Source organism: Xiphophorus couchianus, chromosome 5, assembly GCF_001444195.1.
Source record: "Xiphophorus couchianus chromosome 5, X_couchianus-1.0, whole genome shotgun sequence".
Classification (NCBI taxonomy): Eukaryota; Metazoa; Chordata; class Actinopteri; order Cyprinodontiformes; family Poeciliidae; genus Xiphophorus; species Xiphophorus couchianus.
The window spans coordinates 27,926,985-27,991,084 of NC_040232.1; the positions used below are offsets into that span (position 1 = coordinate 27,926,985).

At 39.6% G+C, this 64,100-nt stretch overlaps 3 protein-coding genes across 3 annotated transcripts; 2 read left to right on the forward strand and 1 right to left on the reverse strand.

Moving 5' to 3' along the window:
* The first annotated feature begins 21,109 nt into the window (after nt 1–21,109).
* On the forward strand, nt 21,110–22,875 carry LOC114144525 (transcription factor jun-B-like). Its single transcript, XM_028017449.1, has one exon. The coding sequence runs from the start codon at nt 21,713–21,715 to the stop codon at nt 22,703–22,705; it is 993 nt and encodes a 330-aa protein (XP_027873250.1). The 5' UTR covers nt 21,110–21,712; the 3' UTR covers nt 22,706–22,875.
* A 1,615-nt stretch (nt 22,876–24,490) lies between these two features.
* prdx2 (peroxiredoxin 2) lies at nt 24,491–29,092 on the reverse strand. Its single transcript, XM_028017450.1, has 6 exons — nt 28,942–29,092; nt 27,926–28,040; nt 27,617–27,770; nt 26,850–26,972; nt 26,582–26,712; nt 24,491–24,865 (listed from the first exon to the last, which is right to left on the reverse strand). Exons 2-6 carry the CDS (start codon nt 28,026–28,028, stop codon nt 24,783–24,785), a joined length of 594 nt encoding a protein of 197 aa, XP_027873251.1. The 5' UTR covers nt 28,029–28,040; nt 28,942–29,092; the 3' UTR covers nt 24,491–24,782.
* Nucleotides 29,093–29,571: 479 nt separating this feature from the next.
* wiza (WIZ zinc finger a) lies at nt 29,572–36,103 on the forward strand. The gene is made up of 9 exons (XM_028017448.1): nt 29,572–29,653; nt 30,089–30,159; nt 30,677–31,144; nt 31,304–32,122; nt 32,938–33,294; nt 33,635–33,849; nt 34,719–34,851; nt 34,934–35,093; nt 35,173–36,103. Exons 2-9 carry the CDS (start codon nt 30,147–30,149, stop codon nt 35,330–35,332), a joined length of 2,325 nt encoding a protein of 774 aa, XP_027873249.1. The 5' UTR covers nt 29,572–29,653; nt 30,089–30,146; the 3' UTR covers nt 35,333–36,103.
* The last annotated feature ends 27,997 nt before the right edge of the window (nt 36,104–64,100 follow it).

The following is a 64,100-nucleotide window of genomic DNA, read 5'->3' on the forward strand; positions in this document are numbered from 1 at the left end:
TGTGATCTTTTCTCAGGAAGAATACAATATTTATTCAACTAAGGTAGGATTAGCTCTGTTTAGCGTGGCAGAAAACTAAGGCTGATTTAAAGATAAAAGCAAATCAACGACTGAACTGTCTTATCTCGATTTACTTGAAGGGCAGAAAAAGGATGAAGCAAGCCAACCTCTCAACAGGAAATGATTCACTCCTAATTTACACTACACGCTCATGCTCAATGAGATATAATCGAGAAATATTAATAACTAGCACATTTCCTCACCTGTAGCTTCCCTTTCCAAGTATTTACATGTATATATAAACACTGAAACAAGGTTATGTCGCTGTGCTTACAGACAATGCTGTGGTAATGTAGCACTGATGGTGTGTTTTCTGAGTTGTCCACAATCGTATTTTCCACTTTGGGCTAAATGCTCTATAAAATTAAGTATGACTCAGTCCAGCGGTAAAGGTCTAAGAGGAGGAAGGAATCTCTGAGATGGTGTTTTAATATTCTCCCTGTGTCGACGTGGGATCCCTCTGGGTACTCCGGCTTCCTCCCACAATCCAAATACATGACCCTGAGGTTAACTGGTCTCTTCAAATCGCCCTACTGTGTTAGTGTGTGCATGGCTGTTTACCTGTGATGGAATGACCACCTGTCCAGGATGGACTTCGCGTCTCAACCAGTGACCACTGGAGGCAGGACCCAGCACTCCCCATAAACCTGCAACAATAACTGGGTATTTGATTATAGGAAGTGGATAGATGAAGGTCCAAGTTCAAATCTGCTGTGGTTAATTTGTAATTTGAAACTTTATTTACAAATCACGAGAGTTTGAACATAAATGCACAGACAGACAGTATGATAACATACTGTCCGTTTATAACATGATGATTGGTGATATTATGCTTCAGAAGGAGGATTTTTAAATACAGTTAACATTAATTTTCTAACACCAATAACTATAGAGTAAACAGTGTCTGTGTGAGGTGTCAAATATACTGAGACATGGCTTCTGAAGATCTTCTGGTGAGCCAAGTGTCACCTGACAAGGTTTAGAGAACAGGAAGAACATGTCAGATAAAAATAAAGCACACGCACTCACACACACACACCCACATACACACAGAATAGTAGCTACTCCTTATAGGAAAGGACAGCGAGTTACATTGAGTTAATGTAAGCAGCGTTTATTTTAGTTGATTTGTCCAGGAAAGACAGAACATCCACTTTCTACCGAACATCCACTTTCTACCGAGAAGAAAGTGAAACATTTCAATATTAACAGCAGCAATAACTACACATAATCATACTTTATTTTATTTTCTAAGAGAAACTTTCCAAACCAACCAGGTCCGTTCCCTTATCATCAATAACTGGAGCATAAAGTGCTTTTGATAACTGGTTATGATTCTTTTACATTGCTGTGTCAGTTTTTAACCTTCTATTGTAATTCAGTCACGCTGAACTGCATTCAAGCATAAACTGTCTATTCAAAGTGACGCTGCAACATCTCAACAAGATTCAAGTCCAGAGTTTGACCAGGACTCTATTTTCAGCCGTTGCTGGCGTGCGTTGAACAATATTCCTGCTGCTGCCTAACCCACCTGAGTGAGTTTCACCTTGGGGTCACAAACTGATGGACAGATATTTTACTTCAGGATTTTTTTTATCATAATTTTAGCTACCTTCATGTTATCAGACAGGTTCTATTGAAACTATTTATTGATTCCACAAGTCAGGCAGTAGTCTGGTCTGTGTGTAACCAGGAACATTGAAATCCACTTTTAAAAAGAACAGCTGGTAATCGCAGTCAATTCTTTATCTGATGGACATGTTGACTTTTCAGCTCCCTGTTTATGTTGCTTTTTATTTTTAATAAATAAAATTATAGCTAAAGATCAGCACCTTCATTTAGGCAGGAGATCCCTTTCTGATATCAACAATTTCTTGATAATCTGAAACATTTCAGAGCATCAATGTAGCTCAGGATAATTTAATTCACTCTATCAAAAAAGAAAGTTTTAATCGCAGGCCTAAAAGGAGACAGAGTGTCTGCTTCACTGGAAAACCGATAAGCCTGAAAACTGAAGCATCTCTCTTACATTTTACTCTTAGAAACCTTGTAAACTGTGTCAAGATCACAGGTTACTTTCTATTAAACATAAAATTGCAAGAAATATTGCACAGTGGGGAGAAGAAAAAAAATGCTGATTTAGAGGGATAATATTTTATTAGGCTCAGAAAACAGAAATAAGCAGAGCAGATGAGAAACGTGCAGTTCTACAGCCAATGAGTGAGAGCAGAAATATAAAACAAATAATGGGAGAAAAGACAAGATGTGCTGTAGGTCAGTGTCACCTGGGTCAAGACTCGCTATAAAATGATCCAACGAGAACACAGAGACTCTGCTGTCTGGCCCAGAAACAGGTGAGGGGGGAAGAGAAGGAGGAGGAGGAGGAGAAGAAAACCGCTTTTACGCCCTTCTTCCATAATCAGAACACGGTCCGTTTTTGGCCCTGGGCTGAATTTTAAATACACTGCTTATGCCAAGAGCTTCTGCTCAAGAAAGGAAAAACATCCGAAGGGCTTTCGCCATGCTCAGCAAAGCACACCTAATGAACACACGCATGTAGGAGGAGGAATATGCTGACAGAAAGAGTGATAAGGACAGGAAAGTATCTGTGGAGGACAAAACAAGGTCGTCCTCCAGTGAAGCAGTCCAGCCCATAGATCTCTGCCTCGTGGCTGCAATCAAGTCAATCTGATTGAGCGATAACACCCTCCACCTCATTTCTGGGCGTCGAACCCCACAGGAGACACTCCACAGCTGGGAGGCAGAGAGAAAGACACACACAGAGAGGGAGAGAAAAGCAAAAGTGCAGTTTAACCGTTTCACTGCCAGGCAGAATTGAGTGTCCTGTGGTCGCCTGACTAAAACTGCTCCCTCTCGGTCTCTGTGTGCTCGTAGTTTCACTCCAGTTAGCATTGATAAAAGTGCTGTGGCCGACCTCTCCCAGTCACGCCTGTCTCCTCCACTACCTGCAGACGTCTGAGCGAGACGAAGCGGCATCTCAAAGCACGACAGGTCTCTATTAATGACTGGGTGTGGCGCGGCGAAAGCTTGTGCCAAACCGAGCAGAGCTGCTGTGGGGTAGAAATGCTAAAATGTGAAGTGTTCGCCGCTTCTGTGATAGCAGAGGGGATATGTATTTGTTTCTTATGACTATGTATGACTCTGCATTTCCCCTTCACCGTCTCTCCCCGTTTCCCCTCGGCTCTCATGAGAATTTAAGGGGGGGGGGGCAAATAAGGAGGACTGAAACTGAAGAAAACCATGCGATAGAAAGCAGATGAGGCCGGTGATTAAATTCGTTAGTGGTTATTGCACTTGAACGTAAAACGCGAGGAAAGTCTTGAGTAGATGTTTGACAGAAAGATGAAAAACGATTAGAATGTAAAAGAATTAACCTTGTGTGTTGCGCAATATCAGAATCAGAGCTCAAATGAATCTAATTTCATTGCATGGAGTTAAATTTAAAGCATGCTTTGATTAAATTTTAGCCCTAACTTTGCTGAAAAACATCTACTGAGGTCACAAGATGATGAAACGGCTCATGAAAGGACTGACGCATCTTGATATTTTTCACGTTTAGTCACTTTTCTTGTTTTGTTTTTTTCTTAGTATTTTATGTGACGGACAAACTCAAAGTAGTTCAGAATTGTAAAGTGGCAAAAAAAGATTCATCTATCCATCTTAAATCAACCTTGACAAGATATCCAGCATCCACTGAAAATTTGCATCCACACAGCATGACATGGCAACGCCATGCTTCACAATGGGGATGATGTCATCAGGATGATGTGCAGCACACACGCACAGCATTTTAAATTATATGTATGGTCTCATCATGGTCTCGTCTGAGCAGAGCTCCTTCTTCTACATTTCTTCTGTGTTCCCTGCATGTCTTTGCTTTCAAGCGGGACAAATCTTAACAATGGCTTCCTCCTTGAACTTGCTCCCCTAAAAACTAGATAACTGCTACTGAGATTAAATCACACACAGGTGAACACTCTTAAGAAACTGGGAAACTTCTGACCGATAGAGAACTTGCAATTAATGCAATTAAGTTTTACTGGTAGCAGTTTGTCACCGTGGAAAATAGCCCAAAGTACAGAGGTTTACAGTTAAATAAGCAGACATAGTTCAAAGTTAATCTGTTGTATAAATTTATATGTTTAAAGGTCAATTAATTGGCTGCACTGGAGATTGTTTACAGTTATTAAAGTAAAGGAGAGTGCGTACAAATGTAAAAGCCACAATTTTTAGATTTGAAAACCACGCATCACTTTGTTCTGATTCAGATTCATGCATTGCTCTGTGGTGATTTATCACATGAAATACTGATAGATCACTTCAAGGTGTGTGGCTGTAATGCGAGAAAATGTGGAAACGTTTAAGCGGTACGAATCGTTTTGCAAGGTACTCTGAGGTGAGCGCCCAGATCACCCAGTGAACTCACTCTCTGGTGACGGTTACACAGCAGCATCTTAACGTGTCACCATAAAACCACCAGTCATACCAAACCCACTGGGGGCTGTGGGAGCTGCCGCTCATTGACCTTCTTTATGCCAAAACCTGATGATCAGTAAAAGTAACTGAACGCTTAGTGAGAGCTTAAGCAAGCAGTTCACATCAATGCAAACCTTAATTTCAAACCAATTTAGTTGATCATCTGAAATTAAATAACATTTAAGATAAGCCAGTTTCAAAGAAGTGTAGAAGGAATTTACCAGTGAGTTGTAAACCGAGCTGGAGAGAAATGAGTGTAGGGGGACTCTGGATTTCACATGAGCGATTTGGTGCTTTGGCAAAGTCAGTATTTTTACTTTTCTTGATGGAAACCTCTGATTTCTGCTGCAGGTGTCACATGCCCAGCATAAGCAGTCATGTGACAAAACATGCCGACGATGTTTTTACTACAGATTTCTGAACAGAATCCATCACCTCAGAGTGTGTTGACATCCTACAATCCTCAGTGAAAGACAGAAATACCCAGGGCCTTTCCAGCTCCTCTTCAGAGCACGTTTCCCTGCTAGAGACATTTCTTTTGGTGTCATTTTGCAAGTTATTTACTCAACAGCCAAAGACCAAACTGAAGAAACAGCACTGAAACATTATTGTCAAAAACACTGGTGATTTGTGATTTGACTGTGTGGGACAAATGGACTGCATCAGCTAATTCATTCTGAAATGTTATCTTGCATATTTATACTGTGCATAAACTGCAGTACGAAAAAATCACAAACAAATCTGCCGAACACAAACATTTCTCTCTAAACAGTTGCTAAACTTGTTATAAAATGTAAGTCAGATGTTACTACAAGCCCTAAAGTAAATTCAACATTTTTGGCTGCAGCATAATTTCACTGTGTCATACGTCCTGTAAAACAATAACAATTTGTAGAACATTTCAACTACAGTGTAGCATGTATTCCTCCTGTTATTTTGGTACACTTCTTAAACCTTATAAATGTTCAACTAAGTTTTTAAGTTGATCTGAATTTTCAGGAACTTAAATTTTTGAGGAAATTAGTAACCCACGACTTTCTGTTTCACTGAGGTAAAAACATAATGTGACACAGAGGCCTATTTCTCTGAGGTACTCTTCAAGGTTGGGAAAAACAAGAAAACCCACCATTCAATGCAGGTTGCATTCACAAGAGAACGGTTATTCACCTAAATATGTGCAGAGGAATAAAAATAAAACTTAAAACAAATAGAGCTGTGATGTACAGAGCTGGACGAAGACTCACAACGAAAAAGAGGGTAAAGAAGGTAAAAACATCTCCAAAGGTCATCACATCGGCACAGAAGATGCACGAGAACCACTTATTTTATTTCATTTCACTTAATTTGACCAAAAAAATAAATAAATAAATAAGTGAAATATGTTTTCTCTTAATAAGGAGGCTCTCCTTTTTTGTGGACATAAAAGATGTAACTTGTGTAACAATTCAGAGTTCAGCTTCACATCGTGTGAGGCAACTATGCGTGGTGTTTACCTGTACTTCGTGGTTCTACCATTTTTTTTTACTTTAGTTCCTTATTAGGAACACTTATCTGATAAGCATCTACAGAAATATGTGCAGAATGTCAAGTGTGAGCACACTGGAAGACGTCAGGAAATCATATATTACAAAGAAAAAGATGCTCGCCCACGTCGTTTTATCTGTGTCATTTATATCAAGAGGGCTGTCACACACTCAAACAGAAAGTAGAAAATAGAGCACAACATGGTTTTCACTTATTTAATATGTATGTCGCATTTGATTTTTATCTTTGTGCAGTTTAGCTTTTCAGTTGTTGGTTTAAGCATCGAGGAACAGAAACAAATAGATGTTTATATTATCTAATAGATAATCATTGCTAAAAATAAAAAAACAAACGCTGCGGGCATGAGTGAGGATTTGGAGGACAATACTCTAGATCAGGGGGGTCGAACTCATTTACATTTTGGGCCGTAGAAAGATCAAGAATATCCTCAAAGGGCCGGTTGCAACAGAATGTATTTACAAAACTAACAGACTGTTAAACTATTAATAAATAGTTGTCTCTGCATTCGATGAGTACTTCTTAAAATGAAATTATACTGAACATATTTTCACATTAAGGTTATTTGGCAAAATTTGTATAAAAACAGTGTTGACTTGATTGATCAAGTATTTAAAAATGCAACTTTTATGTTGAAAGTTATATTTATCTACAGTCAGGAGGACCGCGTAAATAATTTTGGCCGCCAAGACCTTGAGTTGGACACCTATGCTAGTCTAGACACACATGGGTATGTAAAAAAAATGCTAAAACTGATTTATTTTAAGGCAACACCTCAAGCTCACTGCTTGTGTGATATCATGGAAAACATTTTTTAAAACCAGCCAAGACATGAGGAAAATAAATGTGTACGTTCATAAGTCAGGCTCATCGCAACTTTCAGATACCTGAAGGTGCCACATTCATCTGTTCAAACAATTATATGCCAGTTTATACAAGACGGGAAAATCCAGCTACAACTCTGTCCAGGAAGAGGAGAGGAACAGCCTATTTGTGCATCAACCCCAGAACAAAAGCAAGAGAGCGTCATTATCTAGAGGAAAACTATGACTTGGAAATAAATGTGCATAATATTTCCTCAAAACTTGAAGGAAGAAACACAAATAAACTGGACCATCATTAAATCAGGATTTAATGAAGTAAACCAGAGAAACAAACAGGTTTTCAGAGTCAGAAGCTAACCCAATGCATGAAATGCTGCAATGGTTACAACAAATAAAAGAATACTTAATGTTTTGGGGTTTTTTTAAACTGGGAGCCTATTTGTTGAATCTGGTCTCCCCTTCCAATGTTTATCTAGTCAGAAGAAAAACCAAGTCTTGTAAACATTTACTCTGAATTTGAAATAACAGCTCTGAGCAGTTCTTAGAAAGTTATAAAAGCTGTCAGACCACCCTTTCTGCAGGCGGAAGGAACCAGATGAGAAATTACACTTTTTGCACTTTTAATACAACAACAACTGACTAAAAGATCACATAACTTAGTCCTTTTGACCCAAATTCCCCAAACTTGCGTTTTATGTGCATAAACGCGTGACATAACCGTGATCTTTTTTGTTAATATAGGGCATGATGTTCAAAAGTGTGCTAAAACTGGCTTCTAAAGAACCCATCTCCTTCAGCCTGTTGCACAACACCTTTGAACGTTTCTTTGACAAAAAAAATGATTGAAAGCTATACTATCACGCTGACTGAAACATCAGAGGGACTTCAGATAAAAGGATCCAAGAATAAACGAGTGACCAAATTATCACCAACACACACGCACATCGTAAACAGCAAATACAGTAAATGATGCAGCTGCTTGATTGGCTCATTCGAAGACCGAGGCATTCACCTTCATTTCTTTCTGATATATTTATTGCTTCTCATTTAGAGCTTTAGTTAATGACATGACTTATTGTGTAAATACAAAAAAGCAATAACCTCTGACCTCTATTGTGCTCACACGCTTAACTTTCTTAGAATGAGCTCAACTTTGACAGGAAAGTTTGTGTGTGTGTGTGTGTGTCTTGGCGTGCACATGCCGGTCTGTGTGTGTGTGTGTGTGTGTGTGTGTGTGTGTGTGTGTGTGTGTGTGTGTGTGTGTGTGTGTGTGTGTGTGTTTGTGTGTGCGCGTGCAGGCGTGTGCGTGTGTGTGAAAACCCAGTCTGGTGAACCACTTCTGGTAAATAAAATAGAAGTGGGCTTCACTCACTGGAGTCATCTCTGAGCCTTTGAAACAGTAAATACCGAGCCTGGTGACAGTGCAGATGAAATTTTGAAGGACCTGAATGACTAATGAAACAATGAACTAAGCATGTATTATGACTGTAATCCTTTCACTGGAAGGAATTAGATTATGTGATAAGTAGATCTCTAGATACGAGTCTATTTGCAGTATATTTACATTTTAATTTGTGTTGTGCAGATGTTATCAATAAGCTGCTTTGAGTACAGTGTAATTGCTTCATTAAACCAACATGTGGGTGGTAAACCAGTTCTTGGAGATCTCCCGTGCCTCCCCCCCTCCCCTCACAATTTGCTCGCGTTTCACCCAACTTGCACTCTGCCGGTCTCCCTCGAGGCGATGAAGGCGGCCATATCGCAGCATCCACTTCTCTGCATATCTGCTGCCTTTTATTTCCAGGAAGCTTTGGAGAGAAGAAGTGCTGAGTCTCAGTGTTCACCAGTGACGGTGAGAGCGTCGGGTTGCGCCTCGTGTGCCCACACACAGTTTCACCACACTTGCACCATTGATCTCCCAGTAACCACACAATTAGAAAAACTGTCCTTTCCCTGTAACTGCTCTGCACGTCTTGGTAAACATTTCCCATAAAGTACACACTGTGCCGCAGCAGCAAAGCAAGAGGCAACATGCGTGGCTCAGTGCAAGTCAAAGTGAGTTTGTTTTTCAGTTTTTAGGAGGGTAAAAGTGGCAGCAGCTGAAACAGCGCAAGGTTTGTATTGATTTGTCACCTCGATAAGCAAACTAAAATAAGAAAGTAGAGTATGTTGTGGCTGGCACTACCACAGCAAAGACACATATAGGTTTAGGGCTTTATATACCTATAGTGCATTATGTATTACAGTTATTATATATTTATTACATTGGTGGTGTACTTCCTGTGTAAATCTTCTTGTTTGCCAGGGCCTCAGAGGAACCTAAAGGTAACACAGCAAACATGTGAAAAGTTGTTCTAGTCCAATGAAACCAAATAATCACAAGTTAAACCCTTTGACCTACATTCAAAGTTTTATGTTTGGCTAAAAAAAATGTGACTGCCCCTCATCCTGGACATAGAATCCCCATGGTGTGGCATGGTGATGGCAGGATGATGCTGTTGGAACGCTAATCTTCAGCAGCGGCAGGGAAGTTAGCCGCTGGCCGTTTCATACTTTATGTCTTTTGGACCCAGTTTCTTATGGTGCTACATGAGCCTGACTGCAGTTGGATGCTTTTTGTACCGACCAAAGGTAAATCCCCACCCACCGGCAGGATGTTTTGTGCCCACTCTCACTAGTGATGAGTTGGAGGACAAAGGATGCATAGTTAATCAAACTACTCTATCTCTGAGGATAAAGACCAAGACACATTAGCATCCAATCTGACAGAAAATCAGGTGGGATGACCTGGAATCTATCTTGGGGCAATTTGATGGGAATTTCCTGAGTGAGACACAGTGGAAAAGTAAAACACATGCATTTTAGGGGAAAAATACAAACTAACATCTTTTACTCACAAAAAAACCAAAACTGTGCATTTACCTGTGGTTGGAGTTCAGAAGTATAAAAAAAGAAATGGTAATCTTGTTTGAGCAGCAACTGTGGCTTTGAGTTCACTGCTGGACTCTCCTGTGTTTTTGCTGGAGGGATTTCCGGTATGATAGGGATCCTCAAGTCAGTAGAAATCTGAAGAGTCAGACTGAAGTGGTGTCTTGGCTGTTAGCGGTTATGTTACGCCTATAAGTCAAATTATTTAATTTGATCAGGGTCATGATCTGCAGTCATCATGAGAGTCATCTGGCTCTCTTAGAAAAAAACCCCAAATGGTTTTTCACAAAAAGACTTGGAACTAAAATCAACTGAACGTGAGATCATGGATGGATGTGTTTTCCTGATGTGTCTTTTTTATTTTGAGAATCTCTGTGTGTGATTGTTTTCAGTCTGCCGTCTTGTTTTCTGATGTTTCCTGTCTTTACTTTGGTCCAGTAGTACTTGGTATTGAGCTGATTCTCCCATTGCTTTGGTCCCACCTGTTTGGGATTAGTCATCATTCTGTTTGCTTTCTCCCTGCTTTCAGCTGTTGGTTTTTACAGATTGTACTTATACCACTTTGCCACATAGGCAAGCTGTTTCTAATTTCCTTATGAATCTGGTTTGGAGCCTTTTGTTTAGTCCAATTGTGACTAAACTAACTTTCAACTTTTAGTTTACCAACTAAGTTGAGTTTCTGCTGGTTAGATAGTTGGATATCCATGCTAAGTAGTTCTGCTAAATATTATGAATTCCAGTCTAAAATATAACCAGAAAGTAATTTTGGATATCTTTTGTTGCTTAATAACACCAGTTAATGATGTAAAAATCTAAGTCTACGTTCACACTGCAGGCAAAAATAGCTTGAATCTAACTTTTGATTTTTTTTTTCTGAAATCAGATAAAATCAGTCTGAAATGCACAAGTCCAATTTTTTCCCCCACAAAAAATGGGAAAAATTGATTGCACATCTGTATGTAATTGTAATGTTAGGTGTAGGAAAGAAATATAGCACAATAGAACTGACAATCATTTAATATAAAACTTGATTTTAAAACTACAAATGCACTTTTTCAAAGAAGTTTTATATTTATTATTTTAGCTTTTCGGTTTAGTTTTTCACGTCTGATTTGTTTCTTATGTCTATGGTCCAAATTTGAACTTAGGTAATATAACTACTTTTAGCTTTGTCTTTGACATTTATATTGGCAACCTAAACTATAGAGGGAGATTAAGACCACTGAAACAAAACATTTTGAGAAAGTGGCCCTGATCCTCTTCCGTACTCTTCCGTAACCTCAACAGACCAAAAATGGACAAAGGAAAGGAAGTGACACATTCTGTCCGGAAGAACCCAAAGTACAAACTAATTACATCAAGAAGCTACTTTCTGTTTCTGCAGGAGCCAGTTTCCTTCAAGGTAAATCACAATAGTATGTAAGGATATAATCATTGACAAAGAAAAAAAAATTTTCTCCATTCAACAGATACATTGCGTAAAAACGATGGAGTTATGACCAGTTTCAAAGCACACAAACAAACAACTCCTGGTTTTGGTATCTGAGTATGAAAACTCCACACTCGCTTTACCAACTCTGCCTAAAACCTTTGACCCTTTCTTAAATTTTGCCAAATTTCTACTCTTTGTATATTTGCTCTTCTGTTTAACACCTGCTTTGACAAGTAAACGTCACATTTTTAGTTTTAAGCTGCATGTTTTCCAGCGTGTGGCACTTTCATCACACTTTTACTTGTTTTTTTTGTTTATCGTTTAGGGTTAGGCTCCTCACCGCAGTGCTGCGAATTGGAAATTGTTTTCTGTTTTGCACGCAGCCTTCCATGCCCTTTGCAAAACCATAGAGCATTAAGATATGGAACCTCCCACCTTGAAAGCAGAATACTCTGAAAGCATTGCTGGCTGCCATGATAATACGCAGAATTTGTGTTTATCAGCTCAAATATAAAGATTTCCACAACTATGCCAATGTTTTCAGATAACATGCTTCTCACGAGTGGTGAAAATACAAAAGATGAACTAATGAACTGACTGAGACCAAATGAAGTTTGCAGATGAATATGATCTAATAAATATTATTTTTGGACAGATGTTTTTTTTTGTATTATTTAGAAAGTGTGTGTGTGGTTCTCTTATCTATTGTACAAGTGTTTGAATACTATATTTCAGGTTTCCTACAGCAAAAACAAATAGACTTCTTCTTCACCATCTCTATTCTTTAATTCCTGGATGTGTTATTTAGGTTTGAAATCCCTATTAAGGTAACCCAAGTTTTCTTTTTTTAACTTCTATTTTCTATATCAAGAACATATCTAACAATAACTCTCGCCTCTTTGCACTGAAAGATAAACATAGCTACCGTTTCTCATTCAAATTACCTGCTGGGAAATTGTGTAGGCTGAAGTGAGGCTTTGACCTCAAACCAATACCACAGCTTCTCATCTAACATTTCAGGAGTAAACAAGCCAAGTCATTTACCAGCTTCTGTGATTAATGTTACAAATTGAGCTCATGTGAATGGGGTTCATTTTCTCACAGCTCCAGCACATAAACGTCTGATTTGTGGGGGTTATTTTTTTGTATCTTTTTTTCGGGAACGTCGGGATGTGTGGAGGAATTTTACAGACATGCCAAGCAGGAAGAATAAATGCCGAGAAAAAAAATTGTGTTTAATGAAATCCACCGTGGCATCCATACATGCGTCGCTGTAATCCCGATGAGTAATAATGAAAACCACCAGCTTTAAAGGCATTGCAGACATGCACAAGAACGTCTTGTTACAAGACCAAATGCGGTGGTTTGTCTTTATCGCTCGGCGGATGCCCTTTGTGTCACGAAACACATTTTTGCTTTATTTAGAATAATGTGAGCCAAAACCCTCTGCTAAATAATGTCTATTGTGTGTGCTGTTTTTGTGGCCAGTAATACAAAAAAAGACTGTTAATGTTTCCACCTATTTCCCATGTCATCAGAAAGATGTCTTTCAGGTCAGAAAGTTACTTAACAATTCTGTTTATAAATGTATAAATAAAGATTTTTTTTTTTATTTTGCTGGATGGGGAAAAAGAAATTCTTATTTTTTTAAGCTGGCTTTAATTTTGTTTCAATCAAACACAATATGGTACATATCTTATAGAGTTTAAAGAGTTTATTTCCTAACTTGATGAGAATCGATCTGAGAATTGATAAGGATCTGAATCAATGATATTGATAATGGAATTGGCAAAATTCACTTCTTATCAATTCCCATGCTTGATGACAAGAGTAAGAATAAAACAAATGACATTTATTAAAAATAAATATATTACAAAAAAAAACAAAAAAACCTATAGTCGGTTCCTATAATAAGATAACTCTGTATAAGCTGATTTCAGAAACATTGCATTCATGTTTTCTCTCCTTCCCAACACAACAGTCTGCAAACAAAGGCAGTAGCACTTTGAAATGCTCTGTCTCATGCAAACGTTTTACAACAGCATCGGTATGAATCAGAATGAGATTAATGAGAGTGAAGCTGTTTACCAATTATTAAAGTCTGATGTGAAACTGTTTCTCACTCTGACTCATTATTAACTCCAATCTGTGAAGAAATCAAATGTTTTTCTTAAAACGGAAGCTGCTCAGAAAACTGCTTCAGGTAAGCCGCTGACTGTTATTAACCTCTCCACAGAATCCCACCCCAAAACTATCCCTTTATGTTGGTGCTTCTCAACAAGCATGAGGTCAAAAACTTTTTTAACATGAAAATAAAGCTAACTGCTTAAAAAGGGACTATTTCTTTGATAGCATTGCTATTTTAAAGAGGTAAATCTGGCTTTAAAATAAAATAATGTGATTTTATTTAAGACAATCAAAAGGGACTAATTGTTAGTTAGCCTTCATGTACTCTTGTGCGCTCGGTAGGGAATGGGTTTACAGACCTGACTGTATACACTTTGATCCATCTGTTGTGTGATTCCTGAAACTTCTCAAGCCTGCTGTTGCCACACTGACACCACAGCTGGCCAATTAGAGCAACTGAGTAAGGGAAATGAAAATGTGGCGTACCCACATCCTCCACACCCTGGCCTTCTGCCATCTTACATTCACTTCTCCTATTTTCACACAAAGAGGAACTCTTGGCCAGTGTCAGACTCAGGACTCTAACGTCCCCAGCTCAGGGGTCAGAGCTGCTCTGCTCCCTGGTTCTGATGACTGGAACCAACCTAAACCCAGATGTAATCTCTGACCGGAGGAGAGATTTAAGAGAGGATCAATTTGATTCATTTTATATAACGTTTGGTCTCAAAATGACTTTTGCTCATATCCAAGCGTGTTTGCCGAAAATCTGAAACATTACTTATTTTTTTTTTACATTCTAGTTTTGCTTTTAGATCATTAGTGACCATTAAGGAAAAAGTTATTCTTCCCATTTTGTCAGAAGAGTTTAATGTTAGTAGAAAGTACATTTTTGCATAAGGCTAGGTTTACGTAAGTAGATCAAATTTTTGCAACTTTTTTGTTTCTTGTATGAAAAAGTAAATGTGCAGAGTTCAAATAATTTCCCTAACCACTGACAGTGACGGTCTTATATCAGCTAATGTTTGGAAACTGACACCACATTGGTTAAATAAAGTGGAGAAGTCCACGAAAGACATTGTGACATGCTTTCACTCAGCAAAGTGCAAAAACCTTCAATGAGTCATGAAAAGAGTGTCAAAAGCATCTGATGATCCCTTTGGGTAGATTGATCAGGCCCTGAGCTTGTGTTGAAGGATGTGGCTTAAGTTCATTTCACTCATAGTGGGAAGAATGGATTAAAGTAAATCCTAGAAGCAAATATTACACAGTAGAAAAAAAGCAGAAGATAAAAACACAACAGTTCCTGCAGCAGACTCTCAGTGGTAGCCAGAACAAGAACTGACACACCTAGATAATAAAAAACCAGCTTCAGGTTGTTACCCAATACAATAAGGGTCTTATTGTTCAAAGGAATTACTATATAAATCTTTGCTTGTATTGTTTAAGGTGAAAAGATGGGTTAGCATAAACTATACAGTGTGTCAACATAGGATAAACATTTTCCTTTTTCGTCTCATTACAAGACTTGAATGCATCTATGGGTTACATGCAGCACAGTGACTTGAAATGAAAATAATACATGGTTTTGAAAATTACTAGTAAAAAAAGCTGAAATGTGAAGATGGCCTTTGTATTTCAGCTCCCCTGAGTCGATACTTTATCACCTTTCACTGCAATTACAGCAGAAGGTCTTGTGGAGTGCATTTCAAATCTAGAGCAACAAAGCTCCAGCTCACTCATCAACTTTTACATTTTGCTTAGATAATCATTACGATTTAGTTCTGGACTTTCACTGGTTTAGATTGATGCCAATCTAAGACTTTAATTGGAATCAATCTAAACCATTCTGCGGTTTTTACTCTGTCCTTTACAGCTTCTGATTTTCTTCCAGTATTGATCAGTATTTAGCTCCATCTATCTTCCCCTCAACTCTGAAATAAACCCCCACAGCATGATGATGCCACCACTGTTTCCAGATGGGGTTTCCGGATGATGTGGATCATTATTATTTTTTATTTTCCAGAAGGCATTTTTTTTAGTGTCCCAGAATGTAAGTGCAGTAGCTGTGAAGCTATCCATTATTTTTAATTATCTTCCACAATAATCAAATACATTGAGGTTTTAGTCAGTAATTAAAGAAGAAAATACTTCTCCAATGCACTGTTTACCATAAATATCTTTTAATCTGAATCACCAACAGTTCTGATTACTCCATTAGACGTACGTTGTTAGCAAATACTGACCGCAGTTGGTCTAAGCGTCAAACAGGAAATCAGCTTCAGGGACTTCTGAGCTGCAGAAGTTTAAGGATTTCTTCTGATGAACCCATCTGATGTTCATTAATGGGATTTTGCATCATCTACATCAAACCTCAATGATTATCAAACAAATCGGTAGATGTTTCATGTTCCTGAGACAACGCTATGTGCTGGCTTACATAAGCTTTCAATTAGCACCATCACCATCATCATCGTTTTGTCCTTCACTCAAAACAAAGCGGCTGACAAAACAGCCGGCCCTACTAACAAATTAAATGAGCATGTAAAATCAGATAAGCTTTAATTGCCCCACTTCCCACTGCTTTTTAACATTTTTTTTCTTATTACAGAACGGCATGGAGATAAAGCATCTGTGTGGACGGAGGGGAAGTGGGAAGGACAGCTCCATATGCGTTCCGTCAGCCCGAGGGAACAGCTTGGTCCAACTGTCTTTTCCTGCCACGCTCATTTGGCCTCAGCAGTCATCATGTCTTGTGCTAAAGGTCTCTCGTCGCTACGAGGCTGCTTGGCACTATCTGCAAGCTACAGACGGAGAACGCACTGATTAAAAGATGTCTTCATTAAAACGATTAGATGCACAAGGCGGCTCAATTCCCACGGGCGTCCTGCTAACGACGAAGGGGTGGAAGCAGGAGGAGAAGGGACTGATGGGAACACGAGGTTCTCCTCACGTTCTAAAGGTTGCTTCTTATTTAATCGACGCAGTCTTAAAGGACTTTAACGGTGTTTGGGCTTGCATGAGGCAATGAGCTGTCCTCTCCTTAAGGGAACGGCCATCTTTTTGCCCCCGACGAGCGTCTCCTCTACCTGACTCACCACAACTACAGGCCACTTCCAGGTCATCGAGCTTCCAGTGTGGAAGACCTTGCCAAAGACACAGGAGAGACATTACTTCTGGTTCATTTAATGAAGTCGACAAGTGTCTTAGAAGGGGAGGAGAGAGTTAACGTCGGCCCAAACGAACATCGGCAGCTCTGAGGCGTTCTCTGGTTTTGTCCTTTTCTGCTCAAAGTTTTGCAAAGAAGGTGACAGGAGAACGCAGCATCCTCAGCATCCTTGATTTTTGTGTGTGTGTGTATGTGTGTCACAACTGTTTCTTTTCCCCAAACTAAATACAAAACGCAGCTTTCAAATAATGATTTAAGATCTACCTGAACCTGGTAACTGGTTGTGCCATCTTTGGTGGCATCATCTGCCATCAAGCCTCTGCAGTGACTGGAAAGCAGTTTTTTGAGTCACCATGGAAGAATTTGACCCACTTTTCTTTGCAGAATTGGTTTCTTTTCACCACAGGAAAGTCTTTTCAGCATAAATAGACAGTTTTAGGTTCAAACCTTAACTAGGCCACTATAAAACCTCCATTTTTTTTCTTTATGTCACCTTGCTGATGTGCTTCAGATCATCGTTTTCCTGCATAACCCAAGTAGAGTTGACCATAAGGTTACAAACCGATATCCGGGCAATCTCCTTCAGGATTTTCTGGATAACAGCAACCATCACTGCTACTCCTGACGCAGTAGCGAAGCATCACGCTAACACCATTGTTGTCTGTTGTTAAAATGATGTTTTTCTGACTTGTTAGATTTTGTGGCACATACAGCATGACAGAACAGCCTCCAAAATGTTAAATTTTCTCTGTCCAGTCCACGGATTGTTTTCTGAAATAAATGAAATTACTATTTGAAAACACTCAGCTTATCTATCCGTGCTAACAAAATGTGTTTGCTTTTTAAAATATTTAAGTGTGACAGAAAATACATTGGAAAGGGGGAAAATACTTTTTCACAAGACCACTTCTTTAGAAGTCAAGCTGTAGTGGTGGGAAATATTTCACAATTCGACATTTTGACCTTCTCTTCACACATAAGCTACGGACAAGTTGCTTGTAGTTATCTGTTGATGATTCAGAAATTTCTTGGTAAGAAAAAAATGATAATAACAATTGAAAGTATGACTCATGATTAAACCAATGCTGATTTGGAGCTCACATTACAGACTTTCTATTCTTTTAATGATGCATCCATGTAGCAGAAAAGTGATAAAAACAGTTAATTTCCTCTGAGGTGCAGCTTCGGGCTCCTGCCTCACTCGGCTCACCTGCCTTCAGTCTCTCCTCCAGGCTCAGCCAGAGGCCTTTCTGTCTTACCACAATGTGCTAATGGCCATTAAGGAACACAAAAAGTGTCTTTAAAAGACTCAGCCGCAGGCGCTGTCGGCTCCACTGCGCCTGATTGTACCTACACTCTCCTTTGCTACTTTCATGGGTTTTTTTTTCTCTCATTCTGCTGCTTCTTTGTTCTCCGTGGTCTTATCTGTCAATGTGAATCATAGCCGTGTTCAAAGAAAGTGACAGAATTGCTTGTATGAGGTGCTTGCACCCTGCTTCTCTGAATTTTTGCCCATAGCTGTATGTAATTATGCTCAAGTGAACAAAGATAAAAATGGTTTACAGCTGCAGCACCGATTAGGATCTCAGAGAAGAAGTCACGTTTATTCAAATGTTTCATTATTGGATCATTAAAGGAAAAAAATAAAAATAAATCATAATTGATAACGCGATGAGATATTCCTCAAAATGATCATGACTTTTATGACCTTTAGAGATGAGGTCACGCTGAAACTGGAACTGACCAGTGACTTCAGTCCATTTCCCTTAAACGACTTCTGTTTTTCTGTTTCCCCTGGTGCTTATCTTCCCTGACAGGAGAACCATCACATCTGACCGAGGTTTCAATGGGAGGAGGCTGGCCCGAGCTGACCACTGTGTGACTGTTGCCCTAACCTTAGACTCCCGCAGGGAGGGGAAGGATGCTGAAAGCTCTGGCCAAAGTTGCATCAGACATACTTTCACAAAAAAAAAGAAAGAAAAAACGTTGCCTTGCAAAGCTATATGCTGCTTAAGCTTTTCAGCTTTTTTTTTGCCACATTACAACCACAAACTTCAGTGTATTTTATGAAGATATTCTGTGGCAGACCAACACAAAATAGTCCATGTATGCAGAGCAGAAGGGAGAAGTGACTTTTGCAGGTGTTGTTTATCTGCATTAAGACCCGATGACTCCATGCTTTACATCTTTTGTTGCCAATGAAGTTACACGTCTTCTACCTACAGTATGTTTCTACCAGTTTCTACACCTAGAGACAGATTTTTGCCAATTGTTCTTTTCACAATGGCTCGGGCTGAAAGTCACACTCCAAGAGCAGCCACAAATTCTCAATTGGATTTAGGTCTGTACTTTGACTGGGCCACCCTTACTCTTATACGGTGCTCAAAGTGGGACCCAAGGAAGGACAAATATCTTGTGGCAAACATTTGAGGTTTTGGAACTACAATCCTGTTCCTAAAATCAGATTTGTTTAACTGATTATTAGATTGAGTGGGTAAAATAGTAAGAATTAAATAGATTTTTTTTTCTGACCTGCTAGTGCTTTGAAAGATGTTGTCTGCATAAAGAAATATGTTAGAAATTTTGACACATGTGGCAAATAGTCTGGGCACCCATGATGTGAGCCATTCCAGTGTTCACTATTGGTTTGTCCCCTGATTGGTTTATCCTATATCATTTATTACATGATATGATGAAGTGTGAGGTTGGAATAGGACAAAAAGTGGAAAAAGTTAGCGTTACAGTATGAGGTTGAATATTGTTACTGAATCCAGGATATTAGATCAGTGAATAGTTATTGTGTCACCCTAGAGGGAGTGTAAACAATGTAAGGGCTGCATGACAACTAATAATGACAAGGTAGCCTTAAGATGGACTCTGGAGCGTCACAAATCCAATTTTACACATAAAAATTAACGCGCTATTACTCAGCCTGTGACAAAACGACATGTGAAGCTCTGGAGGTGTTGAACGAAATCTGATACAAGCCCAATTATGCCACAGTGATGTCATCACGTTATCTAACGTTTACCTGGAATTTTAGAACTGCTTCCACGCTGCACCATAAGAAACGCAGAGGATCGGGTATTTCTGGAGTTCATCCCATACAAGAAAATAAAAGATTCACATTTTCAGCTTCTGTTGCTCAGTATTGTGACTCATGCTGGCTCTGAGAATTTCTATGAATTTGCATTTGATGGCTGTACCTACAGATAAAAACGAATCCTGTTACACCTGTGATTGAAAGAAAGGGTTAAATACTTTGTCAAACATAGAGATTTACAAAATTAAATTTAAAGCGTTCATTTGCAAATTGAAATTTATTTCCTACATGAAAAAAATATGCTAAGAAACATTTATGTTTATTTCTTGACCAAACTTATGCATATCAGTTTCTGAGACATGAGCCTGAAAAAGACTTGCAGCAGCCATTGTAATAAAATGAAATGACCAAGAGGGGCTGAATATATTTGTTCTATGGATTTGGATGGTTTTTCTTTGTAATACGTCTTTTTCCTTTGCAAATTTCCGCTACTGCATGTAACTTTATTACATCAAATCCAGGCAAAAATAAACTGACGTTTGGAGTTGGGAATGTAAAAGAGTTAATGAATTACGTGTGCTTTTACAAGGCACTGTATGCCGTGTAGTTGTGCTTTGTTATCAGATACCTTAAAAATATAGCTTAAGGTTACAGAACTTCTCTGAAAAACCTGCGGTGTTACTTAAGGGAATTTTGCAATGATTGTCACACAACAAGACACTTCCGACATAAATAAACAAAGCAGAGATGAGAACAGGTTCATTTTGATAGTGTAGTTATGTCATATGTGGGTCCAAAACTTAAGTCATTACCGTCTGTCTGAAACGGCAATAAGAGCTCATTCAAGTTTTGAGAATAGAGTTGGAGCAAGAAATGCAGTCAAATCTATACAGCCTTACAAATATGACATGAATGCTGGAAAAATTGGAAAGTTAAAGGAGTGTGGGTGTGTGGCCCTCTGGGCACTGAATCAGAGTTCATTACCATACAGGCAAGACAAAATGTCTGTCTATCAAACAGGTGTTCAGTTCAGGGAACATGTCTTCCGTCACAAATACCTAAGCAGTTGTGTCATGAGTTCACTAATCCAGGAATGCCTCAAGCTACAATAAAGAAAAACATAAATTTATAAGACACAACCAGATTTCCTCTTTGTTTTGTGTTTTTTTTTTAAACTAGGTAGCCAAAACTCAATAAAACAGGGGCTTTTTAAATACTCTGTCATATACCAAGTCGTTGCCAGATACTTTTGGGCATGTTTGACAGTTACCCATCTTCTCCTTGTCCTCTGGCTGGAAGAGAGCAGAATTACATTCTCCTCCTCCCACAGCGATGTCAGGAGCTGGAAGCGGGCCAGGATGGGATTGACTTCCTGCTCCAGGCAGGGAGGAACTGGTGCTCAGGATACCCAAATATGGAGCGGTCCGTATCAGTTTGGATCGCATGACTCAGCGCCAGACTATATATCCATGGGCTAGAGGAAAACTGGTTGCTTTAGAACAGCTGATCACTTAATGATACATCGGGCTCCATCGCTGACTTTTATTTTTTATTTTAAATCTTGATACTTTCTAAATCACTTTTCTTTAAAAGAAAATACATAAATGTGGATTTAACTCAAGAGTCGTCTGTTTACCTGCACCGAGTTTCCCCTTGTCTTGTTTATGGCCTTGGATTACTGGCAACAACGTCAATGTCAATCTCTCGACGGTAGGCGGGACCTCTAACGCAGCAGCCAATCAGCGGGCTCCTCTTGAGACGCGCTTTAAAAGCAGAGGAGCGCCTCGGCCGCTGCCAGTAATAAGGAAACTGAGGACAAGTTAGGACTTACAGAGAGAAGAAGAGGAATGAAAACATCTGAATAAATCTCTGGACTCCGCTTTGAATTCATCTAAAGGTACAAACCGACGACTTGGTACAGTACAGTTCCCATGTTTTGGAAGTTTTGCTGTTTTTCGTAGCATTAATAAATACAGCGGGACTTTGCGCTGGAGATTGGCACATTTGGGACACAGCAGCATCGTTTGCAGCGCACTCTTGTATTTGACTGTCGTTTTTTTTTTTTTTTTTTTTTAAAGAAAAAAACACACAATATGTCCACAATAATGGAACAGCCTTTTTATGACGACTCGTTTCTCTCTGCTTATGGCCATCCAGGCGCTGCCCTGCCAGACTACAAGCTGCTAAAGCAGAATATGAACTTGAACTTCTCCGATTCATATCGGAACCCGAGCTTCAAGACACAGCACCTGCGCGCAGACAGTGATTTCTACCCGGCGGGCACCGCGGACGTGGGCTCGCTGAAGCTCGCTTCGCCTGAACTCGAGCGGCTCATCATCCAGAGCAGCAACGGGGTCATCACTACGCCGACCCCCGCACAGTACCTCTACAACCGCGGCATCACAGAGGACCAGGAGGTGTTCGCAGAAGGCTTCGTCAAAGCCCTGGACGATCTGCACAAGATGAACCAGATGGCGCCTCCAAACGTCTCCATCGGCACCGGTGGGCTCTCGTGTCCGGCTCCGGGCGCCGTGTTCGCCCACTCTATGCAGACGGAACCGCTGGAGTACACGACCCTGAGCAGCTGCACCACGAACCCCAGCCTGGCCTCCACGGCCAGCTACCCGTCCACAACCATCAGCTACCTGCCGCACCACCAGTACCACCAGCATCCCCAGGCTGTGGCGCACGGGTCGCACCACTTCCAGCACTCTCTGGCCGGAGCCGGCGTCCACTCGCAGCGCTTCGGGGGCTTGAAGGAGGAGCCCCAAACGGTCCCCGACATGCAGAGCAGCGACAACAGCTCCCCGCCGATGTCCCCAATCGACCTGGAGAACCAGGAGAGGATCAAGGCGGAGCGCAAGCGGCTGAGGAACCGGCTGGCAGCTTCCAAGTGTCGGAGGCGCAAACTGGAGCGCATCGCCCGGTTGGAGGACAAGGTGAAGGTGTTGAAAACGGACAACGCCGGACTGTCGAACACGGCCTCTCTGCTGCGGGAACAGGTGGCCCAGCTCAAACAGAAAGTCATGACTCATGTGAGCAGTGGCTGCCAGCTCATGCTAGCGCCGAAAGTGAAGTCTTACTGAAGAAATTATGCACTTTTTAATGAACACTGGACACAAAAACTGCACTGAAAAACATAAGACTTTATACGCTGAGTGGATGAGAACTGAAACGTATGTGGCTTTAAAAAGGCCAGACAAGAAATCCTACAATCAGCCTACAAGAAACACTTAGGGGCATTTTTGAACGCGTTTTTAAAAGTGTCGTCTTGGCTTTTCCCTGTTTACATTTTTTTGTTCGCCCTTTGTGATGCTTTTTAAGTGTATAAGTTATTTGTATTTCTGTTATTTTTTTTCTTTTCTTTTTTACTTGTACGATAATATTTAAGTAAAAGAAAACATGTAATTAAAATACCATGCTGCTTATAAATGTCTGTTTTTTGAAAAACACGGTCGTATTTCTCGTAAATATAACCACACTGTTGTCACTGATCAGAAGTTTACACCAGAAGTTGCCAAAACGTCCCAGCGTAGGACTTTTTCCCCCCTCCCCTCCTTATTGACGTATGTGCGTAAACCCATATATGGCAAATGTTGCGTGCGGACGTCATATCGCGACAAGGTTTCCGGGAACTCCCTCCTACATTGCCAGGCAGAGGCTGCGCTCTCCCCTTCACACCACAGCCGAGAGAGAGGTTTGTCAATGAGTTTATTCTAGTGAAGGGAGTTTCCCCTCATTCTGCTTTTGGTTTCCCAAAACAAGCCTTGTGATCAACAGCTCAGGAAAGAGAAAAAAAGTTCCATGAAAACATGCCGTAATGACGTTCAAGTTAAAAAGTAGTCGGAAAGAAAAGCTGGCGGAAAGACTTGATATGAAAAACGTCAAATTTGAAGGGTATTAATGCTTTTAAAGTGGGCCCTAGCATCATTATTTAAATATGAAAAAAAAACAAACATTTGAAAGCACCAGTATTAAGAAAAAGCAACTAATAATAGGCTAATGCTACATTTATTCAGTTATAAAACTTGCCAGGAAAAAGCTGGTGGAAATAATCGAAAGAAATAAAAGGGGTCAAAATTAAGTCACCTATATTTGGAGGAAAGGCCACTAGATTAAATTTTCCTTTGGAATATATCAATTCAGGCAGCAGATAAACACCCAACAAAAGAATCTTGAATATTTTTCACTTACCGTAATTATTTTAAAACTTTTACAACTTAATTAGTCAAGACATGAGTAAAATAAATGAATGAAATGAGACCAATCCTTACTAGAATAATAACCTTCTCCAAAGGTTAGATTTAACACATTAAAAAAAAAAAACGTAAAGTACTAATGGTACACAACTGAAATGGTTAAATATTTACAGGTTTTCCTTTTAAATAAAATTCAGCATGCATATTTACACACACTTGTTTTGAATGTCCAATTTTCAGTCATTTACCAAAGTGATTATTCAAGATGTTTACTAAGTTGGAGTACTTTTAGACATAATATTATGGTTTCAGTCAAAATGACTAAAATTTAGGATAACATTTCTGCTCAATTTTAAATTAAATATAGACATAAATATATATTCAACTATCCAATCTTTCCTAACAGGAACTGGAGCCATTTGGCAACAGCTGATTGTTGTGCTGAGTCAACCACCACAATAACTCCAATATTAACCAAGACTTGGCAGCTTTGTGACGTACTGTGATCTTCTGCCAGGCAAAGCTGTTCAACTGCCTCAGGTCCAAGAACAGAAGAAAAAGAAAAACAAAAAAACCCTCACAGATTAGAGTCTCAAAGTCGGATTTAGAGTTTTGCTGCCACCTAGAGGTCATTAATGAATTGAGATTCAAAACATTTATTTGCACAGAGCAGACAGTGTTCTTCCACAGTTTTAATAGAGATGGTAGCAAATGACAGCAAGGAAAAATATCACTTTTTTGAAAAACAAAAAAAAAGGGAGCAAAACTAAACTATAGTTTCAGTGCGTGAGACTAAAAGGTTATCCCATCAACTGCAGCCTAAACAGACAAGGATGATACTTGTAGAGGAAGTTGATAAGTTTGTTCTAATAGGTGAGATCTGTAGTAGTTCACAGGGAAACCTCCAATCCAAAAAACAAGTGCTGTACTCATGAACAATCTGCTGGACAGAAGACCTTGGGATTTACTGCTTGGAGAAGAAGGCTTTGCTCTTCTCCACGTCGGGGATGATTGTGTCGCTCCCAGGCTTCCAGCCGGCGGGACAAACTGTGCAGAGATAGAAAAGGGATAAAGTTTACTTCAAGTGTCAGAGGTGGTTGATAAACTATGTTATCTCAGGACAAAGTACACGGGTGAATGTCCAAGAGGATAAGCCAATATCGGTGCTAGTTAAGGTTAAGCTATGAAGGCAGATAGCTACTTCAGTTTCATTACGTTCTTTTTGACAAATATGTGCAGTACATGTTCAGATGCGGTAAATGTTTGTAAAACTTCAGTGTATTATTTGGTTTTGTGCAATAGTCTCCCTTTATTTCCTTACATCTCCAGTCGCTGCTCTTTATAGTGTCAGAGGAGCCTGTGAAAATGATTGGGTAGCAAGTATTTTACCGTTGTGTAAAGTAACTCCAACAAACCCCCGCATGTATCGCAAAGTGGGTCACAGCTTTTGCATCATTATAAAAACATGAATTACATCAGCGAAAACATTTAAACTGGGCAGAATCTACTTTTAGTACTTTTTTAAAATTGCTTCATCAATAAACTTGTTCCCATTTCTTGAATTTTGTCTTACTTTTTGTACATAAACACATGCTCCAAGTTTTCACCTAAAAGGAAAAAAAAAACTTAAAAAGCCAAGCCATTTTTAAATATTTATTTTTTAAGATAACTATTATTTTAAATAATAAAATAAAAACTTTGCTTTACAACTACCAAGATCCCCACCATGCAGTTGGGTAAAGAGCTACAATCTTGCTGGCTGAAAGAAAGATACTACCGCCCTCCCCTCACTCAAATGAAATACAGTTTTATGCTATAAGGAAATATTTCCAGTCAGGAAACTAAAGAATTGCCACCCGTCACTCCCAAAAACGCAGCTCTGCTGTGAACAGCAGGTTTGCATCCTCCTTGTTACCTGAGCTCATCTCTTAATCACCAGCCAAATCTGCTTGTTGCCCAATATAAGGAAAAGATTAAACTATGATATTGTTGCTGAATATTGGGATTATATTTAGAACCCAAATTTTTCTGACCATTTCTCGTCATGTTTGTTTCCCCAATCATCATCTTAGAAAGTACCAGCAACTATAAATCTATATATAGTGTGGATTGTATTAGTTGGAGCAATATCTCAAACATTGATATTGCAATGTCACACTGTTCTACCAGTGTTACTGTTTAAAGAACAGCAAAAATAGTCAAAAAATCTGAACACAGTTATAATATCATTTCAGATCCAAGATTACCAAAAGCTCATATTTAACCCACTTAATGACTTTGGTTAAATATAGCCTTGTCTGCTTCTGTGTTACCCAAGTTCAATGGCTTTTCTCAGAACATATTCAGTAGACTTACTACAGTGACTGACCACAGGTTTCCTGTGTATAAAACCGTATTGTGGTAAATAAGAGCTTGAAGCTTGGCATGGTCAAGGCAACAAGATTAATTTTATGTTAGTTTTAAACTCTAATACAACAGGCAGGCTTGAGGAGCAGAATTAATTTGAGGTTTACTGCTCTGCCTCATGGGCTTTGTGGTTTTGTTGCTGTGCATCATGAAGTCACTGCACCAGATTATTGCACAGAATATGTGATTCCAGTAGTAAAGCATGAATTTGCAGATCTAAAGTTAATTTGATGATCTAGCATGGGAGATCTTCATGCATCTCTCCACATAGAAACCTTTAATAAAATAGCATTTTTCAAAGGTCAGCATTTAGCTTGTGTGTATAATAATTTGGATGAGCAAACTGGATCAACGTACCCTCTCCGTGTTTGTCAGTGTGCTGGAAGGCTTGCACCAGACGCAGGGTCTCATCCACAGAGCGACCCACAGGCAAGTCGTTGATGGTGATCTGCCTCAAGGTTCCCTTACAGTCAATCACAAACAAACCCCTGAGAGAACAAAATGACACCCCAGGATTAGCAAAATATATTAAACATCATGTTTCATCTTTAGAAAAAATGTGTTTTTTTAACCACCCAAAAATAATAAAAAAATCTAAAACTTTAATCTAGGGGGTCGAACTGACCTGTATGCAATGCCTTCATCCTCCTTCAACACGCCGTAGTCTCTGGAAATGGATTTTGTGAGATCTGCAACAAGGGGGATCTTCATGGCACCCAGCCCTCCTTCTTTCCTTGGTGTGTTGATCCTGAAGAGGTGGAGGAAAACACATTTATACATACATATGTAATGTGCATATTCTGAAGAAAATGATCCCTGGCTACACTTAATGACTGCCACATCAAGTTTTGTTTCAGAAAGCACAAAGTAGCCGTTTGCTATAGCAGCAACAAGTCAGGAGGCAACATTTCTGTAAGTTGACTTTAGGGGGAAAAGCAGAAATCCAACAAAAAGCAACTCAGCAGCTGAAGTAAGCAACACAAGAGTTGAAATGGTTTCAATTATTTTTGTGGAGGAGGGAGGCGTTAATATAAACAGAAGATCAGGCAAGTTGTGCAACACCTCCTTTCCTTCTAGAAGGAGTGAGACGAATTGAAGGCCGTTATTAAAACTCTTATCAGAAGCTGCAGAAAGGCAGCAGGGCAGCAGATAGAGCAGGGTGGGTTCTTCTTAGGCCAGAGTTCCCTCCATATGGAGCAGATATTACACAAACTTCAGTACCTAGACAGCCTGATGAAACTTTTACTGTAATTTAATTTGTGGCTTAAAACAGCAGGAAGCTTTGATCCCTGACACTCCAATTTGATTTTAAAAGTTTTTAAAAACATTATCTTTTGTTGAGTTGGGGAACAAAATAGCTATGTACAAGTACTTTACCCAAGAACCTCTTACCATGCCAAGTGGGTGAAATGAGAGTCAATGGAGCAGCCGATGACTTCACAGCTAATACGACGGAAGTCCTCTGCTCTGTCGCTGAAGGCAATGATCTCAGTCGGGCACACGAAGGTAAAGTCCAAGGGGTAGAAGAAGACGACCACGTACTTCCCTGGGGGGGGACACAAAAATGTTTAAACTCTGGCTTAAGCATTTTTAAACCAGAGTTGAAAAACTCTGGTTTTAAAACTCTGAGCATTTAAAACCAGAGCATACACTGTTTATTTTTTTCCCCAGGGATTTAAAAAAAAAAAAAAAAAAAGACACCTTTGTAGTCAGACAGCTTGATTTCCTTGAACTGGCCATCTACCACAGCTGTGGCCTTGAACTCTGGCGCAGGCTTGCCAATCTGAGCGTTTCCAGAAGACATGGTGGTGAATAACTGAGGGAGACAAATACTTAAAAGCATTAAAAACACCAGAATGAACATCTAAACCGAGAAGGAAACTAGACAGTTGGGTAATATATGGTTGGAAGAAAAAAAACACATGCATGTAACACATGGCATTTGAAAGATAACTCTCTTTGGTTTAAAAGCAACGTCTTAACATTAGCCTCCTTTCAAACACCTGCTGGAGGTCACATGCAAGTCACGGTCTGCCAGTAGGGAACAATGGCCTTTTATGCTTATGTAACCATGATCGGCACAAGCCAAGAATGGAGATACCTAATGCAGGATAAATTATTTTGATGTGAAGCTGAAACAATAAGCTTCATATTACCTGCAGCGTTAACGTGACGTTTAACACGTTTCAAATTATTTAATAATTACCGCTAATATAATGATTATGCAAAATGCGCACTTCAAAATTTTTTTTCTTATTTGATATTCTGCAGTGTACCAAATAAGAACACTGCATTTAGCAATTCCTTTGCTGTTGCTTTCATTTAGAAATGAATAAAAAATCCCTTTCTGCGTCACTTTGGTGTTTTAGTAAAATATTAATGCAGAGGATTTCACCAGTTTAATGTTGCAGAAAGCCTCGCATTTAAATTAGTTTCAACAATAAAGTCGATAAACAAGCACAGACCCGACCAGTGTGAGCAGGAAGCTGCGCTTCAGGAACAAAGAAAGAGCCAGAAACTCTTGGAGGAGGAAGAGGAGGAGGGAGCAGTGAACCCGGACCGCCTGCCTGCCTGCCTGCCTGCTTCTGGCTTAGCTTATTCTTAGCTCCGTCTACTGCGCTCCTCTTTCCTTAGAGGACAAACATTTCCCTGAAACTATGCAGACACTCCTAAAATGACATTCAACTAAAGACGCAAACTTTATATTCCGCGCTCACCTTAGTTTCGCAGGGCTGTGGAAAACTTGGCTACGGAGGTCTACGGCTTGCTGAAGACAAGAGGATCCAAGGAGGGAGATTCTGCGCAAAAAGTACTCCAGGACAGCTGTGACCTCCGGAAGTACAAACGAGGCGCTTTCAATATAAAAGCATGGAGTTTGAGACCCCAGCTTACACTTCTTTTTGACTTTTGACGTTTCCACGAATCGAAGATAATTTAACTTCGAAATAATAAGTTGTGGCGACACGTTTAGGAAACACTTGATTTGCAAATATAAGTGAAGCTGAAATCCAAAAGTGTCGATGAAAAAAGCGGGGGGGAAAATGATACTCCTAAATTAAGCCTAACAATAAATACATGTAATAATATGTTTACTAATAAACAAAAGGGCTAATGATAATTTTGCTCTGGCTGGGAAGTAAATGGGATTTTTGTCTGGTACCCACTAGGCTGGAAAAATTAAATAGTTTTCTCAACTTTTTAGGTTATTATATTTAAAAATGTAACATTTCAAATGTACATCAAGTAAATATGCCCAAAAAACAGATAGATAGATAGATAGATAGATAGATAGATAGATAGATAGATAGATAGATAGATAGATAGATAGATAGTGACTTTTATTTTGAAAAGAACAGTTCCAGCGGCGTACCATGCTACTTCCGGTTAGCTCATAGAGTGAAGTGCCGAGCGGTTTCTTGAATGTCCAAGGTAATTTTGTTGTTGCTGATGGTTCCATTGATTGGATGAAATTACAGATGTGTATAATTTGTAGTTCATTGGTGCTTCACTTGAATGAGGGGCTGCGCTAATAACATGCGGGTAATCTTAGGATTGCAAATGTAAACAAAAGACTAGAGAGGTAGCTCAAGTTAGCTTTTATTAAAAAAATACACAAACGAAATTTTCACTTCGTTGTATGTTTTTGTGCAATCGGTTCAAATTAGAGCAACAAAATTAGAAAATAAGTCGATATTGTTACGAACGATAACTGCCATTAGGACGTTTTTGAATGGTCAGATTTCACACGATATGTTAGTTGTGTCGCGTTGTTTCTGTCAAAGTATAATATGACGAAATGTTTGATTTATTGTTAACAGAAATCATTTCTGTTATTTATTTCTTTTATTTGATATGATTTCTAAGGACTCAACAAGAAGACAAATCCTCCTCTCAAATAAACCGCCGGCTTTATTCAGTGTAAATGGACTCTCAAGGTAAGTTTACCAGTAATAAAATTGCGATAGTTCACTTTCAAGTAGCTACGAAGAGCTAAATATGAGTGAATTATTGCCCCACTTTATACAATATGTCACATCCCTAAAGCTTCACTGAACAGGTATTGGGCGGGGGGGGGGGGGATCAACTTTGTTCAATTGAGACAGCATAAAAATCTTTTTTAAAAACACAGTTTTTTCTAAACAAAATGTCCAAAAACTATTGAGCGGTCAAGTGGTAATAGTAATTTTAAATAACAAACCATTATATTGATGACATATGCAAAATCCTATGTATAAAGCCAGAAAATTTAAAAGCATGACAATAAAAAAGAAACATTTGAATATGATTACAGTTCTGTTTTTGATATAGACAGAGTTTGTTTGTTTTTTAACATACTAATGCCTATCATATTATGTGTTGATCACTGTTTGTGTTGTCATACTTGTTGTTCTCTCCATATTTTCCTTTCCACTCCGTGTTCACAGTCTTTCTTTGACTTCAATGTCTCTGCAGCTAACTCGGGACCCGTAGTGTGTGAGGTGTGCGGGGCCTTCTTTGAGACACGACGGGGCCTCTCGAGCCACGCTCGCCTCCATCTGCGTCAGCTCGGCGTGACCGTGTCAGAAAACAGCGGGGCTCCCATAGAGCTGCTCTACCAGCTCATTCAGGAGAAAGACAAAGACCTCAAACCAGATGTCGCCCCATCTGTGTCTCCACCGTTGCCGCCTAAGAAAGCATCCCAGCAGGAGCCAAAGACGCCTGTACCTCCGGAGGACGCTCATGCTTCCTCCAAGACAGCGGCGAAGGTCATGGCCACTCAGGGATCTCCGGCCAAGCTTAAAGAGGCAGGAGCGTCTTTTTTCCCATCCTCTCCCTCTTCTTCTAGGCCGACTGAAGGCAGCAGCTCGTCACTGTCAGACCAAAAAACGATCACCAAGCCACTGTGGGCTCCGCTGGAAACTGATGCTCCGCTTACGTTAGGTGGGTTGAAGCTGAAACAGAGTGAAACACAGAGCTGCGGTGGAATAGTTTTTTAAAAAATCATATTTGTAGTATTTAGTATTTTATTAAAGATATTTGATTAAAAAAAATAGTTTTGTAACAATTTTATCCTTTTTTTTCGTTCATTATTTTTGACAGCTTCAGAAACAGACAATGAGATCCACGTCTGCCAGCTCTGCGGCTGCTGGTATGAGACGCGCAAGGGCCTCTCTAGTCACGCTCGTGCCCATCTCCGACAGATCGGCATCCCCGACGCCGACATACAGGGCGGTCCCATCGAGTATCTGTACCAGATCATGAAGGAGCAGAACTTTGAGCCGATCAGCAGCCTGCGACGGGACGAGCTTAAATCAAGCAGCCCTTCCAAGTCCTCCTCCTCCTCAAAGCGTCCCTCTGATTTCACCTCTCCGCCCACGTCGCCTGTCAGCAAGCGGCCTAAGATGTCTGAAACCTGCACTTGTGTCCTCTGCGGGGAGAAGTTTGAGAACCGTAAGGGCCTGGGCAGCCACGCGCGCTCCCATCTCAAACACATGGGAGTGAACGACTTGGTGGGGAAGAGCTCCGCCATCGAAGCCGTGCAGGAGCTGGTGAGCAGCGGCGTGTTGGAGCCAATGCATCTTCCGAAAATGTCCAGCACTGCCAGCTCTTCCTCGGCGCCTCCGTCTCCCATTGTCCCCATGCCGTCTCCGGCTGCCAGCCTGTCCAGGACCTCCTTCACCCCTACGGGTCTCTCTCCGAGCGCTTCCACCAGCTCCCACTCCCCTCAGCCGCCACTCAACAGGGCGCCGAAGGCGAAGAAGGGATTTCGACTGGCTGTGGATCCGCTTCTTAAGAAACCAAAGCCAGAGCCGGTGGAGATGGAGATTTCCGTTGAACCAAAGCCAGCAGCCAACGACAGCAGCTCTTTGACGCAAAAGGCACCTACAGCGGCCAGTTCCTCAAAACCTCCAGAGTCGGGTAAATCACAAAGTTCCTGTTGTCTTCTTGATTGAAATAATCTCACTTATAGCCCTGTTTGCCCAGCTTATTTGTGAGGAGACTTAGATAGGGGTGCACCAGTAAATCAGCCCCGATTTCCTTAATTTTGGACTGATACTTGAAAAATTTGTCTTATCCTTCGATCTCATCTGCCTCTGAAAATCAGCCTTTTGCTCTGCTTTGAAAGAGTGACAGACCGCATCTGTTCACAGTAGCAAATACAGAGTCTTTGTTGCTGTATTTAGCAGCTTTTCAAACCAAAACAAATTGGTAGCGACCAAAGTTGGAATCAGCAGGTCAGGCTTTTTAAAGATTGTGATTGACCAGAAAACGCCAATCGGTGCATCCCATGTTATAAGTCATGGATTTCACAAATAAGAATCGTTTTTCAGAGACCGTTAAAAAAAACAAAAGTTGTCTGGTTAAAAACTAACACGGCATATTAACAGGGATTATCAAGATGGTCAGAGTAGATGGGAATGGATGGACAGAAGAAAATCTGTTAGAGATCCATCCAATCTGACCGAACTTGATGTCTTTTTTTCACGAAGAATAGACAAAGATTTCACAGCATCACAGCTGGTAGACATACCCGCAAAATACAAAACAAGCAAAAAAGAATACCACATTTTCAGATTTTTAAATTCCCTTTCACAACTATGCCCTTCTTTGTGTTGGTCTGCCACATAAAATCCTGACAACATACATTGTTTTTGTAAGCTCACAAAATGTAAAAAAACAAAACAAAACTAAGGAGTGTGAATACCTCGCTATGAGCTGACTCTGCTCCACAGACCTGCCGTCTCCACCGACGGTCCTCTGCGACTTCTGCGGGCAGCTGTTCGACACCCGGAAAGCGCTGTCGTGCCACGTCCGCGCTCACCTCCGGCAGCTCGGCCTCACCTGGTCTATCAGAACTTCCCCAATCGACCTTCTAAAAGAGGTCATGCTGCGGCGTGAGGAAAAGAAAGAGCTGGTACACAGCGGGTCTTCGGCAGCGGGTAAAGCGGTGTGGAGTGCTCCGGGCTTCAAAAGGCCTCCTAAGGAGAAGCCTCCGCCCCGGGAAGGAGCTTCCAGCTCTGCAGCAACGCCTGTTGACTACTCAATGAAAGACAAAACGCCATATGGGAAATCTGCAGTCTCAAACATTGGTGAGTCACTTTTCCTAACACCTTTTTTCCTTCTGTTTAACTTTCCATTTAGTAATGAATTGTCTGTGACTCTCTGCTGGAGAACTGCATCTGTTCTTACGTCATTTTCATAATCTCTGAGGAACTGAATTTCTGTGTACGGTGCTGTAACTCATCATCAAAGTGAAGAGCAAAAGAAACTTGAAATATTTGATCTTATGTGTATTGAGCAAAATACACATAAGACGTATGTTGGATACGATGTATTCAACATGCTGTTAAATATTTGTAACCAAAGCACGTTTTGTTTTTGTCTTTTTGTTTAAATAAAACCTGACCAATGTGTTGCTGCTTGTGTCAGATGCCACCTGTGAACTCTGTGGGTTCGACTTTGAGAACCGCAAGGCGCTGGCCAGTCACTGCCGGGCTCACCTCCGACAGCTGGGTCTGTACGAGTGGAAGGCGGACGGAGCGACGTCGCCGATAGAAACCCTGAGCGAACTGATCCGAAGGGACCCGAACAAGGTGGCAGAAATAACCAGGCGCTATCGCTATGGAGACCTTTACATCAAGAAGGTGAGCTCTGTGATAAATGCATTCATTCTTTTAGACATGCTGGGTAAATGAAGTGGATGGTTTTATACACTAGCTATAAAAAATTGTCTTTTTCTTCTTTTTTAAGGTTTTTTTGTCGCACTTTTATTGTTTGAGATCTTAAAATACGCTTTCATAATTGACAAAGATAATTTGAGTTGGTACAAAATGCAGTTTTTAAACGATTATATTTATTTATTTTTATTCATTTATTAAAACGAATTAAACCTAGTGTTCAATTTTCTGTCTGTCTGGCAACAGGAAGGGATTTTTCACACCTGACAGTCCGGTAGAGTCGGTTTGATTGGAGGCCAAAATTGCAACATTTGTTACATTTTCAGCTGATGCAGTTTGCTTTCACACCGACTGTGTAAAATGAACCAAACCAGTTGAAAAGCCTGTTCCCCTCCTCGCCTGTGGTGGCGCTGCACCAAGAACCAGTGAAGAAGACATAAGCACAACTTCCTTCTTCACGAAACTGGAATGCCATCAGATTTTAGAGATTGTATTATTTATCATTTGTCTTTAGAAAAAGATTATTAGCCACTTCCCCCGTTAACGCTAGACTCTCACTTTGGTTTTGGTTGTACTTACTTACTCAGAATGCCCTGCGCTGTAATCTGCTTCCTGCTTTTGTAGCGGTGTCTCTGGTCTGCTTGGCATTCACACATGAATTCGAACTGCGCCAGAGTTCACTTTAACTGAACCGAGACCCAAGTTTGTAGTCGGATTAGAGTTCACTTTTTTGGGCCGCAGCAGAGTTCGATTACACATTCACACCTCCCCAATCTAACCGGACTTTGAAGACAAACGAACCAAGGTCTATTTAACGTTGACTTCTCTTCTTTTAGTCTCAGAGATCTTCTTCTTTGGCTTCGACGTCTATGAATTCTGACGCTTCGCCGAGCAGCAGCCACAACTCGTCTCTGCACCACCCTGAGCACAAAGCAAGCAGGAAGGATCACAGCATCCGAACAGCGAGGGGTGAGAAAGGCCAGGTCCAGAAAGAGCTTAATGCTGTTTCCTTTTTTTTCTTTTTTGTTCATGTAATTCCTCCTGGTTTCAGGGGTACACGCCCCCCAACACGGAGTCTCCTCGGGGGATGAAAATCGCCACTCTCACTCCCGGCAGCCGTCTCGGACCGGCAGCATCCCTGCTCTGCTGCCGAAGCCGCCTCTGACTCCACTGGTCAAACTGGTGGGTAAAATCTACTCCCTCAAATGCAGGTGAGTAAGAAAAGGTTTTCTTTAAATAAATGACATATTGATGGAAATATTGTTCACTCCCACTTGTCCTGCCGTCCAGGTTCTGCGATGAAGTGTTTCACGGGCCTCTGTCTGTTCAAGAGAAGTGGATCACACACCTGCAGAAACACATCCTGTCTCTGGGCTACAAAGGCAAAGAGGCTCCTTCTTCTCCTTCTTCTCCACCTGCTCCAGCACTCGTCCATCCGGTGGCTGTATGAACTGACAAATGTTCCCCAGACTCCACAAAGGAACAATGTCTTTATGTCAATTTAAAAAAAAAAAAATAGAAAAAAGAAAACTTGTTCCCTTTTTGTCCATGGGAGGGCAGACATGAGCCGTGAGAACGAGGCGGCTCGGTGTAACCCACTCAGTGAACATCCACGCTTCATACACGGTTCGTTTCAGAGCTTCCTCCTCCTGCTCAGATTAGTTTTCTTTTTTTTTTGAGCAAATCACATTTCTTATTTTGTATGTTTTCTACTTTCTGATCTAAATCACATTTATACTGAATACTAAAAACAACAGATTCTTATCCATTTACAACAAATTGATTTTAAACCTATGTATGAATGAAATTTTCTGTCAATTTGTTTTCTTTTTTTTTTTTTTGCAGAAGGTAGCGTGATGTCATTGCAGAATATTCCCAAGTTGTTTAAAAAAAAAAAAATAACAGTACATCTCTTGGATCAATTATGTTTTCTGTTGAATAACTTCTTTAAGGTTTTTCTGCTTTTTCAATTTAAAATGTATGTAAAAGATATTGAATTATGTCACATATTTATATTTTTTCAATGTTTTTGGTAATTTCTAAGCAACATACAGTGAAAGCTCAGAGTAACATTAACGGTTTTGATAAGAGGCTTCGCTAGTAGCCGGCTAGCAGTCCTTTTCTACTGAGATTTCAAAAACAAACAGGTTGTTAAGGCTGCACGCATCCTTTTCTCTTGAGTCTATTCTATGTGTAAATAAAATTTGTCATGTTTACTTTCTTTTTTGGACTTTATTATGTGATGTTATAAAATGATAGGCCTCTTCATGCACCGTGTTGAAAACGTGACCAGGGAAACCTCACTTATTAAGTCAGAAAAAGGCTACATTAGCAGGGGTGTAATTTCTTTTTACAAACTTTTACTGTACATTTTTTTTTAATCCTTGAAGATTTATCATCCCTGTGGTTCCTTGAACTCTGAGTTTTATAACTTGTTTTTGAGAACTGCTTCACATCTGCTGCTTGGAGTCGACTAACATCTGGCAGCTGTGAGCAGGTATTCCAGCCTAGGATGGTTTTCCATGACTACCAAGCATTTCTTGGTTTTACCTCAGAAATATTATGCTTCATCTCACATGAAGAAGTGAAGGAAATATGCGTCCTTTTGTTACTTTGAAGGAACTAGCTTATGTTTTTGCTCCAGCACTTTTCAACCCAAAGAACTCCTGTTGCTCCTTGCAATCAAACGAAAGTAAAAAGCAAAGAATAAACATGATAAATAATTGCAAAAATGTTTACTAAATGTGGGCACCCATATTATCAACTACTTTAAACCAATACTAGCAAGTGAAAATAATCAAATGTGCTGGAGAGAAAGATGTTAATTAAGTACCAACACTAAGAAATGACTGAATGAACCTTCACCTCTGAGTTGGTTCGATCCAGCTCAACCTGTAAATCCAAGGTCTGGTTTCGATTTTAAAATCCTCTTTGTCACAATGTGATCTCTTTATTTAGTCAGTTCATGACAGGAAAAGGTAACTTGAACAGAATCTAAATCAATTCTTAGTAAAACATCATTCAGTGCTACAACTCTCTCACCTTACAAATCGGAAAAAAATCACAAGGACCTTTAATCAGTTGAATAATGTTCATCTGTTTTGTTTGTTTATTTTGATGGTGATAGTTTCTACAATACTTTTCAAATGGGCAAGTTTAGAAAAGAAGCAATTTTCTTGAAAAACAGCACAGACCTGATTGACTTAAGATGTTTTCTTGTCTTATCTATTGTCACGAGGGACCAACAGAAATAGGAGTTGTGTTGTATTTGAACTCTAGGAAACCTGGAAATCATGGTTTATGAAAATTTCTGCACTAAATTTGCACAAGTCACTTGTGCAAATTTAAGGTTGCACAAGTAACTTATTCTTTTTCAGATACTTGTTACATTTCTTTTAAAACATTAAGCAAAAATCGTCATTAATAACTTTTTGAAGAAACTTCTGCATTATCTAATTTTTTCATACTTAATAATGTACATTGTAATGAAATTGTACTTAATTGAGCTGGGATCTTTTGGGGTTTTTTTAAGGTTTTGTTTCAGTGTCTGATTCACTTTTCTTTTTTTTTTTTTGCAGCAGGCCAAACTTTTATTGGCATGAAAATCTCCAAAAATCAAGAGTTAAAGTGTATTGAAAATAGGATAAATTTCTATAGGATTGGTGACTGTATGAATGGGCAGGTCAGTGAAATCGAAAACACAATTTAAACTCTTGTTTAAAAATGGAAAAGTATATTCATAAAGATGGGATGTTTCTGATGTATTTGAGCAAAGTAGCAGCAGAAGGTGCATTTGACGATTCCAGTAACTTCTGCTTCATGCGTCCTTCCTCTGTCTCTGGTCAGGGTTCTTTCTGTTTCTTCTTCACAGTGAAAGTCTCTCAGGCCTCATGCTCTGTGATTTACTGCCAGAAGCAGTCCGCCTCCAGCTACTGATGGATTATTCTGATGGGTGCTGCTCTAATGGGGTGCCAACCTAGAGGCGTTTATGGTGTTCTGCAAACTTTCCAGCCTGACAGAACCAAACTGAGTAACTGCACACAGCCGTCAATGTCTAATCATTCAACGACAGGCACAGGGGACTAAAAGCAGCAATTTCAAAACACTTATTGAACCGAGATCCCAAATTAGAAGGTCATCTGTCTTTCAGGGCCACTGGGTTTGAAGCACTTGGCAAATAGCTTGAGGCTTTATAGCTCAGGTTTAGGATGGATTTATTTTCCGCAAGAGAGCTGAAGAGTCTGGCACAATCTGGTCGTTAGACCTGCTATAATGCTTCGGTTGAATGGAAATTAATATGAACTAATAATAATAATGAGATTTTAAAGACTCAACAAAAGAGCCATTATGCAAATTACCTCATTTTTAGAGCTAGATGTGTATTAATTTGTATCCATAGATAATTTAAAATTACAAGAGCATGTTTAACTATACATGGCAATAGTTTGATTTACAGTTTTTAAACGTCCCTTTTTGTCTGCTTTTCTACATTTTAACTTTTTTTTTTTTACTTTTCCAAATTTTCAAAAAAGCTTTATTAACTCTGCATAAGAATTGTTTAAATTTATTTCGAAGAAGACAATTTTTTGTTGGCAAAAATGTGAAATGACTTTCTTGAATCATATAAGGAACTGCTTTTCACAGTTAAATGATGATCCATTTGATAATTTAGTTCAGATTGAGGTTGACTTCAATTGCTGGAAATTTCTGCTTTACGTCACACCATCAAGATGCAAGCTGTGTGCTTAATACAACAGCATGTAACGGTCTGCTTTGATCTGAATTCGCCCACTTGGAGCAACAGAGACGGTTTGAGTGTTTGGACATCTCCCAGATGGTTTCTTTTCCTCACACTCTGAAAATCTGCCAATACAACTATCAAGTGATAAGAGGTGACTAATGATATGTCCCCCCGCCCGTCCAATGCACAAAAAGTTTTGCTTTATAGTTCTGAATCTTTTTGAAAGAAATCATCTACCTATCAGGCAACAAGACTTTCTCTCCGTCTTCTTCCTTGTCTATGACTCATGACTCTGGAAGGGAATCGGTCCAGGATTTTCAGGATGATTTATGGCTTGTTTTGGTCCTTGGCCGAAAACAGGGTTTTATCACACAATTTGCGGCGTTACAATTATTCTTAGAGAGAAGGGATTCCTAAAGACAACCCTGACACTGCATCTGAAAATTACTTTATGTTTTTTTATGTTGTTGTTTACATTTTTGCTGTGTGATATTCCAGCTTTAAAATAGCCAGTCTTGAACTGGGACACGTTAGTATGCTAAAGCTAAAGAACAGTTTGCTGCAAATTTATGTTGTGTTCTCACTGTTTGTATTTTTGCACATAATTGAAACGTACTGTATTTCTGTTTTTTTCATTTGCAAGTCTCTCCTTAAGATTTTCTCTTGTTTGCCTTCTGTGAGGTTATTACTCTCTCAGCAGTGTGAGAGTAATAAGACATGGCAGCACAGAGTTCCAGATTCACAGTGTTCGGCTGGGCTGCATTGACACTAGACAGGGAGAACGAGCACAGGGAGCTCACCTGTTGCTGGTGTCATCATCACCTGGCTACATGACCCCAGAGAACTAATGCATCAAAGTCACAACAAGTCGTGAATCAGCAAAGAGAATCTGAGGCATCGTTGCAGTGAGAGGAAATGCATGATTAGCTGCCAAGACACTCTCTGACAAAACTACTGCAATGTGTTATCATGGATCAATTTTATGAGGACAAAAAATGCAAACAATGTGAAAACAAGTCACAAACTGATTCAGGACAGAAGGCATTATAAAAAAATAAATTAGCCTACATTATATGGTAGACGGTCAACCCTTTTGATACAAGAGAAAACTCTGGTTTTGTTTTTTCTTTAGATGGCAGCTTATCAATTAATCATTAGTCGATAGATAAGATCAATCACTCATTAATCGCTAACTTGCATCCCTAGCTTTGCTGTACAAGTGAAACAAGCAATTCCTTAAATTCGCTGCAAGAAGCGGATATTAACCCTTTTACCACACCACAGGTTTCCACAGAGAAAACATGTTTGTTTTTCATGGATTGTAGTGGCTTATGGGAAAGGTCAATACTGTGCTAACATTTTAATTTCATGAAGTTTATGAAGAATAAAATGTTTGATTTATGAGTTAATACAACATGGAGGAAAGGAGGAAGAGGTTTTCTTCGGTATGCTCCAGGTATTTACAGTTGTAATTCAGTTTCTTTGATTATATTATAACTTTTATTACAAAACAAACTGTTCCATTGCTTAGATGGAGAGGTTTTAGTCTGAACTGCCTGGTCTTTACTCTCTTGGGTCTCATTCGTGTTGCACTAAGAACAGGTGAAACATGATGTCTCCGGTCAGGATACACAGTTATCCCATGTCTTCACTCAAACAAGATGGGTAAATAAAAATACAGGAGAAAAAAAATGCCTTCAAGGTTTTTAAAGTGAGATGGGAAAAATAAGACGAATCAATGCAACTGAGTAGAACTTTGAAATGGAGTGTTGTGCACATCCTCTTGCTTGGTCTGTACCACTTGAGCTGTTATCAATATTAAACTCTCACCTGCACACATTGCTACTTCCTTTGTGTCCTCTGGGGGACTTGGAGACCACTACGATACAGCTGAAAGTTACATGGCACTTAGTGGGTTTTTGGTCACATAAAAAGACTAAGGATGTCATTCAGAGGGGATCCATCCAGATTTTCACCCTGCAGAGAAAATCTCGTCTTTTCATGGCACTGGTGGCCTTTATTTCAGAGTAACCCAAAAAAAGAGGCTGAGAGAAGGGGGGAAAGACATGCAACAAAGGAACCAAGGGTGGGAGTTGACCTCGGGACAGTTGCATCAAGGTCTATAGCCTTTGTGTACGTGGTGCCCGCACTAACCACTGCGTCATGAGACGCTCCGCACTGATTTATTTTGAAGCAGTGACTCAACTCTGAGCTAATTCTGTGCAGCTGAGCAGCTCACCCTAACACTAAGGATGAGTCCAGCCACCCTGCAGAGAAAATCTTGTCTTTCAAACACTCCAATAAGACTCGCAGCTCCAATTTGATGAGCTAACGCCTCAACATCTAAGAGAAGCATCGGTGAAATCTGAGGGCCTCTAATTGGAGACAGAAAAAAGCAACAAGATCTTTGACAAAGAACAACCCAAGGACCACACTCATAGGTGATGCATTTGTTTTATCAGAAATGCAAAGAACCACCTCAGTTTGTTCATTTTAAAGACACAATCTCTGACATCTGCATTGTTACACACCCATGTTAACCAAGGTAATCCAGCATTATTGAAAGCCTAAAGGTGGTGGCCCTCAGGAACCACTGCTCTGCATGTTTTACATCTTTTCCTTCCAATCAAAGACCTGACTTCAATAAGTGAGTGATTAACAGGCTTCTGCAGCACTTGGTTGCATGCAGGAAGTCATTTGAATCAGGTGCTCTGGAACAGAGACACAAATAAAGCAGGGCAGTGGTCACTGAGGACCAGAGTTGAGACACTGAAAGGAGTTTGTGTGACTCTTCTGGCCCCTCACCCTCAGAACATTTCTGATTCTGAATTGCTGAAGTCCTTCAGGGGCCAAACAGCAGTGATAAGGGAGTTTCACATGACTCTTCCACACATATGTAAGCAGAGGAGCTTTTGAGGAGACTCCATTTTCTTATGTCATGTTTTCTTCTCCTGCTTAACAATATTTCCCTTTGAGGTGGACACCACCTCATGCCTCCTGGCGACAGTGTTGGTCAATACATTATGTCCCCACCCAGTGGCACTTGATAGTTTCCTCAAACCATTTTGAAACCATCCAAATGTGCTACTCCTAAACTTCAGTAGACTCTTTCCACACCTGAGTTTTTGCCTCTACAGCTATCAGACCACCTGCATCTATTTGGTTTACCAGATCATAGTTGAGACTCAGAGGTTAAGGCTTAGAGGTCAAACATGGGCGAGATAAAGCGGGGATAATCCTGGAACATAAAGAAGGTCAGAAACAGAAAGATATGGACACCAGAATACTACTGACATGAAGCTTTAAATAATCTGTCAGGGAGGCAGAGATGGAGGGGAGCAGACAGCAGGTGAAGCTGGTAGGCAATCAGCGTAGGAACAGGTGGATGAAGTATATGAGCAGAAGGAGAGCCTGGCAGAGAGCAGATGAGGTGGAAACATGAGCACAGCATGAAATAAGTGAATCATCACATAGATTGACAAGTAAAAGGGGCAGTACTATATAAAATTGACTTCTTTGAGCTTTAAATCCTGTCATAATGTTATTCCTTCATCAAAAATATACCTGGAGTGTTGAGTTAATTCTTTCGTGCATGTTTGAGAAATCCTTTAATCTCCATGACAACCATTCAGCCATGCAAAACACCTGGGTGGACTTTGCCTTGTCTTTGAGGATGAAGCTCCTTCTCGGAGCATCTGAGCGTCCGCCTCACAGAGCTCCTCTCCCCGACACCTTCCCCACTCAATAAAGGAAACATACAGGACCCTTTGTCAGTCAATATTTGTTGAATTCGTAGCTTGAAGGCTCTCTGCTGCTTTTTCATCCATCCATCCATTTTCTGTACACCCTTGTTCCGAATGGGGTCGGGAGGGGTGCTGGTGTCTATCTCCAGCTAACATTTCGGGCGAGAGGCGGGGTCACCCTGGAGAGGTTGCCAGTCTGTTGCAGGGCAACACAGAAACAGACAGGACAAACAACCATGCACACACACACTCACACCTAGGGAGAATTTAGAGAGACCTATTTACCTACTGTGGGAGGAAGCCAGAGTACCCGGAGAGAACCCACGCATGCACAGGGAGAACATGCAAACTGGACGGGAATCGAACCCAGGACCTTCTTGCTGCAAGGCAACGGTGCTACCAACTGTGTCACTGTGCAGCCTGCTGCTTTTCAAACAACTCCAAACCTCTACAGCTAGATTTGGTTCCTTGGTCACTTAGACAGATGGTATTGATTGTTCTATTTTTCTCTAAAAGAAAATAATGCTTTTGGCTTCAACAGAGCTGAAAGAGTTCAGATATGTGGCAGTGGTGAGTCAGTGGTTAAGGCTTTGTGTTACTGATCAGAGGGGTAAGGGTTCAAGATTACCATGGAGGAAACAACCTTAAGCCATATTCTGAGATTCATCCTGACTGTATTTTATATAATGAGCAACAAACATCCCAAAATGGTGTGGCTGGGGAAAAAAAGTTTCGTATGTGTTACTGGAATATTTCAGGAATTTACTAAGGATGTAGAGGGGTTTATTGTACTGGAAATAGCATTATATTTTAATAATTCAGAATATTCCAGTACACATGTTTTTAGTTGTTCACAATGCTGGTCAGTTATATCTGCTAAAATGTTGATATAACTGCGTTATAGAAATCCTTCCATTTTTGTTTTCACTGTTGTCCAAAAACAACAAACTGGGCTGCAAATTTTAAGAATTTTCATCATAAGAATCCAAAAAGAAGAGGGTGTTAATGCCAATTCTTTTTTATCTGTGCTGGTTAGAGCTCAGAAACATGTGTGCACAGTTACATTTTTGGTTGCCTTATTATAATTTAAAATCACAGTAATAGCAGCTACTTGACACCTTTGATCGGCTACCGTTACCCAGTGTAGCCTTGGGCTGCATATCTGCCCTGAGTAAAGCATAAACTTTTTACCAACATGTTAGATGCCAGTGAAATTATTTGGCCCTGCAGAATATCTCTTCTCTGTCAAGGTCTGGCCAGGGTTTCTGTTGACAATTTATGTGGAGAAGCAATAAAATACTTTGTGGCGTTATATTGGCTGTCTGGTGGAGACGCAGAGCAGCTTGCCAGACTTGCCAGTCACATCATTCCCAGATATTGAAAAATAATGCCTTACATGCAGTTATATCTGAAGTAAATTAAAGTATGTTCCAGTTGTGTTTAGATGGCTTCTTTCTAAAAAAAAAAAAAAAAATTATAAAGAGTCACATTTGCAATCCTTTAAATTCAACAATTAGGCATTATTATTATTTTGTTATGATTCTCTTACATTTTTATGAGGCATTTGATTTATTTTTTCTCCAGGATGGAAGGATTAAAAAAAGACAAAACTTTGAATATTTCAAAACAAGAATTTAGTGCATCGGTCTGAAATTAATACAACTTTTCATTATCCACATATTGAGGTGGCGGAGTTAATTTAAACTGCTTTTATTTTCTGCCACAACCCCAGTTTCTTTTAAGCATAGTCCATATATTTTTTTATAGATTTGAGATTGGGGCTAGCCCAAAACCCACTTTATCAAAACTCATTTAAAATGTGGGGAGGCAGCATTTAGTTTTAGTTTTAGTGCTGCTCAGCTCTGCAACAAACTCCCTGACAACTTTAGATGAGCAGAAACTGCTTTGTATTTTGTACCAAAACTACAAACATGTTTGCTAAAGATAATTTCTATCATGTCTTAGATACTTATTTGTTTTATCATTTCTTTCTTTTTATGTGACACTTAAATTTTTGTGTATCTCATCTTATTACTATTGTTCTATTTATGTATTTTCATTTATTTTCAGCATGTTGCGCTGCCTGCACAAATTGTATTTATTCTTTAAAAATAGTTTGGATGTATGTTTGGAATCATAGTCAAGTTGAAGCAGCCCACTCTATCCAGGTTTTACTCATTGGACCTAAACTGGAAATTTCCAATGAAAGGAAATTAGTTTAAATTGTCCAGAAAGATCCAGACCCAAACTGGAAGACGCTGGCAATGTTTTAACACTGACCTCATTCAGGCTGGTTTTACAATTGAACGGTCTGAGAGCCCTCTAAAGTCCAAACCGTGAAGCTCGACTGAAATTCGCCTCTGCCCACATAAACAAGCCGCAGTGCCTTCTTTAAAAATGGTTTTATGTCTATAAGGAACAAAGATTCAGTAGTTTAACCAGAGCAACAAGCAGTATTGGAAAGTCAAGGACCAGTCTTTCAGGTCTAAAAATGCAACATGAACTGAGTAGAATGGTGATTTTAGTTTCATAATAAGGATAAGTGTCGCTGTCAGTGGAGCTGATGGATTGAACGAGGTGGAAGGAATGATTAATGAAGATGGTGAGCTCCTGCTTCACCTCCCCAGAAAGCAGTGACATGTTTGTGTTCCAACTAAACAATGATCCAAAACACTTCATAACCAGTTAGGAGCTGGAGAAGCCAGGCTAACATTAGCCTTCTGGGAATACCACAACCTCACTGACTTTGCTTAAATGGCAACTCAGTTCCAAGAAACATCAGATTTTAAATCAGTGTCGCTATTTCTGAAAAAATGGTCAAATATCCAACCAGGACCTTGCTGCTGATGCCAACAAGGGGCAGTGGGTTTAAATTTATGCCTGTACATCATATTTTGTAAATATAATAAATCCCACGTACGTAATTATTGTACCTAAGAAAGGCTCGCTGTGTGTTTGGTTTCATCAGTTCTCAAAAGAGTAAGTAAATCCAAAGTACAAGAATTAAATCACATTCATGCTGATAATGAATGCTAGTCTTGAATGACTGATCGGAACTTTCGCAGCAATAGTTTGTTTTGTCTTTTTGTACCTCTTGCCAAAACAAGCTCTCTGCCATGTTGACATGCTTTGCAGACCAAAACAGATAAGTGTTTCCATCACAGTCGTGATATCTGCAGAAACACAGCTTCTGACAGGTTGCATCACAGCAGAAGAGAGACACGATCCCACCAGCATGGTGAGATCTGCAGGACGTCTACCCAGAGCGCCATGTGTGCTGAGTAGGCAGCATCTCAAAAGACGGCACAAGCCTCTTTAATGGGACGTTCAGCCTCCTGCCTTCTAGGAAATAATCCAGGAGCATGAACTCCAGAACTGCTGCAGTAGGATTTTCTTTGTATTTGTTTAAACTTACTTATTTGCACTTTTTAGCTCATCATTTGCTGTACTATGAACTAACTACTGCATTTGTTTAAAAGTGGTTCAAGGAAGCAACCACATACATTTATTCATTATTATAATTTTATAAAAATTTGATGGAATTGCAATATATTAAAATGACTTCTACAGTGAAATATGTTTCTATCTGAATTAATAACTTTAGTTCAAGAGAAAAAACGGAGTGTTTTATAGTTCATTGATCATTAATCACAACTTGTTTCAATTAGTTTCCCACATTAAATGTCCATTTCCTTAACTCCAGTGTTTCCAAATCCAGCTTATCCACATCTGACGCATACATGCCTAACTTAATCATTAGTTTTATAACCACAAAATGTCAACGGTCCCAAGGAGAGTATTGCATGATAGAAGAATGAGCTGAGAAATCTTGGAAATTCAAAGAAAATTTTAAGAGTTGCTGAATGTCCAGCCACTACCAAGAGCCCAGTCGGGGCCGTCCTCCCTCATCCACACAGTATAACCTTACATGAACCATTTTTAACTTTGCAGGTTTGAGTGTCAGGTCATTTAGCTCTGCTCCTTTACACAGGAGGTCACAAGTCAAAGAGATTTCACTGATTACTGGAAGCTTTTACATATAATTCATCCAAATTAACTAATTGTCTATCAACGAATGTACAGATTAGGACATTTTAATGACCCAGACAGAACAGAAATCCAAAGGACAAAGATCAAATATAGGTTCAACGTAAAGGAGAGCAGAAATTTTATAGCAATGATCTAAAAGCACTTGTCATGTTCCGTGTTTTTCCTGTATATTTATTTTGAGTTTCTGTGTTTCTGAGTTTCCATGTTGTCCTGTCTTCCCCTTGATTGTCCCCAGGTGTTTCTCGTCCCCGTAATTACCTCCTGTGTATTTAGTGTCACCTGTGTGTCTGTGTCTTTGTCGGGTCCTTGTCTAATATGCGCCGAGTCCTTCGTGATACCAGTTGCTACCGACGTTGAGCCCTGGCTTCCGCTCAGTCGTGCTGCCTGTGGTTTTGGACTGTTTTGGATTTTTTTGTTCATTAAATCATCATTATTCATCTACCTGGTTCCATCTGCGTCTGCCTCAACACCACCATTACATGACAGCATTGAGAGACTGCCTGAAAAATATAACAATGCAGAAGAACCAGAGGAATAGATACATGCACATAGATTGTTTTGCAAACCCACAAATGTGTTTAAGTTTTTGTTTAGTTTAATCATTTGAATCCAGAAACCTGTTTTACATGTGGAGCAGGTCAGGGTTTTATACGGCTACCGCCAAATCTCTTGATGTTTGTGCAGATCATTAGTCCAGTAATTTTACAGATGTTTTTTATTTTCTTCATTCACTCTGCATAGCTTAGGCTCCTAATCTTAGAAAAAAATCTATTATTGTAGTGGGGGCTAAAGAGAAATCTCAGTGTGAATTAAAGGACTTTCTGGTGTGGCTAAGTGGTGAAGCTAACCTGAATCAAATTCCACCAGGGTATGTAAACTTATGAACACAACTGAATGGAAAACATTCAGGTTTGCAAACTTTCATCTTTGGGAGGTGCTTCTCCTGGAAAGTCCAACTTTTACGTTCAAACGAAGCTCATCACAAGTTTTACCCTCACTGGTCCACTGATTATCTGGGTGATGATGTTCTGGTATTCCTCCTTATTTATGAGAGGGAAAATTCTGAGACTGACTCATCAAAATCATACAAGTTCGTTCCAGGAAATGGAAATACATCCGGAACAGCTGGGTTTTGTGACTGATGAAAGTATCACAATCTGTCCATTTTTCTTCGGCTTATGTGTGAAACAGCACAGGACAGAAATATTAGCCAACCAGGAGTCCAGAATTGCCCTGCGACAGACTGGCGACCTGTCCAGGGTGTACCCCGCCTCTCGCCCGGAACGTAGCTGGAGATGGGCACCAGCAACCCTCCCGACCCCATTAGGGACAAGGGTGAACAGAAAATGGATGGATGGATGGATGGAGTCCAGAATTAGTGGATCAATAATTAAACAGAACAAGTGGTTCATACATGTGGAGGTTGCTTTAAGGTAAAGGTTCTGTCTGAAGCTTTCTTGGAAACAACTTTCTAAGAATATCTCAGTAATTTGAAAAACATTAATTAACTGAACTAGAGTTGCATTAAATCTAGTACAAACCCGGACCAAGGTCGCAATAGTGTATGCATCATCATGATATCAGCTTTATTTCTATTAAAAGGAATATTTCACCAGCTGTTTATGTGTTTCTAATAATCTGGAGAGGAGCGGTGAAAATGTGGATTAGTCTTGTTACTGAACACTGACCTACTCTTCATTTTATCATATAAACACATGACTCCACTTCTGCAAAATGATGCTGAGCAGAGCGGCGCAATCTCCAAATATGGAACCAAAACAAAATTTGACTGGGAAGCAAGCAGAACCCTACAAAGGTCCCTGCTCAGGGATATTTCTGTGCTGTTTGCAGCGGTGTGTGGGTCTGCAGGTGAATGTAGCCGCTGTTTTATCCACCAGAGGCATGCAAAGTCATACATGCATGACCTGTGCTCACAGGAATTATTTTTACTGACTGTTTCTAGAGTTTGCACAGATTTTGACAAAAGGTTTAAAATGTGGCTGCATGGAATCTGCTTCAGAATGAACTTCAATTGAAGGATTCTGGTCTCATTTTATTCTTTCAAGGAGTTTATTTTTTTTAAGATTTAGCAGAAACGCAGTCTGAATGTCTTCAGTTTTGAAGATGACCTTTCTTCCTGTTGTCAAAAGGAAGAACAACGAAGAATCCAAATACGTTGCACACCTGTGATTGTCAAAACCAGTTACTTCTTGACATGGTGGGTTTTTCCTTAATTTTTCCAGTGTGATGTTTTGCTGCTGCCAAGTCGTACTACATAATAAAAAGGATGGGCAATATGACCAAAACAAACAAACAAGGTGACAATAAGGCGGCCATTCTTCATCCCTTTGCATCATAGTCTCTCCTGTCTATATCTCTGTGTGGAGTCTTTAGCTGTGAGGCTTCAAATCTCTCATGAGCTGTTTTTAGAAGATCCTGGACGTCAGCCAAACCCAGCCGCTCCCCTGGCGAACACACAGCAGTTCAGTGTCCTCACCACCGCCGTCACAGAGTCAACACATCAATGCCACAGTTTGGTTTTTATTTGAAAAGAAAAAACACAATTTTTTAGAGCTGGGAAGTGTAACTTCTCTCAATGAGGACTGCATCTCCACACTGACTGTCTGGTGTGCTACACCTGGCTGTGAAACTGACCATAAATTCATTCGGCAGTCGTTTGAGGACAGGCTTCCCCTCCCAACATGGGTTGTCTAAAAATATTAACGTGTAACGGTTTATGAAAAATGACCCACCCAGAGCAGTTCAAGCCAGACCCGACAGAGAAGGGAGGGAACACATTATGTTAAAACTGCAAAGTACATGTCTCACGTGAACACTGAGAACAGAATAAAAAGTGCTGCCAATCACTTCAGTGACCTGCCAGATAAAATTTAACAATTTAACAGCAAAAAGATGTTAAAGTTTCAAAATTCACCCCCGTTCTCCCAACCCTCGGTGTAGAGACTGATCTCATCATCTTCCTTTTTCTCCCTCCACACTTCATCTGGGGTTAAATCATCTGAGTTCAAGCACCCCAGAAGCCTGCAAAGAGCCAAATTTCCAAGATAAAACTACCAGGAGGATTCCGACGTCCAAAGATCTGCTGCTGGCTCTGAGTTTGAAATGTACACAAAGTCATTAAAAAGGAAAGACTGAATATTCCAGGAGAAAAAGAAGAAGGGAAAATCGTACATTCCAGACCTGCTGCGCCTACTTCACATTTTCATGCCATTTTAATAGGAGCTTAGTTATTGTCAAGGCCTAATATCTGAAGTCAGATCCATCTCTGCCCTGTCTCAACTGTTCCTGTCATAACATGGGGATGAACAGAGGCGCGTGGCCCGAGAGCCCACACAGCAGCAGACAAAAACAAATATTAATCCCAGTTTTCAATTTATGTACAACCATTCAAGAATTTTTTTTTCTCCAGATACTTCCACAACTCTTTTTCTCGATGTTTATAGAAACCTTACTGCACTGAGACAACCTGTTCCTGTTCCAGCTCTGCAGGAACAGGAACTCATACTGGTTTAGTTTCATCAGCATCAACGAGAAGAGTAAATCAGCTTTTGACTGTGTGCTGGCGTGAATATCAGCTGCCTTGTGCCTCAAAGCAACATTCCTTAACCACACGGGGAAAAAAATGTTTCTTTGTACCAACTTTAAGAAAATGAATTTAATTTCTCACACTTAATTTTATTAATTTTGGTCAATGATTCTGATTTGATTTTCAAATTGAAGTGATTTCTTTTCAAGTTGGTTTAACGAAACATTTGTTCAGTGCAACAACTTCCAGTGAATTTACAAAAACAAATTAGCTTTTAGTTTGATTGTACAGATGACATGAAACAGAAGTCTTTATGTATTTTCAAAGTTTACTTTAAAATACAATCACATTTGCTTCTTACCAAATGGGGCCAAATAACATCCAATCAAGCATGTAAAAATAAACATCTTGTCTCACTGAAAGGACAGAAGAATCCTCCCGGGGTCCAGCTGCACGATCCGTTATGTGTTTTCACATATTGATTAGGGAACATTCACAGGTCAGTTTTTTTTAACCATTAAGTTTATTTTTTAAATTTTGTTTTCTTTACAGAATCTGAATTAAGTCCAAAACAATCCATACTGATCTGGGACACCTGCTCACAGTACATGTGAAATGTGAGGAATGCCTCGTCTCATCCAGAACTTGAAGTGAGACACTTTATTTTTTCCAGATGTTTAAAGATTGACATCTTGATAACCTTAGCTTTAGAAAACGCATGTTTTTGTAAAGTGTTTGGAAACCTATATGAATAACTGACTTTTTAAATTTAATTTTTTTCCGTTTGACTCAGATTTGCAGAATTACGTTACATTGTAAAGAAGCTTTAACCACCCAGTTACTCTGTTCTACTACATGGAGACAGTTTGCAGTGAGCAGAGCTGCACTGTGTGCCAGACATCTGCTTTACGTTTAGTGTGAGAGAACACAATTTACATAGAGCAGGTGAACATCTGAGATTTCTCCTTCCTGTTTTTCTTTGCTGATATTCAAAACTGAATACAGTGAATTAGTGAGAAACACAAGGGAAATAAGACAATTCAAGTCTGTGTGATTGTTGGGGAAACTGTGGAAATTATGAGATCCTCGTAGCCACGTGATTCCCAGGAGTCTGTGTGTTTATTTTGGTTTCTGTGCCAGTTGAGTCTCCGTGTTGTCCTGTCTACCCCTTGATTGATCCCAGCTGTGTCTTGTTTCCTTGATTACTCCCTGTGTATTTAATCCCATCTGTGTCCCTTGTAGGGTCCTCGTCTATCCAGTCGTCAAAAGTCATTGTCTCTAGCAGTATCTCCCAGTTGTTACCAGTTCTGAGCTCCTTGCCTTCTGCTCACCTGTGCTGCCTGGATTTTGTGCATTATTTGTCATTTAAAAATCATTTTCTCTCCTACCTGGGCCCACTGCGTCTACCTCACCATTCCACAACCGTAAAACATGACAAAGTCTTTGGGTTTCAGATTTTGCATGTATTTGTATTTCGATCATTTAGGTTTTACACTGTTATTTGTCACTAAAGTCTTGCTATGTCAATTTATTCCTTTGTTTTAAGTCTCCTAGTATTTTCATTTTACCTTCACTCTGTTCTTTGCTTAAATATTCCTTAAGCTTGCCCATGCTCCTCTTGATGTCTTGCATGCATTTGGTTCTTCCTCAACCTCTTGTGACAATTCCTGGTTGATAGCAGCAGATGATATTAGAAGTCTTAAAGCAGAACCCGTCTCTTATTCTAAATACACAGTGGAGAAAAGCTGAACACATAATTAATGTTAGGTTCAGCATGAACAATCCACAAAAAGGAAATATTTATTTTTGAGGTGGAGAACAAGAAAAATATTATATAAGCAGAAATGGTTTGAAACTTTATCAAATAGTTATTTTCAGTGACGTGCAGTCAGGGGAGGCAGGTGAGGCAGTGCCTCACCAGCCATCATGGAAAGAAAGAAAATATATAATCATAAAGTAATTTAAATTGTTATATTCATCCGGTGGTTTGTACTAAAAAATATTTATTTTTCATGTAGCTTCACCAATTTCGATTTTTATTTGTTCAAAATCGCTGAATTTTCTTATTTTCCCATTCAAATGCTTGGAAGCGATGCCGGTGAGGCAGCAGCGAGCTCTGCCTCACCTTGGATTGCGCAACCCCTGGCTCTGCGCTGGCTGCTAAGCGGAGAGAGCATGTTGCTGTACGGCGTCAATAAAATGGTTTAAACAAATTTAATATGTGAACTTATTTCCAATAATTTAGCTTATGTATATAATGTACAGTGCTTTTTGTCACCAACTGTGTTTGTGTAACGTGTTTCGTGTAATGAGCGATTATAAACGGCAGAGAACAGGTTCGAGGTGAGGCAGGCAGTTCTCTTGCCTCATGGCAGGGGGCGCTCAAGATCCCAGACGTTCGTCTTGTTCACTCCTCAACTGCCGAGTAAGTGATAGCGAGCTAGGCTAAACGATTCGGGAAGCAAGTCAAGTGCAGCGATAGATTATAATAGAGATAGTGATTTTTTTCCTCTCGCTCATCCCGACTTTCGACATGAATGACTACATTACAACACTAAAAAAGTTTTCTCAAGTGGACTTTCAATCGAAGCAGGTAAGACAGTAATAACATTTATTTTGTTTTGTTTTTTAAGGAAATGTGTGTTTTGTGAGCTACAGTTTGTATGTGTAAGGATGCAGAAGTGAAACATAACCTGTAAACTGCTGTCAATCTATGCATCTATTTGCAAATCTGATTCTGATGACGTCAGTGCCTCACCAGCTATGAACCTCACCGCACGTCACTGGTTATTTTATTGTCTATTTTTGATTTTTTAAACTGATATTTAATATATAATATTCTCTTTTAACTTGTATTATTCCTGTACTTTATCAATTGTATGGTTGAAATGTAATAACGCTGACTGTACACATATATACAACCTCTTAGCCCTCCCCCCAAAAAATAAGAAACTGGCACATTTTTGCTTTTGCTTAAGGAGGGGTGTGCAACTCCAGTCCTCAAGAGCCACTGTCCTGCAACTTTTGAAAGCATTGATGCTCCATCACGCATGAATCAAATGAATGGTTAACGACCAGCCCTTTTGCAAAACTTGCTGACATACAAAGTAGGTAATTCAGCCTATTGATTCAGGTGCGTTGCAGCAGGGTTGCATCCAAACTTTGCAGGGCAGTGGCAGGACTGGAGTCCTTGTGGTTTCCAAACCCCAAGGTTTCTGCTAAGTACTTAGCAGACAGTGAAGGTGAGATTCTGTTGCGATATTTTGAGCTCCTGTGGAGACGCTGTGGAAACAGCGATTAGCCCTTGATCCTCCTGGAAGCCCAAACAAGTTCGGTGAGGGACAGACAACTGCCTGGCCGTTGTCATTCCTCCTCACAGCTGTCACCGTTTGATCATTCAATTTCAAGAGACCACAACAAAAAAAGAGAGTCCTCTGGAAACTTGCTGCTCTTGGAATACTTGCCATCATGATAAATGAAGCCATTTTAAGTTCTTTTAGTCACAATCTTTGTTTTCATTGGCACAATGTCCATTAAAAGTATTAACCTCTTTGGATTTTTTACTATGGTTCTTTTACAAATATTGATAGAAAAAGGAGTTATTTTTTTCTTTTGACAAAACAATAATACAAAAAACTCTTTGCTGTTAAGGTGAAAATTGATTTCTACAAAATAATGGCAATTAGACAGAAATATTAAACAGGAAATAAACTGTGTAAGCAGGTGACTGGCATAATTCAACCGAGGTCCAGTCAGTCTCACAGTGACTGGAATGGAGATCACCTGAGTGCAGCGACTGTGTCTCAAGTAACTCCAGTATAAAGACACCTGAGTTTGGAAAGTCCAGTCACTGGACAAAAGAACATTTTTGAAGATTAAGAACAATTTGTCGATATGCTTTGATAGGATTCATAAGTTCAAATCATTCTTCCCAGGGAAAGATATTAATTAGATCCTTTTTTTCAAATGAATCTGCATCAGTGTGTTAATTTAACATCTAAAGTAACGAAGCATATTCTTTCACCTTCTGATTAATGTGAGCTCACACGACATATGGGTCAATCTATTAATGGTAGGTATCGATCTTTCTTAGACATCGGATCTCAGAGCCAATTTGACAAATTGCCCTGCAGACAGAGTAGGAAAGGTCATGCTGGAAGTGAAACCATCATTGAAGTCATCAGCTGTATCATATCTAAGCTGAGGCAGACATTTTGCTGTGTCATCAGGTAGAACATGCACCTCGGTAGAAGTTGTGCTGATTAAAATCAGGACGGTCACTTTCTAGGTTAGGAGAAAGTGAATTACCCGTTTCCTGGCCAACACCGTCTCCTGCAGCGTCACCGCGCAGCCTGCTCTCAGTCTGTCACACACAGCACACTCATCCCTGCGTAACTTCTGAGCTGGAAGACAAATGCAGGGAAAGTCAGAGCACATACTGTACCTACTCACAATCTGACTAAACCTTCTGGAACAATTATCTTAAGAAATACACAAAGAAAATACAGTACCGAACACATATTTAACTTCTGGATTTTAGGGTCTGAAAATGGTTATTTGACCTTTATGTCAGTGCCTCAGTGTTAACACTTCACAACTGATGACAGGACAGACGAATAGCATTAAAACACCAATGAGTATTGACTCAGTTGCAGCTGCTAGTTAGCACCATAAATTAGATAAACTAATGACAGATGACATCTCATAGAAAGATATTACATTTACTTATATTGTCTGCGTTTATTATAAAAATCTCTTTTTGCTTTTTTAAAAATACTTTTATTACTTTTTCTCTTCTTTTTCATTCATCCCTTGTTGCCAAATATGCTCTTGTTACAATTTGTAAAATACCTTTAAATTTTAAAGCACTTTTTTTTTCTCTGACAGCCTTCAGGTAAAAATTAAATTGAATTCAGCTAACCTTTTTGATATGAGATGACTCACTGCCTTGCAGAAGTGGTCATCTCCTTGGACTTTTCCACATTTTGTCATGTTGCAACAACCGATCTTATCTTAGTGTATTTTATTAAGATTTGTAGTTATAGACCAACACAAAGAAGGACATGAATGTACTTCAACTTTAAAAAATTGGTGTGCAGTTGTTCTGAACCGATTTTCAATCTGATACTCCTTCATTGAATTTTAGTGCAACCAACAAGCAGAGTTAACCTGTGTGTGTAATTTAAATTCCTTATGAATGCAGCTGTTCTGTGTGAGAGACGATTAGAGAACAGCATCAGGAAGACCAAAGACTACAGCAGACAAATCAGAGAGGAAGTTGTGAAGGTTTGGGCCAAGAACAATTTCCCGAGCTTTGGGAAACAGAGAACCGTTCATCTTCAAACTACCAGGCCGATGAATTTACATGGCCGAAAGAAAACACTAACAACCTTCAGTTTACAACAGTCCATATTGGAGGCACAACCAATATGTGGAAGGAGGTGCTCAGGTCAGATGAGGGAAAAAAATTGTGTTTTGGTCATATAAAATACTGAAAGCTAAGACTGCACATTCCCTTAGCGCACTGTCCCCGTATGTGAAACATGGAGGTGTCAGCATCATGCTACTGTGCTGCTTCTCTTCAGCAGGGACAGGGAAGCTGGTCAGAACTGACAGCACGGAGTTAAACACATGGAAATATCAAAAGATAGTCTTTAACAGATATGAGACTGGGACGAAGGTTCACCTACCCAGTGGGTCAACAACCAAAAACATGCAGACCAGCGCTATAATGGGAATGTTTGAATCAAACCATATTCGTGTGATACATTATCTCAGAGTCCAGATTTAAATCCAGTTGAAAAGACAGTTCACAGAAACTTTCCATCCAACCTGACAGAGCTCGAGCTATTTTTCAGAGATGAAATGGCAAAACTGTTTCTTTTGATGTGTAAATCTGGTGGAGACTTTCCCTGAAAATCTTGACAAAAAGTCATTTTAAGTATTGGCCACCGAATGCAAATGCTCGAAACACTTTTCAGATTTAGATTTATGAAAAACCAAATTTAAATCATGTTTTTTACACTTCTGGTCTACGACATAAAATCCCAATAAAATAAATTAAAGTGTATGTTTGTAATGTGACAAAATGTACAAAAGTTCACGTAGCATGAATATCTTTGGAATGCGCCGCATTTTCCACAAGTAAAAACCAAGATGAGCGCTGGCGTTCAAAGCCACTGAGTTCCAAATAAAGTAAATATTGTTGAAAAATATTTTCTTCCTGCAGTTCTGCTTCATATTTTCCATGGCCCCCTGATGATGGATGCAAGCTACAGTGTGTAGAAGCATGAACTTTTATTTGGCAAAAGAGGAAACCAAAGTCGAAACACATTTGTGCACGGCCTAAAACTATCCAGCAGTTTGACTGATAGGAACTATTTAGGATTTGTTTCAAACGTGTTGAAACAGACTCAGTTAATGACATCGTCACCTGAGGATAGAATCAATATATCTTTTTTATAAAAAGGGTTCTTTTTTCTCTCAGCCGCTCGTGTGTTTTTGTTTTTATTCTGTGTATTCACTGTCAGTGAAAGAATGACAGTGAAAGGCCTGTTCAAGGTGAACTGCCAAATCGAGTCAGAGCCGTGATAAATGGCTGCTTTCAAAACACAAACAAGATCATTAATAGGTTTTTTATCTGCATAAAAAAAACATGCAGATAATGGGAAAAATGTCTTTCCCATTCTTTCATTGCTTGGGAAAGCCGAAAAAATTACTTTTACCTTTATTTCCCCAAAATGTTTAGCTATATGTTGGGAAGTAACTGTACATCTGAGCGTGATTTGTGATTACACTGTCAGATAAATCTTCATGATAGTAATTATAACCTTTTGTCAAAAACAATTATAGAGTAGACCTGTTGGCAAGCAGGACTTTGACAGCAAATATGATAAATGCTGGCTTAATGGAATAAAAGGGACGAACTCAGAGAACATGAGGTAACAACATGAACGATGGGTGACACACTGGCGGATCTGGGAAAATGACTGAACTATGAGGTATGTATGCTGGGAGGGTGATTAGTGAACCAAAATCAAATGAGACTGATTAATTGGGTAAAAGTTGTGATCAAGAAATAACTGAGGCTGGTTGTGGAGAAATTTCATCGATAATACTTAGAGCTCCAGTTTTTCATGTTAAACTCTTAACATGAAAGTGCACGACTACGTGAGTGCATGTTTTACGTGGGTCGCTGCATCACGATTTCCCATCAGCTCCATTTCTGCTGACTTGATTAGCAAGCTGTGGCACCTAAATCTTGCTCTCCTGCAGACCCACTTTAATTCCCACTTCCCCAGTATTATTCACACTGACAAGAGCCCTCATTAATCATTCGTCGGATACAAGGCCCCCGTTTTATTACCACATGTGTCGGTGGAGCGTGTCCCACGTGTCCCACGTGAAAGGACAGCGCTTCAGCCAAAGATCAGATCATCTCGAAATTTTTAGTATGATTGTCTGATCTTATACCATCAGCCAACCCCTGTGCTGCATATCAATATGTCTCCCTCTTCCATCTATGCCATTAGATGAAATGGCCAAACTGCATTGTGGAAATTACAGCAACTATTATCAACTCTTAGGCATTTAAATGATTTGAAACTGAAAATGAGCACTAGTTTAACAACAAGCAGATCCAACTCTACTCGGACAACAATGGCTAATTTCACAGTGTTGGAGGATTAGTGATCTCATCTGGATTATTTTTTAAATAGAATTATGTCTGTTTTTGCAATATAAAAAAATGAGAGATTGAGAAAAGACATAAAAGCGAAGCAATTTTATTTTGTCGGAGGACAACAGCACAACATTTTGTCACTTTGTAACAATTGCATAAAACTTCCTTGATGTATTTTTCTTTCACTAGCATCATTATGATCTACTGATTTACTTTAATAAAAAGTTTTTTCAGTGTCGGAAAAATGGAAAAAATATTCCATTTTGGAAAATATATTCCAAAATATTCCACATATTTTGTATGTGTTTTTATTTTCTTCTAACAATCCAAGTAGATCAACTTGTTCTGTGTAGAATTTAGAATAAAAGTTTGCTGCTGAAGCAATTATATGAAGACAAACATCCATCCACTCATTATCCATCACACTTATTTTTGCAGGGCCACCAGGAGACTGGTGCCTATCTGCAGTAGTCAGATTAAACCCTGGATAAGTCGCCAGTCCATCGCAGTGAGGCTGAACACAGAATAAATATTATATTTCTAAATATTTGAAAATAGATTGAGTCAAGCTCTAACATCTTTAAACATGGGTTGGACTTTTCAAGATCAAGGGAAATTGTACTGACATTGTGCACAACAACACTGTTTCTGTGTCAGCCAAAAACACCCCAACAAAGCAAAAAATAACTACAAAAACATTTTGCAGAATATTTTAAGTATAAATTTTGAGTATTCATAGGATTTTATGCTTTTTGAAAAAGAGTCAGTATAGGACAGCTTTGATTGATTTTAATTCTGCAAAACAAAAAAGAAAAAAACCCCATAAAGCTTCAGCTTAAGGCCCAGCAGAAAACAAACTAAGAGGGACAGTAAAGTCATTTACCAAAGCTACAATAAATGTTTTGCAATTTGCAGGAGAAGCTGCCAGCTGGAGTCACAGCAGTGGCACTATTAGGATTTTTGGTTGCTTAGCTGCCTTATAGATGAGTCTCGCTGTCTGACCTTCTACCCTAAATGTAAAATTTAATTAGAAACCTGGTTGCAGATGGAAAGAGGAAACAATGAATGTTAAAGAGACAGTGCAGGGTTGATAGAAATAAAAAATGCTACAGTTCAACTTTAAAACAGGCATTATTTGCAAAAACATTTCATATATTTTGCAAATGCTGGTTATAAATGTGTCTTGGAGTTGGAGTTGAAATCGATCTAATTAAATCCCGACAGACTGTAGCTTTTCCTGGTTTATCTTGCTGAAATTGACAGAAAAAGTTACTGTGACAAACTTCAGAGAGCTTTCTGCTACATGTGGCCACATTAACTTATCTTCACTCACCTTTTTATAGCTCAGTACAAATGCTGACACATATACATGTTTCACTGTGATGAAGTCTCTAAAGACCCATAACCCAGTGATGTTTGATTTTGCAGAGAAACCTTTTTCATGCTTCTTATTTAGAACCTGAATATCCTCTTTTTGCTGCAAACACAAACAAAAGAAGACATGTGTAGATGATCAGAATGTTAATTATTAATGCATTTGTTTCCCTGCAGACATTTCATTTCAGATTATTTTCAGCTTGTCTATGGATGAAAGCAGCAGGCACTGTTGACACACTCTCCCTCTATAAACACTGGATTTATAGACACTGGATGTCCACGGACATCTTGCTTGTGGCCGTTTCTGGGTAACCAGTCTGGCCAGATTTATATTCTGAAAATTGGACTCTAGTCCAAATTTATCTGAAGCGCAGACATTTGAACTCAGTCTTGGCGGATCACTTTTCAGCCACATTTTAGACATCAATGGCCATTTTTATATGCATGGAGATTCACCTTTCACAATTTTAAATATTTATTGAGAGAGAAAGTTATAAAACATGTTTAAGCCAGAGCCCTGACTTTAATCAGATGGAGAACCTGGGAGAGAGATAGAGGTTAGGATGTTGCCAAGGACAAATAGTTTTGGGTTTCGTTGTCATAAATTATCATTTATGTTGAAATCTGTGTACAGTCAGGAAATTTTGCAAAATAATTCAACTGTCTTACCATTGTAAGTGTAGATTTTTGTGTGCAGTTTGTAGCTGTTAGTAAAGTGGAGTTGCAAGAAAACAAAAGCAGAATTTATTTTTTTTAAAAAGCAGCAGTAGAGCCGTTTGCTGAAGGTGATGGAGCTTTTTCTCTATGGTGGAAGATTAAAGACATCACTTTTGGGCGCTGTTCAACTTCTTACAACAAGGTGTTGAGTGATCAGTTGCAGAACACACAGAACATCTCTGTGAGACAATCTGGGACATGAGTAGAAGAAAAAAAGAATCAGCATAGTCATATTTAAGAAAAGTCTACAAAGCAAAGAAAAAAAAACTAAGCCTTTTGAACAACTCTTGTATTTAAAAGCTAAAATGAGAACGAGGTTTTTTTGAATGACTTTCTAGCAACCGTTTAAACTTGTGTTTTTTCACATCTTGTCACACTGAGGTTATTCTGCTTTGTTCTGCAGCTGCTATTGTCAGCTGCTGAAGTGTCCCTCACGCACTGCATGTTTATCTTTTGTTCTTGCTTTTAGTTTAGTCTTTAATGACAAGTCGAGTAAACAACACATCCAGCATTTCACGCCTATATTTACACTGTTGTGTGGCTTTGCATCAAAAGTGCTCCTGAGTAGCTCCAATCCAAGTTCATGTTGAGCCTGGCCTTTAAGTCTGTGTCCCACCATGCCATGTTTAACTGAAAACATGAGTCCTTTTTAATGTTTTAATGCTACAGACAGGTCAATCGGCTTCCGGAGGATGTGGCAGTTTTCACCATTTGTTTTGGCACAATCAGAAATTCATCCTGTGCAAAACCACAGATATACAGTAACCAAACATTAGGAATTATCTTTGAGTCTCAGCCAGGCAACAGCTTTTAAACTATTTGCACTAGAAATAGTGCAAATAGTTTAAAAGCCGTTTCATAGGTTGAACTTTCTAGCAGTATGTTTGTTCATATGAACACATTCCTCTGTTTTGTTTCTTGGCCGGCAGATGCAGATAGCATGCGGTTTTCCACTTAGAGCCTTCATAAAATGTCAAGAGAGGAATGCTCACACAGTGGCTTCCTCTGCCTCATGATGTCACATTCACTGGCTCAAACCAATTTAATGGTTCCTACGCGGCAACGAGCTTCCTTGTTGTGATCGAGAAAATCAGAAATCACATATTTAAAGTGCCAACCGCTGTCGGTTTCAAAGACAGTGATGGTTGAAAACGAGCCGTCGGACACAGACAGGCGGGCGGTGTTCTGAAAGTTTTGGTAAAATGGGCCAAAAGAGGAACCTTCAGAGTTGTGGTGGGAGAGTTTCGAGTCCCCGGCCAAAGCAAAATACTTCTGTGCACATCCAACCGAAAGAAGCCGATTACACTTCATTACATTAAAAAGAAGCAATATCACACTCTGAAATGTTTCTATCTGGAGCCGATCTGCTGCATCTAAGACTGTTTCAAAGGTTATTAGGTGTGTTGTCAAATTTGTGGTGAAATGAAGTTGAAATTGTGTTGAAGAGCCTTCAAAATCATAAACCTCAGACTTGGTTTTGGACCTGCCAGCGGACTGTTGAGCCCAAATGGCATCGTTTCATGGGAGCAGTTCATGTGGAAAGACGAGGGGCGATGGATCTCACGTTAGATGGTGGAGGCGAAACACACATGGTGGCCAAACGTTTGGCTGCTGCAGTGGACCGAGTCAGTGCTGACAGGGAAAACGGTCAGGCCTTTTCAGTCCAGAATCAACGCACTGACTGGAACGATGTGGTTGTGTGGTTGGTTTTTTTTGGGATGCGCTAATCAGAAATGTCAAGTTAAAGGTGATTTGAAAAGTTATTGTAGGCTAGCATCAGATAATGAAAATAAAATATGATTGTAGTAAAATTTTAAAAAAAAACTTAGAATATCAGGGGGTTTTTTGTAACACTGCATATTGAAAAAACAATCGGGTGTTTTCAGCATTGCTCAGCAGCATCTTTTTAGTATCTGACAGACACACAGTGAACTTCATGATGGTAGTAGACAACAACTTCTGCATTTATTGACAAAAAAAAAGAACTTGCACAAATTTTAGGTTAAAAAAATTGGTCCCTAGAATGGTTTTTGGAATTGTTTTATATAAATGATATGTATTCATTATTAATATTTTATTAGGGAAAATGCAACACTCTGGTTTAAGCATGTCTCCCAATTGCCACTAATTAGATCATAATTACTGCCGAGTCATCAAAATTCAAGTCATAATTTTGTATTTAACACTTTTGCTCTGTTGCTTTATTTGATCTATTAAAGCCAGTAAGTAAAAAAAAAAACAACTTTAAATGAGTCTAGGCTAAGAGTCATTTGGTGTTTCAGTTGTGCATTGTTTTCTCATCATCTTGGCGTTATTGATGTTTTCTTAGCTGTGTCGTATTTCCTCTATCCTCCTTTCACCAGTCATCTATTTACTAAGCAGAATATGATAACATGCAGGAGTCTCAATCGATGCCAGATTGCCCGTCTATGTTGTGGAAATCCAGCCCGTCTTGTTTTTTTTGCTCCCAACGATTCAAAACATCTTATCTACCAAGTCTCTTTGTCCTCTAGAAAATACCCACAGTAACAATCCTTTAAGCACTGTCCTGGTTTTTGGTTTTGTGGCCCCGTGAAGTTTTGTCCATTTTATCCTTTGAGGGAAAGGCTGGTGAATGTGTCAAAGGATGGACAGGTAGGTGAGTTTAATGCCATAAGAAGTAAAGATTCACAGAGTAATTACCAAGAGGGCTGATGGCGGAGCAGTGGAGAGAGGGAGAGAAATCTGAGTAGGTGCCATCTACACAGACATTAGAAATCAGGAAACAGATCATTGGAGACCAGAACCCAGACATTTATGGAGAAATCCAGTTCCTGTCACAAAAGACAAAGTAGATTAGAGTCAGCGCTTCAGGGCACAAGAAACACAACTAGATGAGAGCCAGATTACTACTCCTGTGAGCAAAACAAACGTGGCGTCTGTCTCAGGAAGCCAGCACCTCTTTAAGCACCTTCTGATGAGTCTTAAAGAGTTGCACCTGTCTGTACCTGTCAGCCACACCCTGGATGGAGAGGAGGATCAGGAGAGACACAGCAAAACAACCCGCACACTGTTCTCTCACATTTTTTGCCCTGGACACTGATCGTTTTAGACAACAACTGATTAATTTAAAACACAAAACTTGTCTCTTGTCTCTCATGTGCTTTCATACACACGAAGACGACTGATATTGCTTTCTTATTTATTAGAGTCTAATCATTAGAGTTGGTCCAAAGTTTGCAGCTAAACCAGCTTCAGCTCTGACTTTCCACACGAGGTTTAGTGTTTATGGGAATTGTTGACAATTCATTCCAGATATGTATTTGTGAGGTCAGACACTGATGTTGGACAAGGCCTGCTTTCCAGTTTATCCTCTTGATTAAAAATATGTTCTATCAGATGGAGGTCTGGACTCTGTAGAGGGCAGTCAAGTTCTTCTTCACCAAGTTATCTCAGCTTATGAGCAAACAAAGTGAAACAGTGTATTGTTTTCTTGATTGTTTTGTTTCGTCAGATGTTGTTATATGAGTGTTATAGAAAATAACATCAAAAGAAACTCAACTCTATAAACAGTTTAAGTTTATTATGTACTGCATTTTGTACTACAGTAGTTCCACAACTATTTAATATATGTATTTTGGAGGAGAAACCATCAGGATTGTGCTGGTGAGTGTTTTGTGTTTCAATAGTTATTCTGCAGATTACCTTATCAGAAAATGCACATTTTTAGAACCTTATGTATCTGACTATTGCTTCTATTCCATCCAGCGCTGACTTTCAGAGCTTTATGCTGCCACACAAGCCTTTAATATAAACTCTTCCTTCACATGTCTGTCTGTAACAGAATCACACCAATACTTGGTCAGTACCCAAACCCATCTGGCCTCCTTTCCTGTGCACCAGCAGCCAATTCGAAGTGATTCAGTCTGTTTTCAAACTACAGCTGGTGATCCAGGTCCCAGTAAAATTAGAGCAAACAGGACCAACTCTTTCCAGTCTGCAGTAACAAGGGGCATAAATGTCTTCTTGGTTTCATTCAACCAGACACAACATGACAAATTTCCCCAGATGTATCTGCAGAAATCTGTGTCCTTGAGAAACATCTGGATCTCCTGCAGGGGTGTCAAACTCCAGTCCTCAAGGGCCGCAGTCCTGCAACTTTTAGATGTGCCTCTGCTGCACCACAGCTGAATAGAATAATTAGGTCATTAGCAAGGCTGGGAGAACTGAGCTACACAAGGAGGTATTTAAGCCATTTCATTCTAGTGTTTTGTACCTGTGGCACATCTAAAAACTGCAGGACAGCGGCCCTCGAGGACTGGAGTTTGACACCTGTGCCTTAGAGGATGGATGTTGCTCTCAATATTTTAACCAAAAAGGTTT

Coding starts and splice junctions, on each gene's coding strand:
- LOC114144525 (XM_028017449.1), top strand. CDS start 21,713: ATGTCCACAATAATGGAACAGCCTTTTTATGACGACTCGTTTCTCTCT.
- prdx2 (XM_028017450.1), bottom strand. CDS start 28,028: ATGTCTTCTGGAAACGCTCAGATTGGCAAGCCTGCGCCAGAGTTCAAG. Junction 26,973..27,616: donor CATTTCACCCACTTGGCATG/GTAAGAGGTTCT, acceptor CCACCTCTTCAG/GATCAACACACCAAGGAAAG. Junction 24,866..26,581: donor CACTGACAAACACGGAGAGG/GTACGTTGATCC, acceptor ATCTCTGCACAG/TTTGTCCCGCCGGCTGGAAG.
- wiza (XM_028017448.1), top strand. Junction 32,123..32,937: donor CTCAAAACCTCCAGAGTCGG/GTAAATCACAAA, acceptor TCTGCTCCACAG/ACCTGCCGTCTCCACCGACG. Junction 35,094..35,172: donor ATCTACTCCCTCAAATGCAG/GTGAGTAAGAAA, acceptor CCTGCCGTCCAG/GTTCTGCGATGAAGTGTTTC.